This window comes from Centroberyx gerrardi, chromosome 8, assembly GCF_048128805.1.
Source record: "Centroberyx gerrardi isolate f3 chromosome 8, fCenGer3.hap1.cur.20231027, whole genome shotgun sequence".
Classification (NCBI taxonomy): Eukaryota; Metazoa; Chordata; class Actinopteri; order Beryciformes; family Berycidae; genus Centroberyx; species Centroberyx gerrardi.
In genome coordinates, this window is record NC_136004.1 from 10,022,088 (window position 1) to 10,085,624 (window position 63,537).

The window sequence follows — 63,537 nt, forward strand, 5'->3', positions numbered from 1 at the left end:
CTAGCCTGGCAGGATGACAGGTTACCAAAACTCTGTCCAATAAACAAGCTACTTGTAACTTTTGCTTACAAACCCTGGTTTGCTTGTAATCGGGCAGTGTGAACCTAAATGAACCAAATACAAAAAGGCAACAAAGTAAACTATTCCACGAGGGTTCAGACTGCAGAAACCGAACTGTAGGTGTGATCGCGCCCTCAAACTCTGGCTCCTTGCTCCTTGCTGGTTCTGTATGTACAGGTGAAGTCTGAGTATGCCCGGCTCAAAGAGACCCTCGGTGCTGTGACGCAGGAGAGAGATTCAGCCCTGTGGGAGAAGAACCAGCTCCAAGGCAAACTGGAGAACCTAGAGCAGGTGCTCAAGGTGAGGAAGGCCAGGCATGTCCCCGCTATTTGTCACTATGTACTGTATTTCTAGCAGTATGTCTATCCCGGGGGCCTGATTCAGGTGTTTTTACAGAGCCTGACCCTCTGCCAGTCTCCTCTCCCTACCTGTACTGCACTGCCTTCACCTGGTTATCTTCCTCTATACTGTCTAATGTCCCTGACGTGTCTGTTGCCTTCCAGTGCCGTGTTGGGAGGTCTCACCAGGAGCTGTGAAAGAGTAGAAGCTTGGAGCAGACTGCCCCCCCCCAACCCTACCCCTCATCCTCCCGCCTCCTACCCCACCCCTTAATGTTTTCCAACCCTCCCTGACCCATCCCTTCCGCCCCCCCCTCCCCCCCCCTCCCCCTCCCCCCTCCCCTCTCCCCAATCCCCTCTCCCCTCTCCCCAATCCCCTCTCCCCCTGCTAGAATTATAAGGTATCACTGCTATGTCCATCTGTTAGGGAGCAGCCCTACTCAATCCCATTCCGAATGCTTTTTCTCCACCCCAGTGGCTGTGCTTCTCTTTCCCTTTATCCGTGGGCTGCTTACCAGACATACGAATGGTCACCTGGCTATAAGACCAGAGCACTGTGGAATGTGATTTTGCATGAGGCAGGACAAAGAGTTTGGCTTTAGGAGGATGGGTGGGGGGAGGAGGAAGGGATAGAGAGTCGGGGTGGGGTTGTGGGGTGGGTGGGGTCACCCCTCATGATGATAATGTCACCTACAAGTTTGATGACATTACCTATCCTAGACCTTAAGTTTTTTATTGGCATGAAAATGTCATTTGCTTCTTTTCCCCTAACAGTGTTGCAAATACTGTATGTTTGTCTGGTTATTCACATGTAATGAGAGCAGTAAGATGACTGGATGACACTGGCATATTGGGCTATGAAGAGCCTTGCATTCAGTCCCTTGTATTGTATGGCTTTTGTTGTTATGGATGACCACAGACAAGTGAGCACGCTATGGAGTTTGCTCACCCTTTTCATGTAACTAAAAACCCTGTATTGATCATGCAAAGACAACATCGCTGAGGACAGCTTTTCAGACAGTCCCAGTAATGAGACTTCTAACAGGTATTGTGTTACCTAAAGGGGGCAGCAAACCTGACTGTGGATTGATGATTGTTTTTTTTTCGCACAGCAAAGCATCTCTAGTCCTCATCCATAAGCACCCTTGTGCAAAATTTGATCTGATCTCTCTAGAGGATCATTTGACATAAACTGTTCTTACATGACACGCACTGTGGCATAGTTTATGTCTTTCTTGTTTTTAAGGGTTTTAAGGTCAGTACACTGTGAACCAGCCTCTGTATGTGTTATTTGTGTGCACATGTACACCTGTGTCGTTTCTGAGTGTGGAATAGAAGACTGGAGATGCAACTGTTTTGGCTCAGTGCCGTTGGTTTTTAGTTCTACTAACAGCAGCCCTCTCTATGCCCCCCACAATCCTCCCCCCGCTCTCCACCCCTGCCCCCTGCGGACAGCATATGCGTGAGGCTGCAGAGCGGAGGCAGCAGCTAGAGTTGGAGCATGAGCAGGCCTTGGCTGTACTCAATGCAAAGCAGCAGGAGATTGACCTTCTTCAGAAGGTAAGGGATGCCAGGTTACACCATTACTAACAGCACCGCAAGGCTGGCCTTTCTTGTTTGCCCAGCCTGTGCCCATGTCAGGAGTCAAAGAGCTTTGTGTTGAGCCGTGGCGCTATACATACAGTACAACAAAGGTGAAAGACAACTCAAAGACTGCATTAAAGAACTAAACTGGTGTGAGAATTATCGCCTGGAGATTGAATTTGGTTTTCAATTCTGTCACTGTGCTGTCTGAGAATAGAGCAATCTACTTTTCATAGACTAGGACGCCCACTCACCTCTATCAACATATTCATCAGGGTTCAAAGAGCTTTGTGTTCAGCAGTTTTGCTACTATAGCCACTCCAGTGTATCCTCTTAAACCCCTTCCTTCAGCTGTCTATCACACTCCAAGCCTGCCCAGACAGTGTTCAACATCTCAGGAGTACTCTTGTTTGTTACAGCGAGCGAATCAAAAGGCCAAAACCTAGAGTAGATATGACACTTTTGGAGGCTTGCTTAAAAAAATGCTGGCCGAGACTATTTGATGGTTGGGCTGCCTCCTCTGCGCACTGGAGCCGACTGTAATGTCAAAGCAAGCCCAGCGATGGCTGAGATGGCTGATAGTGTGAACGTGATAGGAATTGTCACCAACGCCTCCTCTGGACCCACAGCTGAGAGCCTGTATCTCAGTGTTGCTGTTGCTGCAGTGTGCCTCCAACTTTAGAGTCAGCCATTAACAGGCAGAGTTCTCAGCTTTTCTCTCATTAGCAGAAGCTCATTACTGTGTTATCTTCCTTCAGAGACACTGGCTGGTTTCTGCATTCTCTTAAATTAATTGCCTACGAAGTGGATTTATGAAATTGGAAAGTCCACAGATGCTCTCTCATTCGTGTGGAACATTTGTTTTTCTCAACAGATGTTTCTAGTCTCCAAAAGTAAACTAGCGTGTATTATGCTATGTTTTTTATACAGTACAATGGTTCTGTATTACTCAAATAGTATTGTTATTGAGTGGCCTGGACCCTTAATGTACTTTTGGTGGAATACTATTTCAGATTCATTCAAAATCATTTTAACCTCATTTTAACCTTTTTTTAACCTCAGTCCAGACCATTATTCTCACATATGGCTTTCCCAACCATTCAAACACACATTCTGGCAACATGTTTACTGTTTCACCGAACATCTACATTACTACTATAAAGGAAAGATTAGCCAGGACCTGGTTTGCAATGTAGCAGCAAATCATTCTTATCATTTTAACCTGATTGGAGGAGCTGAGGTTTACAACATCAGGACAATTCAGATGATGGCAGTTGAGTGGTCAGTCACAGGTATGTATACTGAATTGACTTTCAAATACTTTCCTGAGTGTCAAACCTCATCCATGTGACAACTAATTAGACTAAACAAACCATAACAATGTGAAAATGGTAGAAATAAAAGCCACAGTACCGGGAGTGTGGTATAGTGAGTATGGGCTTTTCCAAAAATCTAGGCACTCCTGTATGGTGAAAAAAAAGCCATGTTGGCCTTCATCAGGGCATCGTGCCTCACCATACTGTGCACTCTTTCTATCTTTCTGTCTTTTCCATTTTTTACGTTTTAGGTACCCCATCAAAGTGCAACTTGTTTACATACCTGCTCACACACATTTTTACCACACACACACAAAGCATATCAGCTTGCCTTTAAACCAAAGTTTGAAGTTTTTACTGGTTCTGTATGACCCAGGCTTGGCCACAGTATATAAATGTAAAATAAAGAATGGAAAAGTGTTTCCAGAGGTTTGCAGAAGCCTCTTACTGGTGTTTTATTTTGAATCTCACTCTCTCACACCTGTGTTTCCCAGGCTCAGGTTGAGGCTAAAAAGGAACATGAGGGCGCCGTCCATCTGTTAGAGGTGAGTGTCTGGACACCGGGGGGGTGGTGGGGGCGGGGCGGCTGTGAGTGTAAGTGTGTGACTGCTACTGGAGTGAATGGAGCGGGTCAGCCTGGCGGTCAGACATATAAGCCTGGAGCCATTTGCTACTCCTGTTGACCTCATTGGCTGAAACCTTTTGCACATTTTCAGTTCTTCATATATTTAATATGGATCTATATGGATTTTTTTTTTCCACAATATGGTTTAAATGACTTGGTAATCACCCTTTTCAACCCACTGAACAGGGTTTTGTAAATATCAGTCTCTTTCAAATAAATGTGTAAATCATAAACAATAATGTATTTGTATCATACATGACCATTATCTATCTATTATTTCATCTTTCTATAATTATTGTAATCAAGTGATACGTACGTATGCATGAGTGCCACAGCAGACCTTAATTTCCAAAGTGTTTTTCTTTCAAGATGTGTATGAGTGATCACATGTGTAATTGTGCTTAATTTCTTTCCAACATCTCTTTTCACTGTATTGGTTGTGTTTATGCACATACAGAACCACTTGGACAGCATGCAGGTATTTCAGAATTGTTTTTATTTATTTACTTGATATTTCTTCCACCTCTCCCAGTACAGTCCATAGGATATACTGTACTCCTCTGTTTTCTTTGGCTCTGGAGGTATGGTTATGGAATACCATATTGCAATTTATGATTTCAGTCTTGTATTTATGGTAAAATTGATCAGTTATGTTTTGTTTACATGTGGTACTGAAAAGGTACAACTCAAAGACTATTTTAATGAACTAATTTGATGTGAGAATTATTGCTTTTGGATTGAATTTGGTTTTCAGCACTGTTACTGTGCTTCCTCAGTATAGAGCAATCTTCTTTCCATAGGCTATAACACCCACTCGCCTCTATGAACATTTTCATCAAAGCAAACTGCCTTTTATTAAGTCACAAGTGGTGGGCTTTTTGAAGGGCTGGAACATTACTGATGGCATAAATTGGAGGTCTTTCAGACTTGAACATAAAGAAAAATTTAGCTACAGTTGCTTAACAATTAATGAAGGAACTCTAATCATAAAACCAAGTTTCATAATGAATATGCATAGACTTCAATCAAAGATGGCTGCCTGAGGAACCCACTGACCGATCTTGTTTCCACATGCTCAAAGCTCATAGACACAGTGGGAGGTGCAAATTTAACTATTTACAATCAGCAGCATCAACAACGAGGCATTAAAACTCGCAATGCATACACATAGAAAAACAAAAAACATCAGAATCCATTTAGTAAGTGCAGAAAAAAATAAGTAAAATACATTGCAATAAAACTGGTCTTTCAGTAGTCTTCATTCATTGCAGGTTTTTCAGACTTACCATCTAGAACAAGCCCTTTTATTTCTTGTCTATCATGGAAATAAAGTCAAAGTCAGCTCTGTGCATTGTGGCAAAACTCTATCAAAGGATCACAGTGGATGTGATCCTTTTTCATTGTAGTGGTAGCATTGCATGTATGTTATCCAGCATGTGTTTCAAACAGCATCTACTCGTCATACAGTTGTGAACTGTATGATGCCAATAAGCTAATCACCCTTTGTGTTAATTCACTAATTTACTAATTTGCAAATGCAGGAATTAGAAAGGTCACCCCTCCTCTAATAGCATGTTCATGTCCAGCCAAACAATAACTTGTCTGCATGAAATGCACTCGCAGTGCTTTAACAGAACAGCTTAGAAAGTAGTGCAGCAGGCATTGCTGTGCATTGGGCAGTGCTGAAAATTCCATGGTCGCTGCAGTGTCCCCCTCAGTGTCTGTGGTTTAGATTGTCTTAGATGGAAGATTACGTGGTGTTCAAGACCTGGTTGTCAACGAACCATCATTTAACTTCAGAAGAAATCATGCACTAGCACCTGGGATTTCCATTATGCCTGCCCATGCAATTACAGTACGTTCAGTTTGTCAGTTTCATTACTTCTGATGAATCTTGCCTTTGTTTTACTGTTTCTGTGCAATGAAGTTGAGCATTTTTTGGTATGCTTACTCCCTCATAGAAAGAGGCTACTCCTCAGAATCATATGCATTAACTGTAGTCTTGCATGTGATTTGTATACTGTACTGTGAATAGTAGTTTAGGAGTTTAGGAAGTGTTTCTCTGTAATGACTGATCTCCATGTTTCAAGTCCGAAAACCCATTCCACATTCTATTTGTGTGTAGATGTTAGACGTGCAGCGCCATATACGTATGTACGTACGTATGTGTATATTCTAGAATTTTCTTGTGTAGAATGTTCACTCCTGCATTCCGCTTTAACCTAATTTCTTCTTCTTCTGTCACTTTCTTTTGTTTGCCATCCTCTCTCTCTCTCTCTCTCTCTCTCTCTCCCTCTCTCCTCCCTGACTATGTCATCAGGCCAAAGTCCGTGAGCTGGAGGAGAAATGTCGGACTCAGAGTGAGCAGTTCAACCTCCTGTCCAAAGAGCTGGAGAAGTTCCGGCTGCAGGCTGGGAAGTTTGATATCCTCAGCACTGAACCCTTAACCGTATGCGAATCCCCTGGATCGCCCAACAAATCCCTGTCCCAGCTCCTTAATGGACTGGCCGCACCCATAGGGAAAGGTGTGTGGGATCTTACTGATCCTCAGTGCTTTCACTCCAATATGCTTTAGGTTTGAAAAATAAATCGTTATCTGATGTTCATTGCTCAGTATTTCAAAAATACAGAACATTCTTTGAAATGAGACTGTTTTGTAAGTAAAGGTCTCAAGGTAGCTAGCAGCTTTAATAACAATACGTAACAAGTTTTACTTTCATGCCTACAATAATTTTACAAGAGCAGGGGTCACAGTTTCAAACGTTGGATATCTCCTTAGGGAATGAAGCTAAATAAATGAGAGAGAACACCAAGGTTTTTTTTTTGTATGTCGTTGCCCATTCTTAGAAAAGCACAGTGCTAGTGAATAAACGTATCGTTACAGTCATTTGAGAGCTGTTTTCAGTAACTACATATATACTTGAGAAGAAGAGCCAGTACTATATAGTGGTGCAGGTCCAGGTAAACGATCAAGTAGCGTATAATGAGGAGAAAGACATCACAGCTGAAACTAGAAGTCTGGAAGTCAGTGCTTCAGACTTACACTGGAATAAACACCGAACTGCTAATGAAATAATCAATCATAGTGAAAAATAGCCTCTAGCCGCCAAAGCTTGTTCTCTGTTTGTTTTTGACTCATTTTCAGTCAATACACAAATGCTGTAGCAATTAGTAATTATCTTGGGATGGTACCAGGGACTGTACCTTTGGTTAGCCTACATATTTGCATACTGTAAATACTGTATGTATTTGTAATTTGTACTCTTGCTATGAACTTTTAATATATTTTATGCAGTAAGAAGGGCTGGAACATTACATAACAACTGAAGAATGATAAATGAGAAAATACCTGCTCAACAAAGTGATTGCTGGTGTTAATTGCTACAGCATGCAATAAACTAAGAGCGAAGCAGGCTGTAAATTAAGGGCATAATTACTGTTGTTCTGGTTTGCATTACATTTTGACACACTGTATATTGCATTGAATGAGTTTACATCATACAACACTTTTACACCGTGTTGAACTTCAGTTAATGTTTTTTTTCAAACATGGATACATAATATAGTGTTTATTTAATGAACTCATATTACTTTTGGTAATATGATTTTATTTGGCACAGTTTTGATATCATTTCCGTTATATTTTCATGTGAATATCTGCTTCTTTTGTTCCTCAGGCAATGAGACTCCAATGAGCAGATCTTTGATATCTGAGTTCATTCGACCTCTCCAGATCAGTGGGGACAAGCCTGAGCTCCTGTCCGTCAAGCCAACATTCCTCACCCGCAGTCGAGCCAGCAGCCCCAGACGGCCTTTCCTCTCGGAGGTATGCCTTCTCATTGTGTCTGTTTGTACACTGTACGGCACCTTAAGCACATATTAAGAAAGTGTGCCACAGGGTCAAGTTTAACTTAGCCAACTTTAAATATATTAGAAACGCAATGACCTTTAGTGCAGCTAACATGAATGCCATGATTATGTCACATCTAACATACTGTCTGACAAGTTGGGGACAAACTAACAGCTCTACACTAAAGCCACTGGCAACCCTTTACAAACAAACCATTAAAGTTCTGGACCAGAAACCTAACAGCTTCCATCATTGTATCATTCTAAATAGTCATAAACTTCTGAGTTGGGAAGATGTAATCACATACAAAAACCTCTGCCTGGTCTATAAAATCTTGCATAACATCGCTCCTTCTCCTCTTAATTCATTCATAACCCAACGTGACAATACCAATCAGACCACCAGAAGCACCACACGACTGTGTAGTCACATTCAGGAAAAGTACATTTGGTCATTTATCATTCTTTGTTATAGCTATTTTTTTCCTCTTCTCACTTCCCTTGTTCCCTTTGTATTGTTGTTTGAACTTCATTGATGGTACCCCTCTATGTCATTACTACCTGTCTGCATAGGTTTGTATGTCCTGCCCATTTGCTTGTGATTGCTGTGATTATTTTCTCTTCCCTTGTTCCCTTGTCCCCTTTGTATTGTTTTTATCTCATGAACTCCATTGATGTTGTCCCTTTATGTCACCCTTACCTGCCTTCATGTGTTTGTATGTCTTGTCTCCTTTGTGCTTGCTATGATTGTGATTATTATTATTATTTTCTTTTTTTTTCTTTTGTCTGTTCTGTTTTATTTTTTTCTTTTAACTAATCTATTTTAGGTTGCCTTTTGTCAGCTGGCCGGGGACAACAGCTGGAAATTAGCCATGTAGGCTAAAGCTGCCCCATTTACTGTTACTGTTACAGTTAATTAATGGGGACTGTCAACGACATTATAAACTAATAAACTAAACTAAACCTTTCTTCATTTGCATTTTAGACGTTTAGCACTTATCTAGAGCAACTTACAATGAGGGCAACAGTCTAATAAGCTTAAAGCTGCAGGAGGCAATATGTTTTAAGTAAAAATAGACCCGTCTTATCAGTCTAAATCACAAAGTGGGGCTGCAACAGAGGAGAGTGGGTCATCCCCACTAATTGAGACATTATAGATTTGCCCCATTTGCCTAAATGAAATTCTCACATCAGGTATGTACACCTCCGGAAGTGACGAATCAAATCTTAATAGTAAAATACAAACTGTCTCCTACACAGCAGTGAGTGAGCGCTCCGTCCAGAGAAAGCTGGACTCTTTTGCCTCTCTTGTCCCTCTAGTAACCTTTGGTATCAAGCATCACAGACCAGTCAGGTTGGTAAACATGAGTGTGATGTGTGCAGTTCACTGATGTCACGGTACAGGATTTCTGGGTACTGAAGTTCAAATTTGTAAAACTGTTACCTATCACTGCCATTTGGAGTTGCCAACGTGTGAAGTTTCCTAGTGCAGCTTTAAAAACCCTTTCAGATACAATTCGATTTTCAATCTAATGTGTTAAACTGAACAAGAGAAAATCCACCCATCAGTGATGCATGAGACTTCCTGGATTTGTCCATACGAGCCCATGTGGTTGGGAATGACCACTGGTGTGGAATATTCTCGGTGCACAGGAAATGAAACTAGAAAATGCATGTTTTATGAGCTGCTTTAAAAGAAAAAGAAAAATACAAGGTATCAAGTTACCCTACAGCAAGATATTTCCACTTTCAACATTAGATATAATGCCTCTCTTGTTCCTTTGGTATCCTTTGGTATAAAGCGATCACAGACCGAGTTGGTAAACAAGAGCATGTCACCTTTCATGATTTCTGGGCATTGACTTCCTCAAAATTAAAATAGTTACCTCTTGCTGCCATTTTGGGTGGCCAATGTGCAAAAATGGCATGGTGCAGCTTTAAATTCCTAGAGCACCAACATTACAAGTAACTAATAAAAAGGAATGCAAGGGTCAAACCCATAGATCCCTGACAATAGATGCAGCAAATATTCCTGTGTCCCTAAAATGATCCTGTATGATAGAGAAGTGCATGGTAAAGAAGTAAGAATTAAAGAGAATAGATACAACGATTTGTCAAGCCATACATTCTTCTTCTTGCTTCTTCTCTGTCTCTTCAAACGTCAATTACATTGGCCCATCAGTCAAGTCTGCTTATTTCACCAAGCACTCATTCAAACCATGATTAACTCTGTATGAGCTTGCTGAAGTATCAATGTGTGAATGGCTGACAGCGAGAATAAGTGAATAAGTGACCCTGATTTCCTAAAGGAGATAGATGTTTCATTGTGTTATTATTTCCAGCATGGTTACTATACTGTACTGTTCTCTGTCATTCTAAGCCTGAATTTTATTCATCCATGAAAGGTTTGCCGAGAACATTTGGTCTTTGTCAGCCATGCACTACTTCACAGTCATACACACCTGGGAGCAGTCCAGGACAACCAGTCCTCTACTACAAAGAGCGTCATTCACTTTCCTTGTCCCGGCTTGTCCAGGGATTTGAACCGGTGACCTTCCAGTCACAAGCCTGCTTGTCTAACCCTAAAGCTCATCTCACTGTGATAGAGGAAGGTTGGCTAAGGCAGCACATAATGAAAACCCATCATTCTCCCAGTACAGAGCACCGAAATTGTGAAATTGTTTGAAAGACCCAATATGTTTGTTTTTACACTTTGCCTCTGAAGATTTTGGCACTTATCTAAGTTTTATGGGAATTTATGAGTCTCTACTTTCATAAGGGGCAAAATCATTTTAACTTAGAAAGTATGTTACTCTGGCTTTCTGTACATAAAGTGAAGCTCCAAAAGAAAACACTGGGAAGGATTTTCTTTTTCTTTAAACAGGGTATTTGTGTTTTCTTTTTCTTCACTAGATGGACAAAGAACTCAGCTCAACCACCAGGTCCAAGCCGAAGTTCACAGGAAAGGTTCGTCTGTGTATTGCTCGGTACAGGTATGTATACACAAACACTATACACACAATTAATTATTCACTATCTATCCACAGTTTATCATGTTTGAATTGAATCAAACAAAATTACAGCTTAAATTATATCACATAGATGTTTTTTTTGTTCCAGTGCAGGATTCAGCTTAATACGAGATGCCTTAAAAGCGATTCTCAAAATTTTTAGAAGTCTTTGTTATTGATCAAGCCCCACGTTGGGCAATATTTCAGTTTTTGTTTCTAACAAATTGGCATCAACCTCTTGTTTGCATTTGAATTCAAGTCAGTGTTGCATGAAATCATTACTCTCAAAATTGCCTACAAGCCCTTTCAAGTCCTTGTAATGCTCTAGCTATGGAAGTACAGTATACTGAATGGTTTATATGCAGTTTTGAGAGTAAATGCTAACCGGAGCTTTGTGCCAATATTTTAGACACCCAAACACCAAAGTGAAGTGATGCCCAAAGAGAGGTCCTGGGTAATGATCAGTAGGATAGGCTGCTAAAAATCCTGAACCATCCCTTTAAAATGAACTGGTAGCCTGGCATGGATAGGCTTTGTGTAGAGTATTTGCTTTGTCTCACAGAGCTTTAAGCTCTGGTCTTAAAAATGATGCAGTGTTTCTCTCACCAAAGAAAATTACCTGTCAGCACAAAAAATAATTGGAATCCTCAGAACACAAATATGTGAAACAGGCCCAGCGCTTTCCACCCACACCATCTTTAGCTCTCTCATTTTGCCTGAAAAAAATATATTCTTCATATTTTTGAAGCAGCCCTCAGCAAATGCCTCTTTCCTGGACTTACATATTAGGGTAGTGCAGTGTTTAAAATGAAAAAAAAAAACAAATAGACATTGGATACTTGGATGGGTAGTAATTGTTTGAATTTCTTTCAAATTAGTGTAAAATATAATACAGGGACTGTACTGTACATCACCTTGACAGCTGAACTATCTATTTATGTTTTTTCACTGTAGTTATAATCCCTATGATGGGCCCAATGAGCATCCTGAGGCTGAGCTCCCCCTGGTGGCAGGGAAGTACCTCTACGTTTACGGGACGATGGACGAGGATGGCTTTTATGAAGGTCTGATATGCCCTTATATAATTTAATCTCTTCTTCTCATATCACAGCAATATCAACTGTCTCTTCATCCTCTCTTGTCCTCTTTGTTCCTCAGGAGAGCTGCTAGATGGACAGCAGGGTCTTGTCCCCTCCAATTTTGTGGATTTTGTCCAGGATGAGGAGACGCACTCTGTTCAGCACCGAGACGGGGCTAAAGAACCTGGCTACCTCAACCACAGTAGCCTGGGGACTCAGAGACTGGGTGTTGGTATAGGCACAGGCTTGAGCACGGGCTTGAGCACGGGCTTGGGCACCGGCTTGGGCAGCGGCTTGGGCACGGGCTTGGGCACCGGCACGAGCATAAGCAGCCTGCTGTCTGACAGTAAGCTGGACTGTCTCAGCACCAGCAGCCTGGGCATGGACCTCCTGGGCACCTGCAGCAACGGGACAGGAACCCTGGATGTCAGCATTGACGAGGTTGGCGAAGACATCGTGCCTTACCCCCGCCGCATCAACCTGATCAAACAGCTGGCCAAGAGCGTGATCGTCGGCTGGGATCCCCCCGTGGTCCCGCCGGGCTGGGGCTCCATCAGTGGCTACAATGTCTTGGTGGATAAGGAGGTGCGCATGAGTGTTCCCTTTGGGGGCAGGACAAAGTCTCTCATCGAGAAGCTCAACCTGGCCACCAACACCTACCGCATCTCGGTGCAGAGCATCACCGACAGGGGCCCGTCGGACGAGCTGCGGTGCACTCTGCTGGTGGGAAAGGACGTGGTGGTGGCGCCCTACTACCTGCGGGTGGACAGCATCACGCAGGTTTCCGCTGAGCTCTCCTGGATGCCCAGCAACAGCAACTACAGTCACACCATCTTCCTCAACGGTGCGGAGTACGACATGGTCAAGGCGGGGGGCTACAAGTACCAGTTCTTCAACCTGAAGCCCATGACGGTGTACAAGGTGAAGGCTGTGGCGCGGCCGCATCAGGTGCCTTGGCAGCTTCCTCTGGAGCAGAGGGAGAAAAGGGAGATCTCTGTGGAGTTCTGCACTCAGCCTGCAGGTCAGCCTCCGCAACATTCCTCAACTCGCATTTCACTTTTATCTGTCATACTGTGCCACCCTCTCATGCAGGGGCAGGCTATTTTTGTACGTTGTTTATGGTTTGCTGGTTGATACTATATGTATGTAGCCTCTGCCATACCTACAAGGATGTTCTTAGCATAACTGTTGTCATCAGTCTGTATTTTTCATTCATAGGACGTATTTATGATGAAGAGGAACTGTAGTTATGCAGTTCTCTCCCAGTCTTATTGTTGTTGTTGCAGTACATTATTGCTTGCTGGCTCAAAGTCATCTGATAATTTACAATGAAAGCCATCTGATTATTTACAGCAGACACAGCAATCTATTTATTTACTCACTGACAAGCTTTGAGCCCATTACATTTACAAATGCAAACCTGACAAACATCTGAGACCTTGTTTTCATTTTTTCCCCAGCCACTTTTAGATTGCCCTCAAGGACTTGTGTGTACCACTGCGATAAGACACATGCATGGTAGAAAGAGGGGAAAAAAAAAAAAGAGAAAAGTGTTATGAGTAGACATCCAAGAAGCATTCGCTGAAAAAAGCAGCATAACATCGGAGACAACAGGCGAGAGGGAAAACAGAACTGGTTGGGGAGAGGGAAACTGTGTAAATAGTATGTGTATATCTCTTGGATTCTTCTCCCATGAGGCTCCTTAAGGCTTTGCTGGTGCCAGCACTATTAAAATTGGGTCTCACAGCCTGGCTTTCCTGGTACAGAAAATCCTTTTACAGTAAGAATGTAATGAGAGCGATTTCTCTCCACACAGCCAGCTATATTTCTGGTACTGTTTTTGTGGAGGGGTGCAGAGGCATAGGTATAGTTAGCCACTTGTACAAATGAAATACGGAACAGAGAGACATCAGACTGTTGCTTTTAAAGTGACTAAGTGCTCCAGAGGATGGGAGGAGAAAGAGGAGGTGGAGACACACGGGAGAGGCAGATGGAGCTTCGGGTGGAGGCTCATCACAGGGAACACCGGGGGGGCCACAACCTCACGTTGTGATCATGGCACATGATAAGATAAAGACACCGTTTCAGAGGCTTTCAATTAACGGGAATTGATCTCATTCCCTTGGATGAAGACACCAATTACATGACCCACTTTGTAGCCTCCACATTGTTGCGAGTTATTCCAGTCCTCTCTAAATTTAATGTCTTTGATGCTTCCACTCCCTCACTATTTATACAACATGCGTTTTGGGGTTGTTGTTTTTTTTTTTTTGCTTGAAACTGAAAGCTTAATGGGCTGTTTTATTTTATTTATTTAACCTTTATTTAACCAGGTAAGTCCCTGTGAGACCAAAAATCTCTTTTTCAGGGGAAACCTGGCCAAGACGGCAGCAGCAGTATAAAAACACAATACCGTTTAAAATAGTGAACAGAAAAGAGAGAAAGAGAAAGCAGGAAGGAAGGACATAGAGAGAGAGAGAGAGAGAAGGAAGGACAGAGGGAGAGAAAGAGAATTGTTGAAGTTTGAATGGACTTGGCAGCTGACATGCTGAGTGAGAGTTCTTTAAATGATCTGCTATTGAACATGTTAATTAGTGGCATCTGAAATGGTCTCAGTATTGGTGGTTGAGGACTTCTATTAATAGGGAGCATAGTGTACGTAAGCACTGTATTAGGTTTCCATGCTCAGCATGTGTTCTTTAGCAAGTGACTTCATTACTTCTTAGTGATACAACATTTGTATTAATATTAGTCACACCAAGCAGCCTCAATTCCCTGCCTGGAAATCAGTGTCTGCTGCATGTGTCTAGTATTAATGAAAGTGGCTCCACTGAAATATTCATTTAAACACTCATCTTAGCTCTCGCAGGAGCTTGTTGTTTATGACAGGCATAGTTTAAAAATGACAAGAGGAAATGAATTCTCCAAACAGCTCGTGCTCCTGTTCCAAGACTGTGTGTCTGCTGACAGTCAGTGTAGAAATGTGATTAAGATTGCATTGATGTAGGTTCTCAGACACAGCTGTGGGTTGCAGCTCTGAGATACTGCTGACTGCATCTGCTCACTCGCTGACTGTGTGACTGCAGGGTAGCAGCAGAGCTGCACAGATGGGTCTTGTTGGTTAGTATGCAGGCAGCATTGACAGACTGTGAAAACAGCAAACTGTTTTTTTGGATGCTCCATAGAACATTATGAGTAAGAATCTGGCAGCAGGATATTGCTGTACTTCCATTCATGGTAGAATGTTGGCAAACTGTGTTTTCTCAACCAACGTAACGCCTGCGCAGTGTTGCATATGAATGAACACCAGTACACACATCATGAACCACGCACTGAGATCGGCATAAATATATCAAAAGGGATCTCTCTACAAATGAATTGAAATATAATAAATACTACATTCAACTAAATAAATGTCTTTAAAAAAATAAAGCATTTATTGGCACAAGTGCTTTGTAATTCTGATATATAATAATTTTGATATATTTGACACGTTTTAAAAAAAAATCTAAATTAATTACAAAATACTGGTCACATGAGATATTTATTAAAATACAGATTTTCAAAATACATCTGCAGCACAGCAGTGTTTTCCCTGCTTAGCCCAGCCTCTCTGTGTGTATCCATAGTGTCTCCATTTTTATGGGAAATTATGAACCTCAGTTTACAGATTTTAACTCAGAACGCCCTTTAATGGGATGACATCCATTGAACAGGCTATCTGCCCTTTGAGTCTTCTCTTCCTGTGCTGGTCCTGGCTGAGGCCTTATGGTTCACTGGTCTGATCACTGTTTGTCTCATTGCATCGTATCATCAGACCAGTATCACAGCACTGACTTGTTCATTACAGTAAAAATGGGAAATATGTTTGAAAATGCAATGATATTCAAACCGATTTTCTGCCAGAGAATATTTGAGTTATTAATTCCTTTTAATTTACATGATGGTTGTTCTAATAAATAAAATGGAAATACTGCCCATTTCTGGCTGTATACATTCTGCCTACATTCAGTATACCCAAAGGCAACATTACACCTAGATAACTACCTGTGAGGCATATTATGCTGTTCCCGCAGCACTGAGAAAATCCTCATTTCATAACATTCTGCAGTGATTATCAAATGTGAGAACTGTGCATGGTACCGAGTCAGGTCAACACACTGTGATTTGATCAAAGAGGGCAGAAATGGTTCAGCTAGTGTTACGTTGTTTTTTCTTTCTCTCCTTATCCAGTGTGTGTGTTGTGTTCCCCAGGGCCCCCTTTCCCTCCCCAGGAGGTGCAGGTCCAGTGCGGTCAGACGCCTGGGGTCCTGCAGGTCAGATGGAAGCCGCCGCCCCTGACACCCGCAGGAACTTCCAACGGAGCCAACGTGATCGGCTATGCCGTGTGCACAAAGGGACAAAAGGTATCAAATGTTTATTTTTCTTTTTTAGAGTCTCATAATGCATTTTGCAAGAGTCAGCCTTTGCCATCCTCAGTAGTGACATTTGGGAGTAAGATTCTACTGCCATCTGCTGGAGATATAATATAATGTTGACATCTAGCCCATGGTGACGGCAGAAATTATGTAAGGCATAGATTTGCAAACAGAGCTGTAATGGGCTCCATGTTGCTGTGTCACTGTAACATCCCACATCCACAGAGAGGTAGTGTGTTTATTGTGTGTGTGCGTGTGTGTTTCTTAGTGTCCATCCACTGTGATGTCAGTCAGGAAACAAAAAAACAGAATGCTGAGTAGAGACAGGGGACAAAAATTCCCCAGTGGCCTGAAGTGGGTGCTATAATTAAAGCTTAAATATGGTAAAGTCTGCCATGATGGTTTTTCCAACATTTTGAGTTTTAAAAAGAGCAGGTATTTCCCTACACTCAATATGTACGAGAGCTGCAAACACACGTATCTAGGTCTATATGATGGCCTATATGGGTTACAGAGTACCTGCTTGTGCATGCTGACATTCTGAATTGCCCTTTGGTGAGGACTTTTGTTCTGGTTCCTGTGTGAATGCAGATAGCAGAGGTCTTGTACCCTACGGCAGACTATGTGACCGTGGAGTTAAACAGGATTCAGTGTCTGGAGGCCAGGGAAGTCATTGTAAGGACGTTATCAGCACAAGGAGAGTCCCAGGACTCGCCCGTGGCCATCATTCCACACAATCTCCTGGGCTCTCCGCGTCTCTCCCACCGCACCACTGCGCCTCCCCACCATATGCCCCACCCAGTGCACTCGCAAACCCACCCTCCCTACCCGTCCACCTACCCCCCGAATCACCCTCAGCCCCAAGTGCAGCCCCTGCCTCGAGCCCAGCCCCACACGCTGCCCCACTCGCAGCCCGTCCACCACCCCCCACCTCATCCCCAGCCTCATTTCCAGTCCCACCCCATGCCCAAGTCCAAACCCTTAGTAAGTGCCAGAGAGCCAGAAACCAAAGAGCACGAGGTGGGCCTGCGGCCGGGCCAGCCCTGGGAGCGCTCCCCCTCTCCGCTGCCTCCCATGCGCGGACCCAACCTGGAGCCGCCCCACTTCCAGCCGCGGCGTTCGCCCTCTCCTCAGAGGATCCTGCCACAGCCTCAGGGAGTCCCCATCCCCAACACCATCGCCAAGGCCATGGCCAGGGAAGCTGCCCAGAGAGTGTTCGCCGAGGGCAACCGGGTGCGTGAGGACCTACTTAAAATAATCAAAATATCCGTCTTAACATGTCATCTAGTATGGCATCTTAAAATGTATTTTTTCAGAACACAAGTGAGAAAATCTGCCAGTATGATGAGATAATTTAACTTGTTTCCAATGGAAATTAACTTGTTTCAAAAATTGTCTTTAAATAAACTGTCCTTCCTTTGATACTAATGGAGTGATATGCCTCATTCTGCTGTTTCAAGATATTGTCATTTGTTTCTTGAAACAAGTGAAACTGCATTGTAAAAAGTGGAATTATCTCACCTCATTTGCAGAATTTCCCCCTTGTTTTAAGAAAAATATGACTTTCAGACTTATTAGACTAAATGACTTAATTAACTAATATTTCTACTCTGTGTCTATATCGTATGTCAGGTTGAGAAGAGGAACATCTTCAGTGAGCGGGGTAACTCTCTGCAGCCACTGAACTCTGACGAGGAGGAGGACGGCTATGACTCTCCCCATGCAAGGAGGAGAGGAGCTTCAGTGGATGAATTCCTCAGAGGCTCGGAGCTCGGCAGACAGGTACTTTACAGAAAACACAACAAGCGGTGCGCAGGCAATCAGTGTATGCATCACTTGTTTCTGTGAAAATTAGATATCCAGATGGAGTCAACAGCTATATATAGGCAAAATCAAATCAAATTGAAGTCCCTCTTAATGCTTTTCTCCTGCATCTGCCCTGCATCAACACCACAGACTATTCTTTCTTGAATTTTACACAGTAGAAACAAATGAGTATATTTTAAAACAAAATTCAGTTGCCTCTCAACCTACTAGTTACCAGACCATTCCTTGTAACTTCCAATGCCTTAAAAGACTTGATTTTTCCAAATAATTCCTCTTGGGGTTGGGTCAGAAATGCAGACGTGGTTCAGCAAGTGTTTACTAGAAAGTGGGACTTCTGCAGTGGCTTCATCTGTGAATGTCAACCAGCTTAAAGCGGCTATTTTAGTTTGGCAGAACATTTGCACATAAGTGCACATAACTGTAGGAGTGCATGAGTGGTCAGTCAACAAAACACCCACCTTTGTGAGAACCACTTTCCAATTTTCATTAAAAGCAACCTCGTTTAAATAATTTGTACATTTACAAACAAGGAAAATTAGGTAATAATTAATTTCATTCTGTTTCCCGGATCTGACTTTTCAAAAGTTTCCTGAATCCTGAATGTCAGACATTGACAGCGGATCCGGAGGGCAGCAAATGTTGGAGGTTGAATTTTTTTGAACTTGTATGGAGGTGTGCATGGTGAAAAGTGAAAACGTTTTAGAAAAGTGAAATGTTGCTTTAAAGTAATAATCTGGGACATTTACATATAAATAAATGTCTGTTTTGCTGCTGTCTATTGCTGATTGATATAACACAATAGCCATTTAACATATAGCCGGTCCATGACAGCTTTTACATTTGCTGTTCTAAACACCCGGTGTCTGGTAGATCTTTCCTGGGAAAAATCCTCTGCATTTTACATTTCTGGCAGCAGCAACAGCAGCTTGTTTGGAATAAATAGAAGAAGAACTGGGCAGCATGAGCAGCAATAGCCACCATGGCTGAACAAACAAAGAAAAGAGCGCTACCTATAGAAACTCAAACTACCACAACAATGACTGATAAGCAAAGATGTTGCCAAAATAAAAATAAAATGACTTGCGGAACTTGCGTATTACCACTTTAAACTAAGTCATTCCCTGCTTGCTTTCAACTCTCTCTCTCTCTCTCGTTCTCTCTCTGTCTCTCTCTCTCTGTCTCTCTCTTCCCTGTAGCACCATCACCACCACTACAGCCACAGCGAGGAGTACCACACAGAGAGCAGCCGCGGCTCTGACTTGTCCGACATCATGGAGGAGGACGAGGAGGACCTCTACTCCGAGATGCAGCTGGAGGAGGGCCGCAGGCGCAGCATCAACTCTCACAACACTCTCAAGGTACCTGCTGCACACCTCCAGTCTGTAGTGGCCGGGGGAGGAGGAGGAGAGAGGGAGGTGGGGTTGTGGGGGTGGAGGGGTGGAGGGAGGGTCACGTCATCTGCAGAGGTTCCTGCTCTCTCGCAGGCTCCACAGTCAGGCCCGCCGTGGCTTTGCCTGGCTGAGCTCCCCAGCCCTGCGTTAGCTGAGTGAGCCCCCCCGCCCCGCTCCACCCCAGCACTGCTTTATTCATTCAAGGCTGAGCTCACGTGAATGGCTGTGTATACATAACTGTACAGCATGCAAGAAGAAAGGCTGCAAACTAAAGGCATAATGACTTTTCTGGTTTGCATTGCATTTTGATACACTGTATATTGCACTGAACGAGCGTTACAACTTTTAAAGTCAAATGTTATACAAAATTATATATAGAATGTGATATTGAGGTGCGAAATGTACTATGTCATCAGCAATAAGGGTCATGGCATATCAAGTGCATATGGGAATCTCATTTAAGTGAGTACTTAAATGGAAATATTCACTTTCGGTTATGTCTGTCTCATGTCCTAATGTTTAATTTCTCTGTTGTCAATGTAGATGTTAACCTTGTCAGTACATGATCCTGTCTTCATTGAGTCTGTGCAGTGGGTATGTGTGGATGTATGGCCAACTGGCCGCTGTGATAAAAAAAAGTATAGATTAGAGTAATTACATGTTATGAGAGTGAGAGGTAGTGGTTGGTTGACCATGAGCCAACACTTGAGATGATTGGCTGTCAGAAGCTAAAACTTTATCATTACAAATTTGATCGTGTTATTCCTATTTTTGTCAAGTAAGTAATATCTGTACAGTAACATGGTGTTCAAGAACTGTATTCATTGGTGTATTGACTCTGTTTAAATACACCAATATTGCATCTCCCTTTTTTCATTGCCATCATTTTGTAAATCACTGTTGAACATCATTATCCACCCCAAAATATCTCTACAAAAAACATTTATACTCAAAAAAAAAAAAAAATCTGTGCTAAAAAAGAGCAATTAGGTTGGCTAATAAATGTTTGTGCTGATGTACAGAATGAGAAATTCAGTTAATATTGCTAAAACTGAATTACTTAAAGATGAATTGTCAAATTTGCATAAATATAGTCTCTAATTGTTTTCTATTAGCACATAGATGGAAATACTGTACATGTTTCATTACATTTAAATTTTACAATAGACCTGTTCCTATTAGCAGTTCTTCTCCTCACTCGGCTTCACGCAGTTCATTTAAGTTGCAAGGCTTTTGATTTATCGCACTTCATCCACCTCAGTGTTTTGTTTATTCCTCACCAGTGGCCCTAACTGTAAGCCTGTCACTTATTTTTTCTGTATGGATGTTTCTCATTTCTCACGAGAGAGATTTTGTGTTGACGGTAACGCATCATCACCTTTTCCACAATTACCCTCCACAGCCACGCTCAGTTTGATTATCAGTCATCACTCCATATTTGAGCCTCCACAGATTCCTGTTCAGAGCATGCCATTTCCTCCTCACGGAATGAGACTGCATGTCTTACTGCATTGCCACAAATAACTAATTCTGTCTTTATTTTGTCTTTCCCCCCATTTATTTCTATTCACACACTGTGTTGTTTCCTGCCTGTTCTAAAACCTTCAAAAACTATACAACCCCCCCCCTCTCCCCAAATCTAAACTGAACCTTTTGAATTGAACTGAATCTGATTGAACTGTGCAAATGTGGAACGTTGCCCGCCGGTCGTGACCGAAGGCATATTACAAACGTCAGGACCTAGCAGAGGAGAGAGACTGCTGGGACCTCCAGAGGGAAGTGGTGAAGCAGAAGTCGCTCCGCAGCAAGCGTCTCCACAGCATCCCCGAGGTGGCCGAGGAGGAGCTGGACGGCGTGGACGGCTTGGGCCAGCGCCTGTGCTTTGAGGACGGAGGCCGGCCGGGAACGCCCCACACTCAGCGGAGGAACGCCCGCATTTACCAGCAGGACGTCCACATGCACAACCACCTCGCCCCGGGCAAGAACACCCGCCACCTGCAGCGCCAGCGCTCCTACCCTCGCTTCCCCGACAGCCGCTACGGCTACGCCACGGAGGAGCGCAGCCTGGGCCGACCCAACCGCCAGAACACCAAGAGCCCCGACAGCGGATTGGACTGCGGCAGCGAGGAGGAGGGCTCTCTGGGCCGGGGTCACCGAGGGTACTACGCCCACGGGAGCCCCATGCGCGGGCCCGTCCGCATCATCCACTGCGAAGGGCCGGTCGAGCGGCGGGCCTTGGCCATGGGCCGTAAAAGAACTCTGACCCGCCAGTGCAGCGTGGAGGAGGACTTCTGCGACATGCCGGTGTCTGCACCCACGTCGGTACACACGGGTGACTTTAGGAACAGGGAGCACTTTGGGCCGAGTCGGGAGGCAGGGCCCCGAAACTACTCCAGGGAGGGGACCCTGAGCGAGGGCAGGCTGAACGAGCTGGACAGGGTCTATTACAGTCCACACAGGGAGGCTAGGGCCCAGTCTATGTCCAGGCTCAACCGGGACCAGCCGCTGGTGTGTGATTCAGACTTTCTGCTGTACATTCCATCAGCAAGCAGCAGCCATTCTATTTTCTTAATGTTGTCTTTTTTTCTTTATGGGTATCCCCCTTCCTTTCATTTAGCACTTTTTTTTTGTTTCATTTTTAATATTCTGACAAGTTATCACATGTTCATGGTTGTTCTTATTTGATGTTTTATTTTGTGTGAATTGGTTTGCTTGTACTTAGAATGTCAGGTGGATTTTCAAGTAAAGCTTTTGATTACCTAAAGGCCATTTAACTAAGTTTTGGTTTCTCATGTCTTGGAGGGGAAAGGTTCCATTAAAAGGAAAGTGGCAGCTCAACCACGGCTGTTTCTCTGTGCAGTGCATGGGGATGTGCTGTTCCCGTCTCCTCCCCTGCCCTCGCCTTCTCTCTACCAGCTGCGGGCTTTGATATGTCTTCCTTAACGCCTAGCCCTCTAGTACTGCCACCTTATTGCTCCGACTTGTGCTGGGAGCTTTATTCCAGCATGTTCTGCCTCTCATTGCCTTACATACACAATAAGGGCAGAGCAAGTCTTCTCTAGCCTGCGCTGATTCATTTACTCTGTCTCAGCCCTCAAACCATTTGCATCATGTTTTTTGCTTCTCTCGCTCAGTCTTTCCGGCAAAGACTTCTCTTCTCTTGTTCATCATTATCTCTCATATGTTAAGCCTTAGTCCTTTGTCTGTAGTAATAGTGGGCCCCGGGCTGAAGCCGTAATGGTTTTGCTCAGCTAACCACATCTTTTTCCATTCTCTATCCCTTACTCACTCACCCATCAATGTTTTATCTTCACTCACTCACCCGCTCTTTCTCCCTCTTCTTCTCTCTCTCATCTCCTGCCTTCTCTCTCTTGCGCTGTCATTTGCTTACTTTTCTCATCAAGGAGCTGACATGCACAGAACAAAACAAACAAAACAAATGGTCTTTAGCTAAACATCTGACCCTGCCAAACCCCCCAGTCCATGTTGTTGTGTTGGGGGTTGATTTGATTTAGTTGTGTTGATGGTTCGTTGGTTTATTGGGTTTTGTTCCTTGTTTTATGGGTTTATTACTCTTATTTTCCTCCCTAAGGACAAATGGAAGCCACATCATTTGCTCTTATGGTTTTTCAATTGTTTTCAACAGGGTTTTTGGGGTTGTTTTACGTGTTTTAAATGGATGCTTTTTTCTTTGCAGGACAGGCAGTTGGTTCTAACGTATTGCGTGTTGTCTCTCACTCCAAAGATCATTGGGAACTCGCCATCACACGGACGCTCCGATCGTCTGGACCACTCAGGGAGGAGGCCGGTTCACATCGGCACCCCCCCTCAGCGACGGCCCATCCCATCCATTGGTTAGTGAGGTCACCACACGAGGAGACGCCCCATCCCCACCTGCAGGGCCACTGATGTTTGTGTTATTTATACCATGTGTTTCCCCTTACCCATGTGAGCCGAGCTGTACATCTCTCCCATAGACACATGAGCTTAAACAACCACGTAGACCTTTGTTGTGGGGTGTTTGCACACCCTGTAGTTGTCCATCCTCATAAGTTGGATTTGCCAAATGTTCATGTGCAGTTTGGCAGGAAATTATCCCAGATTACACTCTTTTATGCCTGTGTTTACTGTGGGTTAACATGTTTACATGACCACCCAATTTGACCCCCCCCCCCCCCCCCCCCCCTTCTGCCACAACAGTGCAAGCATTGCTGTTTTACACCAAGTAACTCCAGAGTGAAACCTGTTGCCCTCTACACCCCCACCCCAGGGCAACCTCATCATCCTCCCCTCTCAGCATGATTGAATGGGCCATGGGGTAGATCAGAGTGTGTGTGCGGGGGGTCTCTGACCGTAACGTTGTGATTGGTGTCTTCTGTAGAGATCACCATGGACAGTAACAGTGAGGGGAGTGAGGGGAACCTCTCACCTGTCAAGGAGGATGTTTACTATGGCAGTGTAGCTCGGCGCAGGATATGGCGATCTATGTCCTCAGAGCATCAATATGGTATGTGGTGCAGCTTCTCTCCAAGATGACAATTCACCTTGACAATGACAGAAAAGGCAAAGAAACCTTTGTTTTTTGAATACATGCAGTGATATCATCGGTGAATGGTGGTCTTTATGTTCTGTGCTGGACAGCTAGCTGATTTGTTTAGTTTAGCTTAGCTGATTAAGCTGACGGGGGAAGACAAGATTGGCCACTTTTCCCGTTGCTGGAGAATGAAAATCCCCTCCCTGTATGTACTCCTACAGCTTCAATCCCAGAAACCCCAACCAACCCACCCTTCCCATTCACACTCCATATCCACCCCTCCCCTCCCCTCCCCTCCCCTCCCTCCTCCCCCTCCTCCTTGTCCTCTTCCTCAGCTCCTCCTCTGCTCCTTCTCCTCCCGCCTCTCCGGGCCAATAGCCTTTTTTCACTGTTATTTTTGCATGACTCGTTCACAATACAGTGAGAAGGAAAGAAACATTACTGGATGAGTTAGTGCATTCTTGCCTTGTTGGTATCACTCCATTGCACATCCATAAATCTGCTGCCATCGAAATCAAACAGAATTGTTAAACCATTCAAATTTTATATTAAATATCTGCTAAGATGTATATTTCAATTGGTTCAGAATTGGTTGCAGTGTGACCGAGACGTTACTCAGACCGACAGAATTCTGCCATTGGAACATTTGATTTAACATGGTGATCCATGAGAAGCATGGGTAACTGATATCAGGTTCATCCCTTTCCCCTCACTGTCCCTGATATCTGCATAGCCAGGAACTGCTGTGGCATTCAATGTCCTAATCTCTAATTGGGAATGTGCCTCCTCTGCCCTTTTGTGCTGCAGATTGTTTCCAGATGTGGACTAAGCATGACATTACCCCTTCTGCATTGATATTTGAATGCATACCTCCTCATATTCAATCCCAGGGAAGCATGCATGTTAGTCAGCCTCTGTGAGATAAGGCAGTGAAACAGCAATGAACAATAGTGCAGTGTTACATCTTTCCTCCATTCTCTTAATGTGCACGGCCATTTGGTTTCCCTTGCACCCAAAGACTGCTTGAAATGTGTTTCCTCTCTGTTTCGTGTCGGTGTTGTACTGTTGTTCTATGACGTTTAGTGACTGTCATGCCAGCAATCAGAGATGTGTGAACGAAGAACCCCACTGTGCCGCTACCAATCCGCCATACAGATATACGCTATTTTATAAAAGCTTCCTTGGCCTATTGTGCATGAACCCAATACGACTGAACTTTTGAAAGTGAACCAGATTAAAACTAAAAGCATATTTATCGCATTCGATCTGTGGCTCTTTTTTCACACATGCGTCTCATCGCCCTCTCCCCTGTCAGCTCTAACAAAGAGACATCTTCTGCTCCCATTGCCTCTGCAGCCAGCGTGGCTGTACAAGGCTGGTAGTAGCAGCAGAGGCCTCCTCTGTCTTTCAGACGGCTACGGCGGACGCAGGCAAGGGCGGGGACGGCGCTCCCCGGATTACTATGAGGAGTCCGAACCGGAGGAGCTGACCCGTATATTTGTGGCTCTGTTTGACTATGACCCCCTGTCCATGTCCCCCAACCCCGACGCCGCCGACGAGGAGCTGCCTTTCAAGGAGGGCCAGATCATCAAGGTGGTGGCTTGACTCTGAGACGGCTCAGCTGTGCCGCTGGATCGGTTTGATACCGACTTAAAAATACACTAGAAGACAAATGTTAGCTTTCCCATCTGACTTGTATTTATTTACCAAGAAATTCTCTATAATGCTTAAACATTCTAGGAGCACAGGTGTATTTGTTGAACACTGTGGCTTTGACCCTTGCACTCCTTGCTTTTATCTGCTTGTAATACTGACAATGTAGGAGTTTAAGCTTATTCTAGTGTTATAGCCACTGGATCACCGCTTTAGCTTTAGCCCTTCACACAAAAACCTTTACGCAAGACCCTTTTGCACTGAAATGTAAATGTAGAAACATGATGCTAAAAGGAGTATCAAAATAACTTATTTTCCAGCTGCATGGCTTCCCCTGAGACTTTGTTTTTTGCTCCTCAGGTGTTTGGGAATAAAGACACGGATGGCTTCTACAGGGCGGAGATCCGTGACCGGGTGGGTCTGATCCCATGTAACATGGTGTCTGAGATCCAAACGGAGGATGACGATATGATGGACCAGCTCCTCAAACAGGGCTTCCTCCCACTCAACACTCCTGTGGAGAAGTTAGGTAGGACACCACTTCCCCACCTCACCTTCTCCCGTCTCCCCTTCTTTCTCTTTACTTTGCTGTTACCCTCTGCGTCTATCTGGCCAGCTTTATGCTCTACTGAATTGTCTTTTACTGATATTACTCGCATTTCTCTTTACCTATACTCTTCCCTCTTAATTTTTTTCCCTGCTTTCCTGTGAAGTGAACTGCGACCGTTTCAAAGATGGCCGCTCAATAAATCGCAGGTCCAGAAAGTCCAAAAGAGGTCTGTGCCCAGTGAGATGCTCTTCTGCTCTCTGCTTCATCTTTACTGTTTTTTTTTCAGTCTTCACCATCCTTAATCATCTATGAACCGTTTCTAGTTAAATTTCGCCTTTCACCTTAATGTGCCGTCACTGAAAAGCATTCCATCATTATGAACGTGGGAATAGTTCGGCTTGCGAGCCAGATGATCTTGTGAGTAGATCACAGAGATTGTTTGGCTGGCGAGGCTATTGAATTAAGTAGTGTGTCATTGGTCACCACATACTTCAATGGACTTTTTTTTTTTTACATCACTCCAATTGATTACTCTCGCTTTTCTCTCTTTTTCCCTCTCCTCTTCATAGAGAGGAACAGGCGGAGTGGGCGTCAACACCCGATGTCAACCCGCAGAATGGTGGCGCTCTACGACTACGACCCCCGAGAGAGCTCTCCTAACGTTGATGTAGAGGTACTGTCCCCCTGGAGCTCCAGCTCTCCACTTTCTTTACCTTGACCATTCTCAGTTACCACCATCATATAACTGATACATAAAACCGATAAAAGCACATATAAAAAACCTTGAGGTGCACAAGCAATTGTAAATGCACTACTGACAAAAAACTGAAACATAACATGATAACATTCTCTTTGTACTTTGTGAGTTCAGTGTTTAAGACTCAAATTGGGGGCAAGATATGCACAGATGAGGTTGAACAAGTTGAAGTGTTGTTGAATGAGGAGTTATTTTAGTCCTGCTCTGTTGAGTTGCACATCTGACTATTAGATATAATTGCCTTTTTAAAAAAAATATAAACAGGAATTAATTAACACCCTGGACAGACAATGGACCTTGTGTTAATACTGTATAAGCTAGTTACTTTTCCCGTGCTTTATTTGTGGCCCTTCCCCCCTGGTTTCACTCACTCTCACCTTTCTATTGGCACTGCCACCGACACAGTATGAGGGCCACAGGCTGACTGAGGAGGTGAGTGAGGGTGAGGAGGGTACGGTACTGTCTGCTCTGTGTGTGTTTCCTCCCCGTGTGTTGGAGTGCAAATAAGGAGGTGGGCTTCAGACGACGGGCCCCGGCCCTCTACCCCCGGTGGTCATGAACACAGCCCCTCATGCATTGCCTGAGCCAGCATCTCCCCTCCTCGGTTTGGTCTTTGTGTCACGCTGTCTCCTACATACACCGCGTTTGGTTTGTGTGTTTTAGAGCGCCCCGTAGGAGAGACGTGCCCAGTGTGTTGCAATCCTGTCTTCAAAGTTCCAACATTTGATGCATTTATAGTTGCAACAGTCTGTCTGCCGAGACTGAATTGACACTCAGATTTGCGATGCATCACATTGATTTGGAGAAGGAAGCACAGCATTTCACACTCATCAAACCCCAGTAGATTTGATGTTTTGGAAGGTCGTCTTCAGCAGACTCGAGCTGCTGTGAACAGAGAAGCAGGTCAAACGTATCTCAAGTCTCTTTCTTCTTTGACAGGCTGAATTGACATTCTGTGCCGGTGACGTCATCACAGTCTTTGGTGAAATAGATGAAGACGGCTTTTACTATGTAAGTGCTGAGCTTTTCTATTTCTATTTCCATTTCCATTTTGCATTCATGTATGATTATTCAGAGCACAATGAATCTTTAAAGCTGCAAAGGCACCATTTTACGTCAAAATGCACCCGTCCTATCAGTCTAAATCACAAATTGGGGCTGCAACAGAGAAGAGCGTCCCATCCCTCCTTCTTGAGACATGGTAACCCTAACCCAAATTAATTTCAGGTGGCGGGTATAGTCACTGGCAGGAAATCTCCCATCAAATATATTCTCTCTCCAACTGATATTCCATTGGTTTACACTTTTGAATGATCCCTCCCCGCATTATGTCCTGCCCCAATATCCTGTTTCAACAGTGAATACACCACATTAAGGAAGCAATATGCTCCCAAAATGCAGTTTCATTGTGACTTTAAGATTGAAATACGAAACATTCTCCTCAACAGCAGCGAGCGAGTGCTTTGTCTAGAGAAACTGGACTCACCAGCGATGGTTGAACCTGGTACTAAACTATTTTTTTCACCATGTCCACCCCCACCAGCCACTAAAAAAAGAAGAAATTGTCCTTCAAATGTTCCAAAATTCATTTATCTCCTGCTGCCACCTGGGGCCGCCAAAGAACAAAGTTGCCTAGTGCAGCTTTAAAGTGAAATTACTCGCTATAAATTTACCATGAGACTCAAACCCCTTTAAAACACAACTCCCTGCCTCCCCTAAGAACGTGGAGAAACACTTAAAACTACAGCGTAACAGTTACACTCAAAGAGAACATGGGGAGTCTCACTGTCTCTCTGTACTCCGCAGGGCGAGCTCAATGGACACAAGGGACTTGTTCCTTCCAACTTTCTAGAAGAAGTGCCTGATGATGTAGAGGTTTTTCTCACTGACTCACCATCTCGATACCCCCAGGACACTCCAGCACGGATAAAGACCAAAAGGGTACATGCTCCTTCGCAGTACTAGCCCTCTGTCATCCATTTACTCTTTTCAGTTCCCTCTATCTCCTTACTCCTTTAGTTTTGTGTCTGTGCTTGTGTGTGTTTCATTGGTCCAAACACAACGGGAATTCTGACTTTGGAGCATTACACTGTAAATACTGTAGATGTCTAAGATCTATGAAAAAAAATAAACTTTAAGACTAATACTTGACAGAGGTACTTTTATTTTTCATGTTTACTGCTGTGAAAGGGGGGGAAGATATGCATTGTAAAAATACCTGGATTATACTGTATTCATAAAGCATTCTCAAAGAGTAAGATGGAGGGGGAGAAGCTCCTGTGACTTTTTACCTGTTCTGTCATGTCTTGAAAAAGAGCAATTAACATTTTTTTGCACATGCATATTTAGCATTGTAACAGATGCTTTATGAATATATTCTGTGTTTGATCTCAAATACTTTCTAATAGAGTAAATAGTTTTGATGTACTGAAAGATGAACTATGTAGTCTGTAGCTCAGCATGTTCTATATTCCAGATGCATGAATTCTTGAACATTTTATATAAAAAAGAAGTCTAGTATAGTACAACTTTTGTATCTGCTCCTGAAAGCCTTGTTTTGTATATTGCTTTCTTGTAAAGTAGCACGCAAAAGGTCAACTAGCCTATGTTGCCATCAGAGAATAATTTCAGAAGTAATTATTTACTAAATGTAAATATGTGATGCTAATTCTGTGTTTAACAAATAATGCAATTGTTTGAATATTAACAGGTGTCATCAGATATTTCTTTCCTTGTGTTATGATTTACCATTTTCATAGTGCAGACTATTGAAATGCCATCACCATATTTTTTTTTTATTTCTTTTCCTCACCCGCTTGGCAAAACAGAAGAAGAGTGTTCATTTCACACCTTAAAGGCTCTGTTTCCGTCACGTAAGTGAGCAACTGAGGATACCAAGATTACGCTCCCCTCGTCTAATGCAGATGACATGGGTTCCCTTAGTTTCTGGTATGCAACATGTACACTTTATATGACATTCCTTTAGTGTTAACATGCATTTAGGGTTGCTTGAGTCGTTTTTTTTTTCTTCCAAAAACACTCAATTCTGTTTGTTGTTGGAGGATAGTGTCCCTAGCCAATGCATTAGACAAGAAGTATGGTATCTTCAGTTGTTTCTCTGAGTGTTGTACATGACAATGTCCGTCTCCTGCAATAAGTCTCCTGCTGTAACTCATGGTAAGCTAAAAGGCCATTGTTGCACACCCAATTACAATTCAGTTAAAATGAACAGTACTGCTCACATGTAGACAGTACCTTCTCTCTACTGTGAGGCAGTGCACAATGACACAGCTCATCCAATCAGGAATGACAAAAACTACCAATTCCAGGCTAACAAAACACACTCAATGAAGGGTCTAAAAATTAAAAAAGTGATGTTCATTTGGCTTCATTATTCCAGTTAAGTTGGATCTTTGCTCCAGCCCAAAATAAGACCCTTATTAGCATGTCTGTCTGGTGCACCTTTTCTTTCTCTTATAAGGAATACTGTGAAATGGTAAAGAGCTACTAACAGTTTTCCTCATAGAAACTGGAAACTGAAATTTTATTTTGATGATCATGAGAAATAGAAACTTATTTCCGGTCATGTTTGCATCTAGGTTCTCGTTACCAGTTTTGTAAACTTTTTTAAAGAAAGTTTAATTGCTTCCACCAACTTTGAAATGAAGTTGATGAAAAGCCTCAAAGACTTCTCCTTTTAAATACTATATAATAAAATATTAAATGTGCAGAATGATTTGGACATGTTACATGTTCTGGTATATTATATATTGATAATATTCACATGCAGCCTCATGCTAATGGAATCTTGAACCATCCACTTCCCCAAAGTGCAATTTTAAGGAGCCTTTTAGCTCATGATTACAAAAAAGGAATAGTAAGATATTAGTAGTTTCTCTGTAACCCAGTTGTATGAGTGAATATATATTATATATTTAAAAGGAAGGAAAGTGAATGTGATATAAATATGTCCCACTTGTCCCAAAATGCAAATGTATCTCTGTTTATGTGTGAGAGGAAACTGCCCTTGCCTTTGATAGTCATTCTTGAGAACTGTTGTCTCCTTACATTGCTGTGGAAGTTAGTCGATATTTGAGCTGAACGAATCATGCATAAATTCTGTGGTGTTGTAGCTTATTTGTAGCAGCTTCATAAAAAAAAAAGACTGTTTCTACCTGGCAGAGAGGAGGGGGGGGGGGAGGGGGGGGATAACCTATACCTGAGTGCACAGGACAGGAGGGGGGGGGGGGGGGATTCAGAGCTATGGTGGCCCTGCTGAGACAGAAAGGACTAAGTTGAAGGAGGGGAGTAGTGACTGAGGTGTGAGACGGCTGGCTTTTTAACACCCTGAACTGTCCCTTACGGGTCTCCCATTAGGTTCCATTGGAAAAATCGGGTCCGCCCAGAAGAGCAGCCTCTCCCACAGTGCGCCCACACATCCCAGGCTCTGGCCCTGCCACCGTGGGGCCCGGCAGTCCCATCAGGGCCCCACTGGACATGTGCTCCAAAAAGAAAAAGGGACTGCTCTCCAAAGGGAAGAAACTATTGAAAAGACTTGGCGCTGTAAAATAATTCCTCGACACACCTAATAAGAGTGTGTCGTCAACTTCCTCGTAGTAAAACAACCCTTCATTACATCGATTTCAATTCAGTTCACAAGAAGAGAAAAAGAAAAAAAAAACTTACAGTGGACAGGTGGCATTTGTGAGCTTGGCAAATGCTTTATTCTTGTACATCTGTTGTTGTATACTAGAATTTGTATTTTGTTAATTACAGTACATATTTTGAATAATACATTTCATATTACGGTCCAGAGACCTCATGCTGTCGGCTGATGTAGTATCGAGTGTCTTACCTCTTAAGTCTTTGGCTGATAAAGTTTTATGAGAAACTAGATAGGGATGTGGCCCGGGACATTCTCCATTTTGCACTTGGTCAATCTGATGGCACTTATAGACCACAGTATGCCTCAGAGTATGACCAATGTCTCTGCTTACGACTGAGATCGCTGACCAGAACTCAGAATGTCACACACACAGACACACACACACACACTGAGGGCTCGTGTCCACTTTGAAATCCGCAACGATGCGAGGAAAAGATGGACTTGGAGGGCTTTGACTTGAGCTTGTTCAAAACGGCCCAAGTCGTATAATAATTGTCTGAGAGGTTTGCATGCTTTACTTCAGCACATTCCCTCCTGACCCTTGAAAGCACATGCACAGCGATGGGCTCGTCCGCTTGGAAAAGTTAGCGTGCGACTTGAAGCGTGCAGTACGGCCGATTTGCAGTGTAACACTGCGGTAAATCAGCAGAATGAATTCCTACTGTGCTGTCCTCATATCGCAACGATGATAGAGATGCGGAGGCAAGACTTTACCCCTAAATAGGACATTTGTCAGACACCAACTAAATAAGCACATACTAGATGCTACAGGGTCTCTGCAGTAAATTCAGCATCATGTTATTTATGTTCAGTTGAGTGGTGATGAAATGCCTAGTAGATCCAACCTCCATGTATTTGCCTTATAAATGCACAATGGTTTGTACTTTGTCAAGTGGAGCGTGCAGTTTTATGCCCAGTATTCATTCATGTTGTTACTTCACAAAATGAAATGTCTTGGCAAATATGTTGATCCAGACTTGTGATGTGCAGGGTATTGTGACCGTCATGTTTTCCAGAGGAGCAGAGCTCACATATTTGAACTCTCACAAAAAGACTCCTGCGTTGTCTTTGTCCATCGTCCTTAGTTAAGCCCAAAAAATAAAGATTCAATTATTTTTGAACCACAGTGGAGACAAAATAGGTGACTATGAGACAGAAATACGTAAAGCCGAAAGGAAAAACAATCCTCCCCTACTTAGAAAATTTATGTTGCGTCAATGGCTACTGCAAATGAAGGCACTTTATTTTATGTGATGTGTGTATATCCCCTAGAGTTCACTGTGTGCAATGCCACATCAGTGTATAGCTGAGTAAGACGCTGATTCTGTAAAGGAAACGCTTCGGCAGGTTTCAGGAACAGATGGAAGAAAATGAACAATCTACATGTGTAATATAGCATCTGCAAGTAAAGTCCTGTTTTGTCATTTTGTTCCATTTGATTCCAAACTTGCAACTTTTTTTTTAGGGCTTCACTGGGATACCAAGTTTCCAGGTTTGATTGCGTAACCTCAAGTGGATAAGCCCTCTTTTTTTTTTTTCATAGTAGTATTGTTAATAAGACACAAGGCTACCTCTACAGTGCCCCTCGACTTGCTCCCAAAATCTAGAAAATCTGGAATATATTGTTTATAGGAGCCAACCATCTGTTTCAGTCATTAATGATTCCTGTTCTGTATGTCCTGTGTTAAGATGGTGCAGGATACAAGTACTGTATGTCAATATATATCAACACCCTAGCACATAGAGTAGTGAATGTATGATGAATTGAAAGCCAATGTATTTCTCAAAGCTACCCAAAAGGATTGTGCAGATGTCCAAGTCTTTGTATGTGAAATGAAACATTTTCCTCCTTTTATCTCCTCACACCATTCTGTTCTCCATTCCATCCTCCCATCCATTAAAAAAATATATATCTAGCCTATTTTTTTTTTCTATATACAAGATTTGAACTGAAACTGCCAAAAAAGAATGTATGAAAAACATTCTGTAATACTTTCTGTACAATTCTCAGCCAAACAGCCATGTTAATCTACAGTGAATTGATGTACATCTTTTCCTATTTATGGACCATGTTATCAGTCATTGCTTCTATTCAGTTTGAGTGACTGTTGCTCTTTTTGTACTTTGTCCATTTGTAAATTGTTTTTAAATGTTTATACTTGATTTTCAAACTGCCTTTTTTGTACATTTAACTTTATAATCAAACAGTGCAAGCTTTCCCCATGGTGTCTTCAATACCATATTGTTTAAAAGTCTGCAATTGTGTGCTAGCTTTATGATAAGAAATATCAGCCTAAAATATTGATGGTTACAAATTATTGTGTGGGTGTGCATGTGCAAATTTTTTTAAAAATCTAAATAAATTTGATATTTTGTAATGTTTGCATGCCTACTGATTCTTTACCTAAAAACATTAATGATAGAAACGTCATACCACTTGTGGAAATAATGTTTATTACAACCATCTGTAAAGCAATCCAACATGGCTGACAGGACCTAGAATGGATCAATGAGCCTTAGTAGTAATTCCAAGAAACTTAACATCTCAACATTGTATTACTCCCCACTATGAACTACAACCATTGGAGTACATAACCAACTTAAAAACAAAAAAATATATACATCACCAGCAGGCTGATTTGTACAACCCAAATTTCAAAGAATAAATAAGAATAAGGCAGTTAAACCTTGGCTACTGATAAAAAAATATATATATATATAGTTTGGGCTTTTGACTTACCACAAAGTCAGAAAAACGTTTGACAGCAAGAGCAATTTTCAGTTTTTGCTATTTTTTGTTGTGCACATTTTTTGTGCATAACCCTTTTGTGAACAAAACCCCAGGTAACTTAACACTTCAACACCATGTTTCTTGGTCCTAGAGCACCATCTTCTGAGCATTGAGTTTCCTTTCCCACACTATTTCTCAAATATATTATTTTTCCAGACATGCATTTCAAAGTTCGTCTCTTCTTTAACAGCATCTCTTATTTCAGGAAATGATCGGATCAGCTGGACAGATGCAGCATCTCGAGACGTTTTACAAACCTCAACAGTCTCTTCCAAAATGGAGGAAGTGTATATTTGGGCACATGGTTTTTATAGCAAATGTGCTATTGTTTGACCATGCATTATAAACTTTTTGGAACAGCATAGCTTAAATAAACTTAAATTAATATATGACATAAGTCGTCACTACGAATGCAAACAAACCCTTAACAGTGTCTAAACACAACTTATTTTGTCACCTATCCTGAAGACAACTTTTTTTTACAAAGTAACTTAGACTCAAACAAAATGCATGTCAGTCCTTACAGGTAGAAGAGGTAGTCATCCAGGTGCGTGTTGGGCTCTCTATGGATGCTCTGACCCACAAGGAAGGCCAACTTGTGGGCATACTGGCAGGGTGCAGGCACTCTGATGATCCCCTGAAATAGAAAGATAGAGAAAATTATGAAAATTTAAAAAAAATTATGTTTGACCTGCGTTCCTGCAGTTTCAATGTCAAAATTCCATACTCCTAGACTGTTACATCTGTACTGGACTGGATGATTTTCATTGTATTCAATATTATGTGTGTGCTGCTAGAGCTACAATACCTTCATAGTTAAAAAAAAAAAAATATCATAATAAATTAAATGGCAGTGGCCTCCAACTTCATAAAATGTGTTGTCATGTATTAGAGGTGAACATTTTTCAGTACACTGCCAGACTTTGTTAATTGCAGACCGCAATTTCCATGCTCTTAAGACCTAGAAATGATCAACTTGTCAACTTCCTCCTGAAGAGGAACTTTATGACTATGAAACTTTATGACTTTATGAAACCCAAACATTTCAATATATTGATTTCAAATCAGAGAAGCTTTGTGGGAGAGAGTGAAAGCTGCAGCCTACCTGCCAGTTGTAATACATGTGGCACATTTTGTAGGTAAGCCTCTGCATATGATCGGGCTTCAGTCCGCTGGTGTCGTACACCACGTTGTAGTGGGTCGGGGAGACGCTTCCCATGCGAACAGCCTGGCTCACGATGTAGAAGTCATACCTGGGGATCGAAGGTCGCAGAGTAACAGATTACTACTTTGGTACGGGACAAAAAAAAACAACAAAACACTGCTTTGCGCGAGACGTCCCGGAGTAACGAGCGTACCACTCTGGTCGGGTGACCTCCGTGTCGACGATGGTTCCTGGGGGAGGGTTGGACACTTTGCCATTGATGTGGGCGAAGAACCTGGAGCTGATGCGCTTCTTCACCACCACCACTGTTAACTTGGGCCTAAGATGAAAACACAGTGGGGTCCAAAAGTCTGAGTCCACTACCAAGAACACTTCTGTTTCATCATTTATCAAAAACTAATAAAACACGTTTAGTCAAATGATGTCTCAAACAAGCTAACAATTTTTCACCAAGTAAAAAAAAAAAAGTTTTGTTCAGATGCACACCCTATGGATTGGGCCTTGAAAGCACAACAGCAGCCCTTCTGTAGGCTGCAGATTTGAAGTGCTTATCAAAGGCATAAACTCTGGGCTTGCAAAACTCACACATAGTCATGACCCATGGACTTGATGGATTCCATGATCTGGGGAACCTCATAGCTGACCACACTCTGCAGCATGCCGTCTCCCACTCCGTCTCTGTACACGATGATGCGTGAAGGCAGGCAGTTGTTGAACTTCAGATAGTCTTTCAGTGCGCCTGGAAAACAAATATCAACCCCATGACTGTTATGCCGAGGAGATAAAAGCATACCTTGAGTCGGTTAAAAAGAATAAGAAAAAAATAAAATACTTGCCAATTAAGGCCATCTTCAGTCCGTCCATGATTTCCTGTCCTCTGCTCTGCAGCACACACTTTGAGAACCACCTTTTCAACAAGATATGTACAAGACATGTTACACAACTGCATGTTACAACTTTTACTAATGCATGAAATCCAAGACCAGGGGCTCAGCTCAACGCTAATGAATAACGTTAATGCAGATGTGTCAAGAAACCAGTTGAGATGTCAAGTGCCACATGATTCAGATTGTAGACACCAACCTGGTCATGCCCTGGTTCAGACTGGCCACTAGAGCTCCGATGGACCTCTTTCCAGCAGCACTGTCATGGTAGCAGTCGATGCCCACAATCATCAGCTGCTTGAGCTGCACAAAAATGAGGGATGAGTTAGCAGCATAGTGTCATTTGCCAGTTCAAACAACCAGGGTTCTTAAACATTTTCTATTTTAAGACTTCTTCCTTATTCCAAACCTAACTTGGTGACTGGATATGAATTTTGGTTGGTGTTCAATATGCTTTGCTGGGCCCAGTTCCTCATACACCACTTAATTCATCCAGCCTACTATGATGCAAGCAGGTTAAAATTATTTTGCTAATCCACATCCAGTTAACTCCTCTAACACAGGTGGCAGATTGATTTGTCAAACTTGGATGTAGATATCTTGGATAACTGCGCTCCAGTTCTGAAATAAAGGAAACATGAACATTGCAATTTGTGCTCATTTGTCTAGCTAATATTAAAACCAAACTAATTTGGATTGGTTCAATATTTTATTAAAACTGTTAAAACAAAAAAATCAACTTAATCTTTATCTTAATACCCAAGAGCAAATGTTGATTTTCTTTTAAATGTATACAGGTATTAAGCCTCTTTTAGATCTTGCCATCAGGTCTCCCCTGCAACAAAATGCCTGAGGATGTTCAGCAAGCTAATTCAGTATCGTCACTTCTTAAAATGCATATTTACAGTATGCAATTGTTTTTGCCAACCTTTTAATCGTTTTTTTTTCTAACCTTCCATTTTATGCATTTCATCCACTTTTGATTTCCTGTTTTTATCTTCTCCCTATATCTTTTACTTTTAACTTTACTTTTTTACTTTAAGAAAAGTGCTATTATTTATTATTACTCCTACAAAACGTAACAAGCAGCATCTTCAAATTAAAAACACTTGGACAGATGTAACCCCCTGATTCAACATAGTATTCAACTTCTCTGCATGAAATTAAAATCTTTCCTATTCACAAAGTGGAAATCTTGTGCCAAAGTGTCTTACAGGGATCTCCACGCTCCATAGCTCTCCTCCCATCTTGCAGGCCATCTGGAGAGCGATTTTGGTAGCCACAGTCATGAGCGCCTGGGGCCGGCTGAGGGTGCGCGACACCACACACTGGCTGGGAGTGGGGCAGTCCACGCAGAGGTACTTCTTAACGCTGTCGTACTTGTCCTTCCTGTTGCTGGGGAGGACCACCACCACCTAAGGAAGAGCAACAACTCGCATCTCAATGACTCGAAGAACACTGGATGCACACACAAGCCAGCCAGGTACTTGCGAGGAACAGCTAATGCACTAGCGATGCTACCAGCCTGTATTTATGCCAAAGTTATTTTTATTGTACACTTAAACAGTGAAGTCTAACAAAAATAGAGGTTTAAATACGATTCACAGACATGTCAAAATGTCGATTGGGTGGAGGTGACGAGCTTGGGATGAATTTGCCCCACTGGTGCCATTGTATCTTCAGTGACTAACCATCTGTGTGTGTTGTCCAACGTTGTGCTGCATGGCTCTAAGGAGAGACTCCTGATGATCCTCATACTCCACCCTGTATGAAAGGAGAACCAGCCATATTTTCAAATGTAAACTTGAAATCATATGGGTGACAATCAGAATGACATCAAATATTGTGATTTGGCAAAGTCTTCAGTTTTGCAAAAGCTGATTCTTGTATATATTACATTGCACAGGATTGCAAAATGTGAAAAATACCATTTCAACAAAATACCATTCAAGCAAAAGCAGAAAGCAGTAGTCAGGGATATTTTAACTGACTATAGATGAAAATTAAAAATTCAAATAACTCCTTTATAATGTCTTGCTTTTGGTGTTAAAAACATGCATCATACTGTCAATCTGACAATTTAAGACATGACATTTTAAAACTTTCACAACCTGCAGACAGCCTGGTATCTGGACAGATTTCTTTACTGACAATGATCATCCTCACAAAATCAATTGCTTTCCTGACCTTGAAAATACCCACTCAAAATTCAAGCAACTTAAGGATTTTAAGCCTCTGTGTGAACCCTGTTAATGCTTCTCAACAATTCTAATCTTTATGGCCGTAACTGTCTGCTCCTACCACAGGGTGGTGCAGAAACCCTATACATTTTATTATACGGTACAATGTGCTGGCGCTACAACTCACATGATGGCCCTCTGTACACGGAGGCCGAGTGGACCTGAGACCTTGTTGAGGGTCTGCAGGAGGGACTGGGCTTCGTTGGCGTTGCGACGGGTGTAGAACATCAGCCAGTTCTCCAGTGGAGGGGAGCTGATCAGAGGCACCCCACGCATCTCCTTAGACCAGTCAGCCGCCCAGGGGTTATACTCGTACTAGGTGACAAACAAAATTCAAATTATGTCCACCAACACCCTACCAACCACAACACCATACACAGCAAAATGTATGTAACGACGAGCATATTATACCGATCTCGATCCCTGGAAAATCCTCTCCCCTGGGAGAACTCTGCCGCTCAGGTTCAGGAGCTGCTTATCAAAGTTTAGTCCCCAGGTATCCAACTCCGCTTGTGCTTCGGCATTCCTACAAAATCATTTTCAGGATTGAAATCAGAGCCTGAGATTATGCTGCCTTTAGGTGCCGTCAGAAAAGTTGAGGATTGAGATGAGGATTAGGTGGCCTTACTTGTTGTTAGAGTCCATTTTGTTAACATTTGACCAATAGTACAAAAGTTGAATATACTGAAACTTGAAGGCAGATTTTTCATATCAAAGCTTGGTTTGCAAATTTCACCTAGCGTCTTCAATTTTAATATAGCCCAAGATTAAGACAATTACAGCCTTAAACAAGGTTAACTGATGAGTCCATGGAAACATCTGAATATCACCAACTTTTGGATGTTAGTGACAAATCTGGTGAGTCGTCCCTCTCTCTGCTCTGGGGTCAGTCTGGTGTGGGTGGACAAGTCCTTCATGATGTTGAAGTCAGCACGCATCTTATCAGTCAAGCCTGTGGAAAACATTGACTTTCACTTTAAATTTAATATATGATGGCTCCCACTAAAATCAATACAGTTCACCAAAGTGGACATTCATACACCCAGATTAGTGAGTAAGCCTTGTCTAAAATTCTAGTAAGACAAATGACAGTGAAATGCTCCAAAAAAACAACAACCAAAAAAACCATTCTACCTCCTCACCCGGGCTCTAATTTCTTTACCTATCACTTCAAGCATATTCTTCAAACAAATATTGAAAATGTGTTAAATGCGAGTATGGAGTCAAGTGCTGCCTGAATGAGCTGGTAACCTGTAAGGTAGCAGAACTCTGGGATGAGCATGGCTGGGCCAGGAGGAGGACCACCAGAAGGACCCATCCTCTTCACATTGCTGACCAACAGCACCTGGTTCCCATCACTGATGTCCAGGCCATATTGCTGAAGACATACATGATTATTCCAGTGCAGAATGATACAACATTCAACCTCTAGGGAGCAGCAAATACTCCTCTCATCGTCATGTGCAGTAATACTGCAATTAAGATTTTATTCAGACTATGCTGAATACCAATTTATGAAAAAATATGTAAGATACTTAATATCAAACGCCTTCCCACAATTACAGCAATGCACGTGTTCAGAGTAGGAAACCTACAGTCTTGTAGTAGCTCTTGAAGGAAACTTCAGCATCTCCCCTCTTGAATGTGTTGTTGGGAGTGTGATCCCACGCAATGTCATCAATCCTGTAGGTTTTGTTGTTGTACCTAAGGAAAGGGAAGAGCGACAAGTTAATTTTGACCTTGTAGGCGAAGTGAAGATTATAACTAAATTAATTTCTAGTGTTCTGTACAATCGTAACACAACTACATGAAGATTAAAAGAAGCTAGAGATGATAAAAACAGACACGTTATTAGGGATGTAATGATAAAAATGTATCTAGTACTCCGAGCTTCGATGCGTGGGGAAAGGCAGTTAACTTCAGTGAACTTTAATTACAATACCAAACTATATATGTGTCCTCTGCACAGCCGTGCATTTCTTCGAAGGTGCTGGTGATCGCAGGAATGAGCAACGTCCATATAAGTAGGTTCATTGGACACAGCGTACACTAACTTGCTTTAATCTTCAAGAGCAAACCTGAGGAAGCAGATGCGAAACGCGTTGTTTGCTCTTCAATGTTTTACTTGCCGAGCTTCACAAAAATAAAAGATTAAAGCAAGTTAGTCTACAGTAGTGTGTGGTGAACCTACTTATATCTGAATGTTTACTGTCAAATCTTCGCTAAAAACAATTTGATCTGTCAGATGTCCATCCTATTTTTCCAAAACAGACACCGCTATGACCAAAATAAAAATAAAACGGAGAAAGCCTGGTATAACGTTGGGATGACTGTAGGTTTTCAGGGTCAGTTTCTTATTTAATTTATACTGTATAGTCGGTGTCTTTTTTTCTATGAAGTAGCTCCGTTATGAGCAAAGCCTTCCTGTTCTTCTGCCTCATCCGCCATGTTGACGTTCCAAAACAAACCAACGGACAGAAATCTATACGTCAATAATTCTGTCCGTTTCCCCGACGGATCAGTGTGGCGTGGCCCAAGGTGTTGCATTTCATGTAACTAATGAAACACGAGTGAGGGGAAAAAGCTTTTACACACTGAATTGTGAACCTCATGATTCAAAATTGTTGTATATGGACAAGTAGTATTTTAATAGTTATTTGTTGACTGATAAAACAGCACTTTTAGCCCATTTAACAGAGCTGCTTTTGTAAACGATTATTCAAATGATGGAAAACTTCTGAATAGTTAGCCAAAGCGCTTATGTGCACCAACGGTATGACAGCACAGGTGACATGTGGATCTTACTTGGTGAGGACTATGAGTCCAACAAGCTCCTTGGCGCAGGCCTCAGGGAAGCGCTGATTCCCACAGCGCTGCCTCAGGTTGGCCATAAAGTCGAGGACAGTCTCACTACGCAGCACCTTGTGGCTCACGTCAGTGCACAGCATGATGCTCGACTCGTACTGCAGGATGGTGGTGGTAAAGCCTGGCCAGATGGTCAACCTGGGAAACAATATGTGCAAAGTTCACTGGGCTCAGTCTGGTCGGTGCATTATCCTATAGAGTGCGTAATTTAAAGGAATGGGACTGCACCCAGACAAGTATAACATGTTTTTCAGTTTATTTCTGATATTTATTATTCTTTGAAACGTATGTAAATAGTTTTCCCCTGCAATTATAGTTTTCCAATTTGGGAAGCAGTGAATCTCTCATCTGACACTGATGAAGTGTGTGTAGGAGGAGGGGGGTCTGTCATGAAAATCAATCTTAAATATACTAATGATAAGCAATTATTTGGAGGTGCCATTTCATTGACAGGAAAGCATCAAATTGTGGGATTTACTAGCCACTGGCTTGTGGACTAAAGTCACTTTCCTGCCCTGTACTGCAACACTGACATTCAGGATAACTAAGCGATACAGAAGAAACAGTGGTGAAGCAGGTGAAACGTACCTGTGCTGTGGGATGTTGAGAGGATCACTGGGGCTGTAGTAGTTGCGTCCAATCTGCTGCATGTTGAGCATTCTCAAGATCCTGAACAAGTAAAGTTGTATTATAGACCTGATTTCTGGAACAGAGGCCACTCTAAAACCTCCCATACCACAACTCCACTTGCCCATCGATTACACCTCACTTTCAATCCCAAGCAGTACTTTCAACTAGGATATATCACACCACAACTGGAGACAAATATTACTATATGTGAACTAACAACAGGTCTTCAATGCTAATACAATGTGTAGCCTATTAGAACTGAACAAATCCCCCCCCCCAGATTTTACTGCAATTCCTTAACTTTTCAAGCCCTGTCAATCAGATCCATTTTTTTCACACTTTTCCAGTGTTAAAAAGCATCCCGTCAGAGGCTAGCTAATGTAGCCAGAGAAGGTAGCATGCAAACCACAAAATGGGAACATTTTCTAAGTTTATGACATTATCACTTGACTTTTTCCACTGTTTTACAGTTATCACTATAGATTTAAAACGTTAAAAAAAAGTTACTGATGTGCACATCTATCTTGGCATCCAGCAATTTGCAATGTGGAAGCCTTTTTCCAACTTGACTGTGTTGTTCAATACTTTTAATTAAAGACCTGAAAATTGTTCACAACATTTCCAAGACTATCCAGACCTGTGAAGGCCCTGTCAACTGGAAAACTGACCTTCTAAAGATGATGTTGTAAAACTGAAGACACACTGGTGAAGTGGGTGGCAGTTCATTTGTCAGGGTAACTGTTATCTGGACCTTCTCTCCATGCCGGGTCTCACTGTGTAGCACGGTCTCCTAAACACGAGTGAACAACATTTCAGTGCAGGGCAGGAAATTAACTTCAACACTGGCTGTTAGATTGCAAAATTCACCAGCCAAATTCACAATTTTACTACCCAACTAAATGAGAATAGGACCTCCAAATGATTGTTTGCACAAGTGTCTGGTGGAGTATGCAAACTGACCAATCACAGCCAAACTTTATGGTGCTCATTGCCCACCCCGTCACTATATCACTGACCAGCATTTCCCACAGTGCTTTCTAGCCAAGGCAGGCCACTTTAGCAAGACTTGTCGCCCGCCTTGGCTGAGAAATTCACATGAAATTAAATTTCAAGTTTCAAATTAACTTTGTTGTAACTGCAGATTTATATTCACTGCACATCAGTCTTCGTGTGCATTTAGCCGTCATCGTAAACACGACCTCACCACGGCTACATTTTTGCTGGTTTTTGTGCTACCAATTAAAAAGTTAATTTAGACTTTTAACAACAGGGACACACTTTCCAACCCAGAGTACCTTGTTGTGCAATTTGTTAGGCAAGAAGAGTATGGCTCCATCAAAGCTGCGTGCTGAGCCCAGTACTTCATCGTGTTGATAGAGGAGGGCAGAACGCAGGCGGCGAGCCTCCATCGGGGGCTTGAAGTCCACATGGTACTGGTAGAGAGCCCACTGGGGGCGGGACAGGATGCGGAAGAAGTTGGCGCTCAGCTGAATGGCAGAGCCAGTGCTACCTGAAGAAGTACATACAAAGTGGTCAAGAATTATTTAATTCTCTCTACCAACGATAACACCACATGTACACTGTAATACTGTATGTGAATTCTTTAAATGTTGACAGACCAGTTTTTGATTCCTTGACATGCTCCATAGCCTGCCTGGTGTTAACTCCTGCATCATGAAAATCACGGCGGCGTCCACCTCTTTCTCCTAGCTTCACCTGCTGAAAGCCAGCTGAGATCTGTAGAACAGCTAATAAAAACAAAACAAGACTATCAGTTTCAGTTTCTTACATTGTGATTCAAAATGCTAATTCTGAATGCAACATCCTGTGTTAGAACCAGAGTGGCTGAGAGTAGGAGTAGTTTGCACTCTTCACAATCCTGAGGAGGTGTAACACAGGTGCGTAGACACTTGTTACACTAGAGCACAATTTGTAAATAATTATTTTTTGCACCAGGCTGATTCAGACAACTTTACTGATCTCAAAAAGGGCAATTCATTTGCATCTTACCCAGTCCACACACAGTTTCCAAACTCACAGACAAGGTAGTTATATGTCAGAGGCAACAGATCAACATACATGGATCAATACAAAAAAAAAAAAAAAAAAATATTTTTTGTGTTCATTTACAGTGTGCAAGCTGCTCTCATTTCCCCATGCTTGGAAACAGGGTGGGTATGCTGTGGTTACTGGGTAGGATTATCTACTCTTAAATTACATAAAAATTGGTGCTGACAAAGATAACTAAAGATATAATTAAGCACAAAATTTGTGAATACAGTGACAACACCAATATAAAAATGAACTAATTTGGGTCTAAAAACCCTGAGGTGCCACATAATTAGTCTCCTACAATAGATTGTGAAGCAGCAGCTTTACACTTTGACAGCTGTCAGTTTTGTGTCTTAATCCCTATTCACAAGGGACTAGTATTACCTTAGGATGTCCAGTGATAATTGCGGAGACTGGTGATAATTATCCTGTGCCAATCTGCCATGTCTGTAATTTGTGTAGCAATAATTCCAGCCCAAATTACCCACTGTATTTGTGTGATGGTCCCCTGATAAGATTAGTCCTGTGTGAATTAAAATCTTGGTACTTTTAGCCATAAATGTTTATGCTGTGCAATTTCTTTTACTTCTACATGCATAATTTCTGTCTCCTCCTGTCATGAACAATGAAGACAGCAGTAGAATCTATAAAGGTTTTGAATATATTTTCAGAACAAAATTCAAGTTTTACTTTGCTAAACCACAAACTGACGAGTTTTATCTGGGACACCAGCAAATTCATTATTGCATGCAAATGCATCTCATGAAACGCAGATGTCGGGAGGTTATTCATTAATTACGTGAGGTCCCCACATAATACTAGTCCCATGTGAAAAAGCCTTTTGTTGTCTTAATTACCAGCTTTGAGAGTTGTTCATGTTAACAAATATTCATTGAACTGTCTTTGACAACAAAATATCATGAATTTCTTGACCACAGGAATACCATATAGCAGTGGTTTTCACTGCTGGCCCTCTGGACCCAGAGCTCAGCAGGTTTTCATTACAGCCGTTTAATAAAATGGACTGATCTACACCTGGGATTCCAGGTGAATGCAGTTAACTGCAATGAACTACCTGGCAGGATAGAAAACCTACAGTACTCTGGCTCCCGAGCACCAGGATAGACCACAGCCATGTAGGTATTCTTCATCTGAATGGAACTAAACAGAATTAAATCCACCAAGTTACTGTAGCTGAATAATAAAGTCCCCCTCCCTGATTAGAAAAAAATAATTCTGCATTAAATACATTTAGGATAAGACTGTACCTTCTGTAGAAACGGCTCCTGGAGCAGTTTTCTGTCTTCCTCTACCAACCAGCTCCCCCTCAGCGGGTGGGACAGGCACTGTTGGAGCCTCTCGAGCCTGGCTCTTCAAAAACATTGATGAGACTGTGTTAGGCATGACTCAGCTCATGCATTTTTAGAATTAGGTCTGCTCAGGTGTTTCCAAGTGGGGCTTTGGTAATGCGGTGGGAGTAAGTGGGGAGGAAAAATCATCTATCCTTTCAAGTGAAAATTTTCAATATTTCCATTGTGAGCCATTTTCTTTTAGACCCGAACATGCAAATACAAGTCCTTGTGGGTTCACATTCTTTTAAGTTTAAATTATTTTCCAGGACACTGAATTGAACTACATATGGCAAATCTCAATTTGATCATTTGCAATTTGCAAACATGAAAACAAGGTCTTTGGTGACAATATTGTTGCTATGCTACATTTTGTTCAGTAGTCATTTTTAAAAACAGGTAAAATGTTGGTATTTGACAGCACTAAAAGGCTAGTATTGGTCTTATTAAATAATATAAACAGACATTTCCCCTACCAATATTCTCAATCTCCATGTCTACTTATAGAACCATATTAAACCTGTAATATACATTAAACTACGACAGAAATACATAAAACCAAGAGATGCTGTTTTGTTGTGCCCTGACACAGTGGGACTAGAATGAAGAGCAGCTTCTCTTACCACTCCAGGCGGCCCGGTCTCTTGGCCGCGTGCTCGGCCTCTTGATCTTGCTCGTGCCCGACCCGTCATTTTCAGACCGTCTTAAATGGTGTAGCTGATGGAAAAGAATTATGCTAACTTTAGTGCAAAGTTATGAGCCTTGTATTGAAGACAAACTGTTAATATTCTACGACAGGATTTTTCTTAGTCTACCTCAGATCAGTCCTTATAAAGGTTGCGTTCAATACACAAGTTCACACCAACTTCCTGTTTTTTTTTTTTTTTAAATATAATGTGCAAATACCCAAATCCTGATGTCATGTGAAGCTTCTCAAACCACCAAAACACCAAAGTGATATCCGATAAGTGATTAAAACATCATACTCTAGAAAATAGTCAAAAGCAATTGGAAAAAAGAGGTAAGATATTAACTGTTAAGCCATCCCCACATCCCTACTATATTTATTATTTTTAGATTTGTATCATTACTAAATTATTTTAATCTTTTAATTATTATTACGATTTTATTTTTGTGTCCGCTTATGATCCATATTTCTTATATTATATGTCCATATTATGTCTCCCCAGTACTTTTTCTGAGTTAACCAAGTGTTTTTCCTATGAATGCACTCGCGCTTCAGCACCATTTGCTGTTGAACGTGATCAAATGTATCTGCACTAGTTCAAATTAAAAATGTCACTTTAGTTTAGTAAGACTATGATTTAGAATGCAATTCTTTTTTCCTTCAGCTTGCGCATTTTAGCTCTGTCATGTTTTACAATGTAAATAGTTTTGGGTTGAAATAATTGTTTTTTGGTTGGTGATCAAATTTCTTTACATTATAGTAAGTTAATGTTCTTGGATACAAATGTAACATTAGCACATGTAATCTCCACTGCTCCACATGCAGACTATGGCGCCAGCCGCCAACACACGTGGTGCAAAACTTAGCTAGCATACCATCACAGAACAAAATCACTTCTTTTTTTTTCCCTTAGCAGAACATAAGACACTAACAAACTAGCGTTAACGTTAGCCAGTTTAATTGGGTAATCGCAATACCTAACATTACAGAACTGTGGGGACAGTATTAGCAGAGTGATCTGCTAATTAGCTAGGTTTGCTAAATTGGCAACTCACAACCGAGCAGAATTTAACGTTCACTCGCCATCATTTCAACTAAATTTAGAGCTAGCGAAGAAAGCCGATTCACACACGAGTTGTAGCGTCAAAATATGCCGTCTAATCTTTGATAACAGTTGTGTACTCACCTTTGCTGCGATATGCTTCTTTAAGCACAGCTTAAAATTTAAAATAGATTAGCACAGGTGATTCAGTTTTGAGGGAAAGGCCGCAGTGGAGCGTTGCCGCTCATTGAGTAGTTATAGGCCTTTTCACTTGTGGAAATTATTACGCTTACATTTTACTTTTCTCCAATGTTTCACCAGTTTTCACGAGACATCATCACTTATACGTAGTAGATTTTTTCAAACAGAATATTATGAATCTAATGAAAATGTCAATGAATGGCTGTTGAATAAAAGGTTGACTCATCAAAACAGCATGAGAACTACTTTTTTCAGCGCAGTGATCGTAATGACCGTGTCCTTTTTTCTTTTCTTTTTTTTTGCCTGAGTGAAATCTGACCTGTCGCCACTAGATGGCGGCAAAGCCTGTCCACTAAATATGTAAAGTGTGACTTACTCTGGGTTACATGCACTTCTCCACTAAGGATTTGGTGAAAATCAGGCCTCTGGCTGAGAAATGATGCTGCTGACCTAAGAGTATCTTATTATCTTCAATTATATATATATATATATATAAAAACATTAATTTAGGCTTAAAAGAAAGATTTAAGTCAGATTAAAGGGAGTTTAGGTTCAACCTCTACAACATCCATGCTGAAGAAATGAGTTTTAAGGGGGAAGCAGGCCAGTACGGGTTCAAACTGGAGGCACGAGTGGAGTAAACTGAGAGCAAGATTTTTCTGACAAGTATTGATTGATATGAGTTGATGTTGCTGTTGACTCTTTTTGTAATGTCCTTCACTGCTGATGTCTACAGTTAATAACATATGGGTGACCTGCTTTGAGAGTATCTAAAGCCTAAAGTCTGGAATGGATAATTCCCTTTCTTGTTCAGGGTTCCTCATGACTTTGATGAAAAATTTATGATTCAGATGTATAAGCATTAAGGATGCTATGACAAAGTCAAAAAATCCTCTTATGCCCTCTTTATAAGAGGCACCTGATTATAAGCCATTATTTCTTCCCCAACTTTTCCTCTCCTTTCCCCATCCTACCATTTGAAACAGAACTTGGCACCTTAGAGGGCATTTTGAGGAAGATGTACGCAAGTCTTTCATGTCTGAGATCTAAGAGCGATTACAGATTCAGACCTGAGGGACCAGTCTGGGAGGAATTGCTTCAGTCACTGTTTACCTGTTGGAGGAAGAGAGGGGGGAGAGGGAGAAGGAGGCAGGGACATCAGTGTCATCAAGGCTGATAGTGGATAAAAAAAAAAAAGTATCTTATTGATGACTTTTCAAATCTCTTTTTTAAGCTCATTATTTTGAATACATAAAACAAGAGTTATACCAAGAGCAACATAAGTCAAAAGACATCAGATACGGTTAAGTTGTGTTTGTGAGCATGTGTAAATGTTTATTGATTATGATAGGTCAGGTAAACACCATTAAAAGTAAATAAAAATCCATACAATCTGCTACTAGAAACACTTAGAAATGGCTGTTAAGGTGTGATACTTTATTGATTACTATAGGGGAATTCTCCTTGTGCTTGCCCCCCTCACTAGGGAGGTCAGAGGTCAGGCTCTGGAGCTGGTATAGGGATTCAGTGTCTTGCTCCAGGACGCTTCAGCAGGATGGATACTTTCCAATACGGGGCGTGAACCCAGATCCTCTGTATAAGGATGGCTTCTCTTACCACTAGGCCTTTTTCTGGAGAGTGAGCAGTTACAGATGCAGTTCAACACTACGCACACATCATATTCAAGGGTTTCTTATGGAACTGATTTGCCTTTCACCCTGTGGCTGCTTATGCAAGCCATACCTTTCTGGATTGTGAACATTACATAAGCACCGTATAATAAGCACGGTGAAATCTATTGTCGAAACGTTCAACAATATGCATCTGACACATACAGCACAGTGCTGTAAAGGCCTTTTGGCAAAAAAAAAAAAAAGAAGAAGAAGAAGAAAAGTTTTCTTCAAAAACCACGCTATCTCTTAAAAAACAACAAAGGCCAAAGCCTTGAAAAAGAGTGAAAATAAAAGGAAAAGAAGAAAAGCTGGCCAGAGAGTGAGCTGCAAGCTGAGCGGTGCGAGGCTGAGAAAGGTGCCCCCTGCCAGGGACGTTGATGAATGCGCTTCAGGCTTCAAGCTTGCCCTGCAGGCCCCAGCAGTGTGGATTCCACGCTTACACTAATCAAGCACTGTGAGATACTGAGGCCCAAAGCTGATGAGAAGAAACATGCAACACGGTTAAATACGGCATATCAAACTGGCTGCACTGTTGAAAAATGTATGCCCTTCATCCTCACAATCATCATCATCAACATCATCAACATCATCAACGTCATCCTAAGGAGCATGCTTCTTTTTCAGTGCATGGTGTATATCTATAGTATTCTGTATGATATTCATAGCCATTCGACCTCACTTCCTGATTTGAAAGTATAAGAACAAAACAGGATCAAAGCCTCCGTACTACATGAATCACAGTGGCCCCATTAAGCTCAAACTCCTGATTGCAAAACCAGAACAAGAGGGGATTCTGAATAATAAGGATCTACCATGCCATGATATCAGTAAGCGGGTTAGGAAAATTAGATTACTCTTTCGCCTGCCGTGGAACCTAATCTGCTCTGCATCAGTGTGTTCCCCCTTAAAAAGGCGCAGGCATTGCAGCACATGCGCGCACACACACACACACACACACACACACACACATGCATGCAGGCATGATTGCACACACACTATGGTTTTCTAAGCCTGTGCTGAATGAACAACCAAACCTAGCATATGTTGAAATCCAAATCAAACTGGCCTTCCATTTATAATGAAGCCAGAAAACACCATGACAGTTTCAGGCTCTGTTAGCAATGGTACGCAATGTGTAAAGTCAAACTCACCGACTTTCCAATAGCACAAACAGTTCTCCATCAAAACAACAGTCAAGCTGATTTTTCAAGCTGATTCAGCATGAAAAGTACCTTAGTTTTCTTCCCCAAAACAGTTAGGTCTGGAGAAAGCCTGTCATTCTTCCTGTGATAGATGGAAATGTTTCTTGCTTTTAACGTTTAATAAGCACTAAATTGTACTATGTCTCCATTAAATACAGCCATTGTTAAAAAGTAGGAACATCTTTGAACTGCAGTCCGCTAAGTGGAAACAAATGGACAGTGAGATAAAGATCCCCCTGCAGGATCGTGACTTTGATGGACGTTTATTCACATTTCATCCTCATCACATGATGTCTGAAATAGCACTGTTTGGTTATCATGCTCACACACACCAGTGAATCAAAGTGAAATCAACTCAAAAGGACCAGCCTGTGCTGTTAAAGGAATACACCAAGTTTTGGGGAGATTGGCCCTGAAGACCGAATTTAAAAAGTTTTTAGTGTTTTTTATTATATATTATATCCTTCAGATTTAGAAATTTAAAAATAAAATAGCATTAACTCAGTACAGCTGATTTAGCATCCAGGCTGGTTTTTATTTCAGGTGAGCAACCACATAATCTGCTGCATAGAGATTCTTAGCTGTAAACAGTCTCCCATGAGGTTCACGTCTGATGTAAACAAGGCAAGTAGCCCCTGCTAGTTGAAAACAGACATCATATCTTGTGTCTCCTTGTGTCTCCTACACAAAACTGTCAGACCTGGCTGCATATCATTTAAGACTACTTACCATTTAGCTTTAGAGCTAAATTCTCAAATTGTCATTTTCTCACTTTTGAGATAATGCTTGTCACCTATTTTCTCCTGCTCCTCCTCCCCCATTATCATCATCTATACAATATCTGATTTGTGTATATAATATATAATATTTATTCCAGCATTTATTCCAGCACCATTGCACTATTGTCCCAGTGTTGTTTACATATGCGTATATATATATATATACTTTTTTTAATACTTTTTTATATATATGCATATTTGTACATATTAGATGTTTAGGTTGTTCATTTTGTTGTCCTTGTTTTTAGCTGTATATTTATTCTGTGTAAGTACATTGAGAGCAACGAGAAAACCAAAGTCAAATTCCTTGTATGTGTACATACTTGGCCAATAAAGCTGATTCTGATTCTGATTCTATTGATAGTATTCTGTTACATCACCACACGGCCAACTTGGTAGGAAAATAACAGCTGATTGTCATAAATTAACAGGTGATTACAATCAAATGACAAACACAGCCAATGAGCTGTGTGTATTGTGAAGCGCCATATTGGTAGGAAATGCATGTGACATCATGGGAATACTATGAATTATCACTCAAAACAGTGTATGCTTAAGTGTTAGCATGGATCATCGGAGGGACACGTGGATGATTTGGATGTTTATCTCCCAAAAACTTAGAACACTTAAACTTAAGAAAATGCTTTATACTTAGCGTTACTGTCCATGTACACCTATGTCTTGCACTCTCTTTGCGCTGCGAGGTCCTATTGTTGTTGTAGTGTGTGTGCACCATATCTACAGCATATGTGCTGTGAAACTCTACACTGTAAATTCTCTGCACCACTGCTACCAAGACAAATTCCTGTGTTTATGGTGCCTGCTGATAAAGTGATCCTGTGAATGATCCTGTATGTAGAAAGAGGGGTCATTTTGTTCATTTGTTCATTTGTTCTTTGACTCATGATGGAATCTTTTAACTCCAGCTGTTTTGTGGGCAAGGGGAAACTAGACAAAGTATCAGAGATAGCAGAGATGACAGGAGCTTGTAGGTCAGAATGACACTGAACTGGGCGCTCAGCCAGCAACAGAGAATACCATATACTGGTGATGTCAAGGGTTTAAATCTGACTCATGGTCACTGTCACGTGATGCCTTCTCTCTCTTCCATGTCTTTCAACACCGCACACTCTCTAATAAAGCAGAGAGCTATGAAAATAATCGTTCAAAAAGAGAATAACGCTGGAGTGTTATGACAGAATCCAGCTACCACCACACTATGGGTGCCTAACTGATTAAAACCAAAACAGCAATAGGACCCACATGCGTTATCATCATGGCCTTCAAAATATAGAAGCCTTCATTCATAAAGGAGTCAACCCCTTATCCACACTTCCTCAAAGCACGAGTGCCAAGGACATAATCCCCTTCAAGTTCCAGTTTGTTCATATTTGGCAAATACCGTTTCCTCTGCATTTGATAACAAAGACCTTCCTCAGCTGAAGGCCTTGACTTGGCTCGGGACTAACAAGTTGCTGATTTTTCAGTGATAGAGATACAGCAAGCCTGAGTAGAAAGAGACTTGATTCAACATGGATTTGTCCACTCAATACCGCAAAGGACGGAGAAACTACTGTTTTGTCGTTACAGTTTGCTAGTTAGAGGAAGTAACGGCAAAATTTGTCCGTCGTGTGCAAAAAAAGATTCTGAGTAAATGTTTTTTTTTAATGCTATGTTTCAAGAAATGCTCGGTTTGCGCAAACATTAGCCAGACTGTTATTTTTTGGGGTAGAGGCAGGAGGAGGAGGCCCATGCTGACCATAGCAGGGTCCTGCGGAGGCAGAGCCCCCTCGGAGCCAGCCTCAGAGAGGATGCCATGTGATCTTTGAAAAGTCAACAAAGGGCTGGTCCACAGCTGGGCTGCAGGGGAACAGAGAGCAGACGCGTAGCAACACCCTCCTGCTGGGAGCAGCCGGGGAGAGGCAGGACTCACACCGCCTGCCTCTGAATCTACAGTAGATTTCTCCCCTGAAATGCGAGAAGACAGCGGGGAGGAATCTTCCCAATGCAGTTTTCACGATTTCAGAAGCAATTTCTATTTTTAGGTCTCATTGCTGTTCATATTCGGTGTTGGATGCTAACACACCGAATCAGTCATTTCCTGCGTTTTGCTTCTCCCACAATAAAGATTACACCGTCTCCTCCCAGCAAACTCATGATCCATCTCCTCTCGGCTGGATTCAGCAGAGAGCCACCGCACAATGGGAGAGCCGCAGATTTCATTTCCACAAAAGATTAAGTTGCCCTCTGCATCAGTGAAACTGTCTGGGGGTTTGAAGTTGAGATTTCAGTGGTTATGCCTCTCTTTGTCCAAAGCATTGGCTTGAACAAAGGTGCAGTGAAGCATCGTGCAGCAAATAATCTAATAAGCATGATGGGGGAATAAAGCAGAGGGAAGAGAGCATCAAAGGCAGCCAGGCACAGCATGACTGGCATGGGTCTGAACTCCCAACCTAAGACACTCAGCACGCTCTTCAGCAATCGCCCCCTTTAGACCGGTCCTGGGCAGTAATTAAAACCATCATTCCCACTGCCTCGGTATCTCATTAGCCACAGGACCCTGGGCTTTCATCCCTGCTTGTCCCAAAATATCACAACTCCACACCAACAAAGAGGAGTCCCACACAACCAAAACACATTTGTGACATTTCTGAGCCGAATAGAGCGTTATCTAACTATCATCTGAATCCAGAGAACAGTGGGAGATCTCACAAGCTGGTCTCTTCATGTCCACTTAAGTCGAGATAATTATTATTGCACTGATCAGAGTTGATTTGGAGGAAAACTGTAATCCTGCTGTTGGTTGATTAAATCTACCTGTATAGGAATCAAAGGATAAGTACAGATGTAAAAGAATTAAAAAAAAGCATAACTATGACATGTTTGTTCCACAGGGAACAAAGTGAAAAATATTAATCAGAGCACTTTTGTATAATACTGTTTGGATTTTGTGTGGATCGGTTGATGTTCGCTACTGAAACCCATTAAAAAATGAGGACAAACTGATACATTTGAAGCTCCTACGCTTTCAGTATCAAAGGGAGGATTTGAAATGGGCGAGTATCAGTTGCAGTGGTCAGATTTAACACTTTGGCTGTAGATAAAAAGAAACTCTTCTTCCCATGTTTAATTCAGTAAGAGCCATGACTAACTCATGTACTATAGCGGGCCTCTGAAGTCAATCGGAAGCTTCTTCCCTCGCTTTGTATACTGTAGAGAGAAATGAATGTGATATTGTATTTTGATGGTGTTGTACCTCAGCATGGGGATGCAGGTCAGCGAGTGAGAGGAAAATGTGTTGGGATAGGTTTGAGATGTTAAATTTATTCCCTAGCAAATCAGTTCTCCAATATAGCAGCGGTGCGCAGCCATACTAAAACCTTAATCCAGTGCATGTTATTAACCTACTTGGCATCACTGCCAAGCTGTTTTAATGCTTTCAAAAGACAGCAAGAGAGGTAATGGAAAAGACAGGTTGTCAGCTACAGTATCACTACATGTTCCTTTCAATACTGATGCAGGTAAACAGTAGCCTGTCTGTCTTCCATTGACCAGCTCTATACAGGGATGTTGAACTTTATTCTATTCTATGATCCTCCATGGGAGAGTTTCAGAAGAATTGCGGTGGCGAGATGGGATTTGCCCCACCCAAACATATGAGTCAAAATCCATCTGTTCTTAAAGCGTGCTGTTACATACCCTTCACAAACATGCCAGCCACTCCTCCCCCAGCTCTATGTGTGTGTGTGTGTGTGTGTGTGTGTGTGTGTGCGTGCGTAGGATATTTGAAATGGAGTCCGCCCATTCTCTGGTCACGAGAAGCCTCTGATCTTTCAATGACACAAAGACTTGTGCAAGATGAGGATGAGCTCTCAACCTTTGTCAACACCCAGTCTGAATCCAAGGCCCTTTAACGACTGCAGTGCATTGTTTATGTGAGTGTTTGCTTAAAAAGGCCTTGATGCCACAAAAACCATTAGAGACCGGGTCCCCATTTCCTCCTCAATGCCATTATGAGTCAGTCGAAATTAAAACCCAACCACAAGCTGGTTCTCAGCCAAATTCAGCTAACTGACTCTCTCCCGCTCTGTTTCTTTGAGAAGCCTTTGATGTTAGCAGGGGGCTTTTGCACTCGCAGTGATGGTAACGAATGATACTTTAAGCGATTCTTTTTTATCCGGCGAGCTTAATGAAAGATTAATGGGTTTGATATTTTCCCTTGTTTATGTTTTATTTAAAAAGTAAGCCGTGGTCCTTGGAACCTGTTAAAAGCTTCTTGGTAATGATTTTATGGATCAGTGGAAGTCATGTTATGGTCTTTGGCTCTCAACACAATGAGGAGTGTTGATTGTCTTCTTAGCAACATTATCTCTACAAGAAGAGCGCTGACCTTGAGTGCTGTGCCTACATCTCTGCCTGATATGGATGGAGCATATTGCCGCAGCGGACAAATATTCATTTCCATATGTCCTAATTCAGCCGGCTGCAGCCTCCCTCCTTTCACTCTATTTTACAGTTCAAAGGATGAAACGAGTCAGACTCAGTGGGTTTTGTACTGACAGTCTGTATAGATTTTCCCTCCATCATAAGCTACTACTTGTTGAATAGAGCGATAATATATGATTTAATGATATAGAGGCAACATGTACATGTCCCTGCCCATGAGGAAAGATCGTTTCTCCCCTTTCAGATTTCTCAGTGGAGTTGACATCATGTATTTCAGATTAAATTGATTAAACAGAGCTGACTGCGTGAAAAATATTCAGAAAGGTCTGTCAGGCAAATGGCAAAATTATAATAATCCAGCAAGTAATATGCAAATAGAGCAACTCTTCTGTGGCATATTGTGGTTTGATTGCAGTTGCTACTCCTTTGAGATAAAACACAACATCACAGCGTTGTTTTTTTTTGATATTTTATACCATGAACCCGCCTCACATTATCTCATTTAAATGGTCCAATAGACTTTACTTAATTGTATAATAGTTTATGTGTGACTTAAGTCTTTTCCCTTATGGAATGAATGAAAAGTTTAACATCAAAGACTTCCTCTAAACATTGTTTTTAATGCAATGTATTTTACTGATTAAGCATTTTTGCTTCATTTATTGAATATTTTCTGAAGTCTTTGTTTTCTGGTGTGTACGCTGTATGATTTCAAAGACTTAAATTTGCGCCTTCAGTTATGTTTATTATGTATGTAAAAATTGGGTTGATGAAGGTTACGGTACCTGAAATATTTTTTCATCTGAAAAGTATTTTCATTCGTTGTGTAGCTAAATATTTGCTTTTGTTCAGTTCACTGTTTACTTCAAGCACCTTGGCAGAACTGCAAGGTTGTGCCCAACAATATAGTGGTAAATAAAAAGTTGGGTAAACTACGACCTTCATCATCATGAGGAAAACAACCACAAACATAACAAAAAAAAAAAAATTGTTTTCAGAAAAGCATGAATTTATGCCTTTTTACCCTTAAAAGACCCTATCATCATATCATTTTTATTGGTTTGACACTACTTACAATGATGTATACAATGAATTTCTGTCCTAAATATTTATATCCAGCCATTATAGATGGGTAACTTCCCATCTATAAAGGCTGACATCCCATTATTCCACAAGTAAAAAGGAGGATAAACCTGGTTTTAGGTAGGTTTGCCCTCCGCTTCATCCCTGGTTGTCACACATTTTGTTTCCCTCACCCCTGAGAAGGGCGGACATGCACCACGGAGAGTTTGGGATTTTCCCCTCAGAGGGAGTCGGCAGTGGGAAGAGTGGTGTTGGTTCACATCAGCAGTCAGCAGCATTACTTCCTGTTGGCTGGTGCTCGCTCCTTTAATGTGTCCAGAATGAAGGAGTGCGGTATGCTCTGGAACCCGTTGGACCAGTGAAGGACCCAGTACAGTCAGACTGCAACTCTGTGTGTGTGTGTGTGTGTGTGTGTGTGTGTAGGTGTGTGTGTGTGTGTGTGTGTGTGTGCGTGTGTGTGTGTGTGTGTGGGAGATGGGTGTAGGGGTGGGGTGTTCAGACAAAGGGAGAAAGTGGGGGAGAGAGAGAGAGAGGGAAAGAAAGAAAGAAAGAAAGAGAGAAAGAAAGAAAGAAAGAAAGAAAGAAAGAAAAAGAAAGAAAGAGAGGGGTATGTAGGAGGGAACAGTATGTTTCTGACGGTTGAGTCCTGTCAGGGCCTCCTCTGGCCCTGAGGCTATACTATACACTCTCTCTCTCTTTCTCTATTTCTCTCTCTCTCTCTGTCTTTCTTTCTCTCTCTACCTCTCCCACCTCCCGCTCTGTAATTTATGGCTAACTTCTGTAATTATAGTGCCAGCCGCAGCAGCCGTCAGGTTCAGGTGGGGTGAGGCACAGACATGCCCCATCACCTGAGAGCAGCAACTCGCCAGCTCCACTGCTTAAATACAGCTGCAATTTTCCCTTCAGCCTAATCTCTTTGACATTGGCTCTGGGAACATATTTGTGTGACAACAAGACGCCGCAGAGGCCTACTGCCAAACATCAGTCAATTGTTTTCCATTAGATGACACAGTAAGGTTATGAGGAATGTATGTTTTGTGAGGGAATCAAATGAATTTCTGTTGATTGATTTTTGCTCTTATCAGTGAGCTTTACTCGCGGTAATTTTACTGCGGTCCATTACTATTAAAAGAACCAGTGTAAGGATACAATAGTAGCTCTAAGTAATAATGCATATGACACCAGCCTACTTGGCACCAAGCACGACTGGTGCATCAGCCCTTCACTCCAGCTGCGGGAGGAGATGTGATTGGCTGCTATTTGGACTTGGTGACCTGCGGCTCGGATTCACCACCTGACCCGACTTGTCCTTGGATAAATAACACACTCCTCCCACTCAGATCCCACAACAGACAGGAAATACATCTGTTGCCATGCGTACGGCTTTTTGGGAAGGGAAGCCCTTGGATTTCCAGATCCCGTTCTTCTCTGCACTGTATATGATATGGGATGTCCATGACTCACCAGGCATTGTCGGTGGACAGAAAGCTCTCTTTGGCAGCCCCCTCGGTGAAGCAGCAGGAAAGAAAGTCAGAGGAAGAAAAGAAAGAGAGGAAGAAAGAGAGAATGTGCCCACATGAGTGTGACAAAGTGCTGCCGGCTTGATTTGCTCACCATGACAACCGTGCGTAGGGGGGGGGCGGGGGCCGGGGGACCCCCTGGCTTTTCGGCCCGGCACAATAAGGAGAGGCGCGGCTGTCTTAACCTTAGTGACATCCCCGTTGTCGGCGGGTCAAATCCTTGAATATCAATGAACTGACTCGGTGCCCCTTGTGACGCTCCTCAAAAGTGTCCGACTCACATAAGAAGCTCCCCCTGTCCTCCCTGACCTCTCCTGACCCGCTTCCAGCCACTCGCTGCATTTAGACCAGAGAGGGTTAAACAACACTTCATCAGTGCACATGCATTCCTGCTTCCAATTCAAACCCAATTCAATTAACTTTTTGTCCTCAAGGGGAAACCATTTTGGCTTCAGAGTGCATAAAACTATGTAACACATAAAAAAACAAAGCACACTTCTGATAACACAAGCACATAAATTCACAGTAAACTCCTGCTGCTGGTTGCTACAAGAGCAGCGTTCCTGAAGAACAGCCCATCATTTCAATCCCCGTCTAAAGCCAGTCATGTGTTTTGTGCTTAATAGAATACGTTGTTGTCTACAGCGCCGCTCCTTTCTATCCTTTGAAGAACAGAATCAGAGGCTTGTCTTTATGTTGTTTTGTGAATCTAGCCATGTTGGTTCAAAGTGTTGTCCATGACCCGAGGCGATGATCAAACACAGCGAGCTAAATTTAGTCCTTCATTTCCATGTCAGCCATTGTTGCTTACAGTACACAGTGTTTGTGAAGTTTCATGAGCATACTGTGTAGGTGTTGTGCAATAAATATGCGGACGCATAGTTTGCATGCTTTCATGGGGCATAATGGTACACCCTTTACCACAGTGTGGTGGCATGCCTTTGGCTTAGGCCTCTCTCGCTCATGACAGCTGTTGTACAGACAGACTTTAAAGATACAATCAGCTTTTTATTTGGCCATCTAAATCCTGGCTATATACACACCTGTTCTTGAAGACTTGGACTTGTATGGAAGTAAACCTTTTTGAAACTTTCTTAACCCATTGTAACTCAAAAAATATAAGTGTACCTCACTCCAGTGTTGACAAATTTAGGAATATAAACAAACCATTTGCAGCCTCAAGCCTTACATCAAAAGCTCAGGAAATAAATTTCAGTGTGAAAAAATATCCTAAAGCCAATAAGTCGCTATGTAAACAAAGACAGTATAGAGGGACAACTGTGTTTCAACTGGGATGCCATACTGCAGTCACAGATTGTCCCTTTAAGTGGGCCTTTATTTTCCACTCAGGCCAGATAAGTGGGTCCTGACCCCTTCTCTGTGTAGATTAGCCACTGCTGCCATCACACCCATTACCATTATCAGGACCAGACAATCTGGCCCACCACCAGTGTCCGGGAAACTGAGATTCTTTCGCCATGCTTTAGCTTGATTACTCAAAGGAACACATGCACTGGTATCAGATACAGTCACAAACTCAACAATAAAGTCATTTATCATCTCCTCAACTGTTCCTCTGTACTTATCCTAAATTGCTTCCAGTCCTGTCACTGCCTAAAGTAAACTAGGGAGCAAAATGGGACATTGTCTTGGACCAATGTAGAGTAACACATGTTATGCGTTGTGCATGCCCATTCATATTAGCTTGATGCTCCTAGAAAAAAAACAAGATACTCTCCAGAGATTTTTGCCGCAGATTATTGCAGCAGTGAAAATAATCCATATGAACAGAAACACAAACGGGGAATAGGATGTGCCCAAGAACGGCAAAAACACAAGCAAGCTAACAAACAGCAACTATGTTACCTTAGATCTGTTCACAGACACAAGATAAGTCTTTCAACTGCAAATATTGATGGGCTACAGTGTTTGAACTGGACAACACACAGACGACTGTATTTGCAAGTCAAATGCAAAAATAGAGATTGTATTTTAAAGTTAGTATTTCTTTTGTTTGTTTCCTCCTGCTCTCTTCTTCTTTTCAAACACAGGAAATTAGCTCTCCAATACAACTTCTCTTACAGTATGTGTTGCTTTGCCATTGTCCAACAACAGGGTGGTGTAGAGCGGATCCGGAGTAATTATTATTACTACTATTATTATTATTATACACAGTATGTCTTTGCCACTGTCCATTGCACAGAATCTATGTAAAAAATAGTAAAATGTCTGCATATATTCTGCCGGCAGGGCCAAGATGTTTTCTCCAAGTTTATGTGACAGTTGATTGTGTAGTTTCCTTTCATGTGCTCCCCCTCTGTGCCATCTTTCTTTGTTAAGTTTGCTGAGAGTTTCTTTGAACCACAGGCATTTTCTCTCAGCGGTGCTCATGAGCCCTGCCAGATCCATCATCATCCCTCTCCCTCTGTCTCTCTCTCTCTATAGCTCCTATACTGTCTGTACACACACACACACACACACACGCACACACACACACACACACACACACATGCACAAATATATAAACATGTAGACAGTCTCCTGTTGTGCTTGCTCTCTCCACTCCACCATCAATCCTGTCACTGCCTTGGCAACATCTCTGGAAATGGCACTTACATGTGACACACACATAGACACACACAGACACACACACACACACACACACACACACACACACACACACACACACACACACACGCATGCATGCTTGCATACGCACTCAAACACAAACACACATGCACATACCCTTGCATGCATCTACACTCACACACACACACACACACACATTTGCATGCACTTGCAAATACATGCAAACACATAAACACGACACATCAAAATGTGCCTTGGGAGACCTTTGTTCTGCAGTCATATTAGATTCAATAGTATATCAGTGGCTATATATTTCTATGCACTAAAACAAAGGGCTAATCCAACATAAACATCAACATGAAAGGGGGGTTGTATGTGTGTGTGTCTGTGTGTCTGTGCATGTGTGTGTGTGTGTATGAGAATGTGCTCAGACAGAGGAAAGCCATCCCCAGTTCTGGGCAACAATGAGATTCTAGGCGTAGGAATTCTGATGGGTTTTTATTATCGGAGCACTTTGCAGTACGGATTAGGAAGGTGGCAGATTAGAGCGTCACAATCTGCCGCTGCTAAGTCACCATGGCGAAAACCCTGCTTCCAGCTGACACCAGACTATTCACACCCCCCTTCACCACACAATCTCTTGCCTTTTCAGTCACGTTGCAGCCCATGGGTACCACCACTACTAGTAATGCTTCTCCCTTACATCCGACGGTGTTGTATTGAATGCTGCATATCCGTCTGTCATTGTGATGGTAGAAGATGTACACCATGTCCTACTTGCCGAGTTAGGTAAACATGATCGCTACCTTGTTAAGGATTACAGATGGCGCTCATGCTTCTGTTCAGTACATAAGTTAACACAGTTAAAAATCTAAAGACGCTGTAGATGTAGATACTGAATGCTGAATTTTGTGATATGTGATATGTATATTATGCAATAAAGCGATCCTGGTTCTGAATCTGCTTCTGAACGAAAACATTCTGAAATCCAAGAAAACATCTGAGTAAAATCTGCTGCCAGTTATTCTGGTACTCATCCCCCGTATTGTTCACCTGCTATCAGTGTGCATGTTTTCACATGTAGGCCTAACAAACTAAACAAGCCAAAAATCTTTTAAAAGAAAGAAGACAGATACGACGAGATGAGGCTGGCATATAAAAAACAATGGCTGAAAAGTAGCAGGCGTTGCCTTGCTCTGGTCTGACTGATGTTGTATTCAGCCTAACTAGTCCTCCGAGGAAGTGCGCTGCTGCCCAGCTTGTATGCAGGGGGAGTGTCTGTTTGCACAGGTCTCTCTCAGTTAACACTAATCTGCCTGATCTCCACCTCAAAGTCACTCACTTCTCCACATGCAAATAAACATATTCAGTCCTCTTTCAAACCAAAGCCACTATCAAACACTTGTTTGATCAGCAGAGGGCCTGCGAGGCAGTTCATTATGCATTTGAAAAAAGTGCCCTGCCCCCGCCTTGCAGGGAGAGAGCTCATTGTTGCCAGGTTTTTATGTAATTACTCTCACCTTCAGCAGTGAATGGGAACTACTGCCTCCCCAGCAGACTGAGGTGTGTGTGTGTGTGTGTCAGTCTGTCTGTCTGTCTGTGGGCTATTACCGTGGGTTTGTTATTGCAGATTGAGCATATATACTGTACTCTTAGATTGCCCTAGATTCTTTGCCACATAGATCAATTTAGAACATGAAGCCCACCCACACTTCCTTCAACCATAATCCTCTGAACTCCGGGATTTATGTACCAGCAGAACTTGAAGGATGAGAGGGTGCTTTCATTGCATTCTATGATAACACTTCGGTCTCGGAAACTTGCCGCTCTCTCTGTAAATTTTTTGTTCAATAACCCTCTTACTCTCAGCTACAAATAATATTTCTTCAGCAGGAAAAGGAAGCCGTTTTATTTGTCATCTGATACAGCAACTATTTCTTCCCTTATACAACCAAAGGAGGCACATCTCTCAACAAGGCAACAGATTTACATTGGAAGCGCTTGTCTAATAAGAGGAAGAGGTGCCAAAGATCAATCTGAGATGAAACAGGCTCTTTCATATGGGTCTGCTGCATTCGGAGCATACATGTTGGTTGAACTCCCCCCCAGCAACAGACAAATTCCTTTGTGTGTGTGTTGTGTGTGTGAGTGTGTGTGTCATGTATGGGCCTATGACACTGAGAGGCTAAGCACTGCACTCCAAACAGACAGGCCTGAACTAGTAAACAGGTGCTGTTGGAGCAGCTGAGGATGAGGACATGGGGCGTCTCCAGAAAGCTTGATCAAAGAGAAGCTGCCTGGGCCGCCAGTCATCCAGGCAACTTGATTTATGTCACTGTGTCAGAGAACTTTATGACTGCTTGCAACAGCAGCAAAGGTACACAGGTTCTACCACAACCTTGCATACAATGGCATGGCAACTGCAGCGATACGCAGGGAGAGAGATTTCGTTATTTATTGTCGTGGAGGTTTGATGATGGTTTGGATGTGCTGGTTTTTAAGGCTTTTGGCTAGCGAGGACGTTTCCTTGCTGCTTTCTGAGTCAGCCTTTGACATGCAGAGGAGGCTTAATTGTTCTGTCATTTCAACTTTATGTTTGTAATACTGCTCCGTTCCACAAAGACACTTAACATCAGCTCAATTACAGAGTGTGAAAAGCTGAAAATCCTGGCTCGGTGGT

The 63,537-nt window shown here is 42.2% G+C and overlaps 2 protein-coding genes across 9 annotated transcripts; one reads left to right on the plus strand and one right to left on the minus strand.

The window, feature by feature from the left end:
* Positions 1-243: 243 nt before the first annotated feature.
* On the plus strand, positions 244-33,985 carry rimbp2b (RIMS binding protein 2b). The gene is made up of 23 exons (XM_071927811.2): positions 244-360; positions 1,854-1,958; positions 3,793-3,843; positions 6,244-6,448; positions 7,601-7,749; positions 10,686-10,765; positions 11,738-11,847; positions 11,942-12,090; positions 12,214-12,883; positions 16,117-16,268; positions 16,872-17,034; positions 17,169-17,176; positions 17,235-17,513; positions 17,913-18,062; positions 19,304-19,465; positions 23,244-23,352; positions 23,880-24,005; positions 25,444-25,625; positions 26,046-26,214; positions 26,805-26,908; positions 27,932-28,003; positions 28,799-28,933; positions 31,370-33,985. The coding sequence occupies exons 2-23, from the start codon at positions 1,857-1,859 to the stop codon at positions 31,562-31,564; spliced, it is 3,522 nt and encodes a 1,173-aa protein (XP_071783912.1). The 5' UTR covers positions 244-360; positions 1,854-1,856; the 3' UTR covers positions 31,565-33,985.
* Positions 33,986-34,969: 984 nt separating this feature from the next.
* On the minus strand, positions 34,970-46,326 carry piwil1 (piwi-like RNA-mediated gene silencing 1). Of its 8 annotated transcripts, none has more exons than XM_071927821.2 (20): positions 46,261-46,326; positions 45,554-45,641; positions 43,853-43,981; positions 43,529-43,743; positions 42,902-43,023; positions 42,192-42,272; positions 41,544-41,741; positions 40,334-40,442; positions 39,990-40,116; positions 39,573-39,690; positions 39,150-39,264; positions 38,866-39,053; positions 38,190-38,262; positions 37,713-37,913; positions 36,698-36,801; positions 36,451-36,521; positions 36,200-36,353; positions 35,808-35,933; positions 35,555-35,702; positions 34,970-35,086 (listed from the first exon to the last, which is right to left on the minus strand). In XM_071927821.2, the coding sequence occupies exons 1-20, from the start codon at positions 46,324-46,326 to the stop codon at positions 34,970-34,972; spliced, it is 2,550 nt and encodes an 849-aa protein (XP_071783922.1). The 8 variants fall into 8 exon arrangements, with proteins under 8 accessions (XP_071783922.1, XP_071783920.1, XP_071783921.1 ...); XM_071927819.2 differs by having other exon boundaries at positions 43,529-43,739; positions 43,849-43,981; positions 45,554-45,650; XM_071927820.2 differs by having other exon boundaries at positions 43,529-43,739; positions 43,849-43,981; positions 46,258-46,326.
* Positions 46,327-63,537: the final 17,211 nt, after the last annotated feature.

What these genes read in the sequence shown, in the direction of transcription:
- rimbp2b (XM_071927811.2), top strand. Translation starts at nt 1,857, where the DNA reads ATGCGTGAGGCTGCAGAGCGGAGGCAGCAGCTAGAGTTGGAGCATGAG. An exon ending in ACGGCCCATCCCATCCATTG is followed by an intron (nt 23,353 to 23,879) that starts GTTAGTGAGGTC and finishes TGTCTTCTGTAG; the next exon opens with AGATCACCATGGACAGTAAC. An exon ending in CTCCTAACGTTGATGTAGAG is followed by an intron (nt 26,909 to 27,931) that starts GTACTGTCCCCC and finishes CTTCTTTGACAG; the next exon opens with GCTGAATTGACATTCTGTGC.
- piwil1 (XM_071927813.2), bottom strand. Translation starts at nt 46,326, where the DNA reads ATGACGGGTCGGGCACGAGCAAGATCAAGAGGCCGAGCACGCGGCCAA. An exon ending in AGAGTTCTGCTACCTTACAG is followed by an intron (nt 39,691 to 39,989) that starts GTTACCAGCTCA and finishes TGTTTTCCACAG; the next exon opens with GCTTGACTGATAAGATGCGT. An exon ending in TTGGACAACACACACAGATG is followed by an intron (nt 37,914 to 38,189) that starts GTTAGTCACTGA and finishes GCTCTTCCTTAG; the next exon opens with GTGGTGGTGGTCCTCCCCAG.